Source organism: Melanostigma gelatinosum (genome assembly GCF_949748355.1).
Source record: "Melanostigma gelatinosum genome assembly, chromosome: 17".
In the NCBI taxonomy this organism is placed as follows: Eukaryota; Metazoa; Chordata; class Actinopteri; order Perciformes; family Zoarcidae; genus Melanostigma; species Melanostigma gelatinosum.
In genome coordinates this window covers 20,555,925-20,625,926 of record NC_136650.1, presented here as the reverse complement: position 1 = coordinate 20,625,926, position 70,002 = coordinate 20,555,925, and the positions used below count along the sequence as shown (strand labels likewise).

The following is a 70,002-nucleotide window of genomic DNA, read 5'->3' as shown; positions in this document are numbered from 1 at the left end:
GAGCATCCTGGACCGGCTCCATAACAGAGGTGGTGCTAGTCCTGAATGGAGCGTTTTCTAAAGTAACCTGTAGCCCCACAAATGAGCTCAGTCAACTGATGGTGCTCTCCTTGGTTTGGGTGTAAACTAGGTTACTACTGGCAGCAGGCCATGTTAACATTTGCAGCTTCCATCAGAGACAATAAACACACCGTTTCAGGGTTTTCTTACAACTTTGATATTTTGTTTGTTTAGATTCTGAACACTGGTGCACAAGTGCCTGTGCATTTTATACAGAGATTTAAAATATACACAAAAGAAAACATAATTTAAACATTTCAAGGAAGTAAGAAATCACGGAGTAACATATTTATGTTCATTAGTGGATGGAGAGCAAAGGGAGATGTTGATAAAGGTTCTAAGGTCATGATGTGATATTCACAGATTTCACTTTATCTGTTTCTCTACAGCTGCATGCTAAACTGGAGAAACATGGGTTATCAGACTTTAAACTCCGCTGGACCGTGACGGATGGGCAGGCTTTTCACAAAGAGCAAAAGAAGAAGAAAGATGAAGGTACTTTTTGTATTTCTCTAAATAGAGGAGATCATTATTTTGTGGGTTGGTTGCTTTAATTGCATATCTGAAGCATTCGTTGGACATTTTGGAAAATTGGTAAATTTGCTTCAATGATGAAAGTCAGATGAGAAGATCGATAACACTGTCATATCTGTTCAGTTAATATTAGCAGCAGGTGCTTAGCTTAGCACAGAGACCTAATACAGGGGGACACAGCTAGCATAAACCTGGCAAGTTGCACAAACAAGATATGATTGTGAGTTTTAGAGGTGCTGCAAGACAGATTTGTGGAAAGAACCAGCCCAGCTGTTACCTCTGGTTCCAGTCTTTGTGCTAAGCTAAGCTAAGTGTATGATAGCTGTACAAATACAAGAGTGAAATTGATCTTCCTATCTGACTTTTCACATGAAAGACAATAATTGTTTTGCCCACAATTTCCAACGAATCCTTTAAATCACATGTATGATTTATATTTCTGCTTTTTTTCAGGGCCGTGTGGCTGAGTGCTCGTTGTGCAGCGGACATCGTGGTTTTAACTGCAACACGATCTCTCAGTTCATATTTCAGTTTCACTAAATATTTTCTACACCATCAGTGATGAAATGGCTTTTGTGGATTTATATGTTTGTTTGCATGCTGTGTATCTACAGAACCTCATATATCATTCATCGGTTTGTTGCATCACTTGCAGTCCGTTGCAAATATAACTTTATTTAAATGTTTGCCGTTAAAGAAAGAAGATGTCTGCTTGTGACTTTAGAACATGTAGGGAGGTTTGAAATGAGTTTGAAAATTATAAACATGTTTTGTTTTTGTCGTATTTAATTTGTATTCCTAATACTCCTAATAAACTATTCCCATATCTGTCTCATGAGCGCTTGTTGTGTCTTTTGAAATGTCTACATTATGAACTTGATGTTTATCTTTTTCTGGCTCTGAAATGTGTGATTCTGTAAATGAGCGGCATCACAGTTACTAATCAGTTCAAATTCTTGTAAAAAAAGTCATTATGTGTTTTGTATTTATACCTTTTGTAAAGCCTTAAATAAATCGGGAACATTACAAAACACTGACCTGGAATCTTTTGAGGTACTTACATTAATTATAGCCGAGCTGTTCATATCTTTATGACACATACTGACAGTGGTAACAAAGTTATTGCCAAAGCCAAATGTTTTCAGGGACTGTAAAATAAATGTTTGTTATATTGTGTCAAAGGCCTTTTAAATAAACTAAAGAAGAGTCTTAGACTTAAACTGCATCTGTATAATCCAACAAATCTAAAATGATCCTTGTGTTACAACTAATATGTAGATTATTCATGAATCCTGTTATGAATAATAATGAGATCCAGCCCTTTCTCTAATCACTTTGCATATATTCAGGCCAAACTCATATAATCTATTGTTAAAAGAGTTTTGCCATTGATGTATTAATAAAGGGTCTTTATTGGGTTTGGGGATAACACATGTTATGATTTGTTTGATCATAGTTCCCATCTCTCCCCGACTGATGCAATCTTTGTACATTCAGATGAATGGATTCTGAATAAATTCCCACGGTGCATTTACAATTCTAAAGAAAGACCATTGTTAGCCGGGATCAGTCTTTCTGCATTGAAAATAATGCCTCTTTGATTTGATTAGCTGTCAAGTGAGAGTCACTCATATATTTAAGTTCTTCATCAATTGAGGGGATATAGGTAGACGTTTTTTCCAGATAACTTCAATTGTTTGCATTTGGATTCATACAACTTTCATAAAATGCTGTGACAAAATTGGAGATTGACTTTGTATCTGTGGAGGATTAAGGACAGTTGATCATTTCCTTTCAATATTACAGCATGCAAGTGTGTTCTAGTAGATCAACAAAATGTAAATAATGAACCTGAACATTTGTATGATATGTCCCTTTTAAAGATGTGAATGACTCTGGAGCAGTAGGCCGGAGGCTTCATTTGACCACCTGATAGTGCATGGAAATTAGAGTTCAAGCTCTGCTAATGAATGACAAGTGGGATGAAGAGTTTGGGTTTTACATAATTACTTTAGTATTTCCAAAACCACTGATAGCAACCAAATATATTTCCCAGTCAACGTTGCCAGATGGTAAATGTTAAACTATGGTACCAAAGGCTCAAACAGATGCTAGTTTGAGGAACATTTGCTCCTTTAAAAACACATGAATAATAATGTTCATAATGAAGGTTTCTATCAATTCTCAAAGTGAATGTATGAACTCCTCAATCAACAAAAAGCTCTGTAATGAATTGTTCGGGTATCTGTCTGTGTTCCTCCACCAGTGCATGCTGGGAAAGGCTCCAGCCTCTCCAGTTCATCAAGATATGCAGGTGCTGGTTTGATAGACATTCTCCAAACTGACGTTATCATATAACTACTCTTTATACTCATACAAGTTGCTTTCATGCCTGTTGGCTCGTGACCGAGTTTAAGGTCACAAGCTCAATTTCTCCACCTTGATTTGTATGTTTCTTAATCCTTTCATGCAAAGTCAGGATCAAATCAATAACATTACTTTGCATAATTACCTTGGAGACGGAGGAGAGAAAGTGAATAAAAGTAAGTGAATACTACCTGAAGGTTTGAGATGTGCTGAAACAAAGTGGAGGAACAAGAGCTGGAACTTTCTGAGGTAGGCTTGATGATCTTCTTCCTTTCTTTGATGTTTTCTATCTTCTTCTTTGAGTTTGATAGGCTGACCTCACTAAACAGCTTTTAGACCTGTTATATGTACTCTGAGTGATCTAGTTGTGAAGTTTGAGGTCATTTATGTTTCACCTTATATGACAATAATTCAGCTCATTCCTCGATTTAAAACTTGCATTTCCAAAATGTTTCTCATCACTAATCCCATTTGAATGGATTTGATTTTTTATTAAGAATTTAAAAGCACAACAAATAAAAAGAGTACCATGATGCCATAAGGTAGGAATTAACACAGTGTGACAGCCCCCGGGGTGGACAGGGGGTTTCACGACAACACTGACCAATAAACACAACCAGTCGGCAGATAAACGGTTCAAGTGAGGTTTTTACTGAAGGTAGAGAGTGGAAAGAGGTAGGATAGACACTCAAGAACACAATGTCCGCTTTCCAGAGGGAGGGTCGGGGGCCAATTCCACGGGTCGGTGCACAACGGGTATTCCTCAGACGGTCCAGGGCGCGGGCAGGAGCAGGGTAGTCGTACAGGCAGGGGTCGTGAGCCGGGCGGGTAGTCAGACGTTCCAGGGTGATCCAGGGGTAAGGCAGTCTTCTCCAAGGGTTTCTCTGATTAGCTACTTCTTCTGCTTCCTCTTCTACTCCTACTCTCCTCCGGTTTCCTGTTGCCTGGGCCCTTTTGTAGTCCCCTCCTCCTCCTCTGATAGGGTGTGGTCGCTCCCTCGTCTCTCCTCCTCAGGTGTTGCTTGTTGGGCTGATGGTGGTTTGGCGCTCTTTTCCCTTCCCTGACATGGGGGCTCCGCCTCCATGTCAGGCAATATCGTCCCTCCATCACTACCCCTCTGGGGTTGCCCCTCCGGCTGCCACATACCCCCCCCCTTAAATCCGACCTGGGGGGAGGACTGCTCCAGGAACCTAGGGCGTCCCGTCTTGACAGGGCGTCCGCGTTTCCATGAGCGGCCCCGGATCTGTGGACAACAGAGAAAGCATACGGCTGAAGGGATAAAAACCAGCGGGTGACCCTGGCGTTATTGTCTTTCGTTCGGGACATCCATACCAGGGGGCGTGGTCCGTGACCAGGGTAAAGTGCCGTCCCAGCAGATAGTACTTCAATTCCCCCAGAGCCCATTTGATGGCCAAACATTCCTTCTCGACCGTGGCGTATCTTGTTTCTCTAGGTAATAGTTTTCTGCTTACGTATGTGATTGGGTGCTCCTCTCCATCCCTCAGCTGGGACAGGACGGCACCCACCCCGGTCTCGGAGGCATCCGTCTGTACCACCAACGGTTGGGTAAAGTCCGGGGTCACCAGCACTGGTTCGGAACACAGTGCTTCCTTCAGCTTCTCGAAGGCGTCCTCGGTCTCTGCCGTCCAGACGATCCGATCTGGCAGCCGGTTTTTGGTTAGGTCCGTCAGGGGCGCTGCAAGGGCAGAGAACTGGGGAACAAAACGTCGGTAGTAGCTAGCTAGCCCAATAAATGCTCGTACCTGTTTCTTTGTGCGGGGGCGGGGCCACTCCCGGATCGCCTCGACTTTCCCTACCTGGGGCTTGACGCAGCCGCGGCCGATGGTGTACCCCAGGTAGTCAGCTTCCCGGAGGCCGAGGCGACATTTCTTGGGGTTGGCTGTCAGCCCCGCCCCTCGCAGAGCTTTCAGGACTGCTTCCAGTCTTTGGAGGTGAGCCCCCCATTCCTCCCCGTGTACGACGATGTCGTCCAGATAGGCTGCCGCGTATTCTCGATGGGGACGAAGTACCTGGTCCATCAGTCTCTGGTACGTGGGGGGGGCTCCGTGGAGACCGAACGGCAGCCTCTTATAGTGGTACAGGCCCATGGGAGTAGTGAAGGCCGTTTTTTCCCGGTCTTCGGGGGCCACTGCCACTTGCCAGTAGCCTTTAGTCAAGTCGAGGGTGGTTATGTATCTGGCCCTCCCGATGCGCTCTATCATTTCGTCCACCCTGGGCATCGGGTAGGCATCAAATTTTGAGATGGCGTTGAGCTGTCTAAAATCATTGCAGAATCTGACTGAGCCATCGGGTTTCGGAACCAACACTATAGGGCTGCACCACTCGCTAGTCGAGGGTTCGATGATGTCTGCCTCCAGCATACTCTGTACCTCTCTCTCTATCGCCCCCCGGCGGGCTTCGGGGATGCGGTACGGCCTTAGTTTTACCTTCTTCCCGGGCTCGGTGATTATCCGGTGTTGCACCAGTGTGGTGTATCCGGGGTCCGGGGAGAACACGTCTCGGAACCGATCCACCATTTCCCGGACGTCCTGCTTCTGCCGGGGGGTCAACTCTTCTCCCACGGGTACCTCGACTGGCTCCGTTTTTCCTGGGGGTGTAGAGAGAGAGAAACAGAGCATGGCATCCCTACTCACCCATTTCTTGAGAAGGTTAACATGATAGATCTTCGTCGGGTGCCTTCGACCTGGTTGCCTGACTCGGTAGTTTACCGGCCCCAATCTTTCCATAATTTCATAAGGTCCCCTCCATCGGGCTAAAAACTTACATTCCGCCGTGGGCACCAGGACCAACACCCGATCCCCTGGGTTAAACACTCGGGGTTGTGTTCCCCGGTTGTACACGCGGGCTTGGGCCGCCTGTGCCTCGGCCATGTGTTCTCGGACTATGGGCCAGAGTGATGCCATCCTCACCCTCATCTCCTCTACGTGGTCCACCATGGTGCGGTAGGGGGAGGGTTGGTGTTCCCAGGCTTCCTTGGCCAGGTCGAGTAGTCCCCGGGGTCGTCGACCGTACAGGAGCTCGAAGGGCGAGAATCCTGTAGACGCCTGGGGCACCTCTCTAATGGAGAACATAAGGAATGGCAGCAGTTGGTCCCAATTCTTACCGTCCTGGTCCATGGTCTTTTTCAGCATTTTTTTCAGTGTCTGGTTGAATCTCTCTACTAGGCCGTCCGTTTGGGGGTGATACACCGACGTCCTCAGTTGTGTCACCTTCAGCATGCCACACAGGTCCTTCATGATCCTAGACATGAACGGGGTCCCTTGGTCGGTGAGAATCTCCTCCGGTATTCCGACCCTGGAAAACAACATCACAAGCTCCCTTGCTATGCCCTTGGTGGCCATGGAGCGTAGGGGGATGGCTTCGGGATACCGGGTGGCGTAATCAACAATAACCAGGATGTACCTGTGTCCCCTGTTGGTCTTGGGTAGGGGCCCCACTAGGTCCATCCCGATCCTGCTGAAGGGGACGGTGATGATCGGCAGGGGCACCAGCGGGTTTCTGTGATGGGGTTGTGGGGCCACTTGTTGACATTCGGGGCAGCTCCGGCAGTAATCTTCTACGGCCTTTTTTATTCCGGGCCAGTGGAACCTGGCCCTCACCCTTTCCAGGGTTTTCTCCACTCCTAGATGGGCACCTAGGAGATGGGAGTGGGCTAACTGTAGGACAGAGGGTATAAAAGGACGTGGCACCAGTAACAACCTGAGGGGGGCCCCGTCCCTCATTACTACCTGGTATAGGAGCCCGTTATATATGGCGAAATGTGTGGGAGGGAGGTCTCTTACCCCGTCCAGTGGTCGTCCGTCTACGGCGGCCACCTGCCGAAGGGCGTTGGCTAGGTTGGGGTCCTCCAACTGGGCCGTCCCAAACCTCCCTGTGAGGGGCCCGGGTAAGATGGGCTCCTCCGGGTCCTGGGGAAACAGCCCGGCCAGCTCCTCTTCGTCGAGGGAGGGGGTATCTGCTTCCTCGGGGATGGGCGGCGCCTCTCCTTCGGGCTCACTGGGGCTGGAGGGTCCGTCGTTCTCGATGGCTGTGGCATAGACGTCCTCGGGGTTGGGATGGGTGGCCTCCACCAACGCCCGGGCCACGGCACTGGCGACTCCTTCCGATAGGGGAGAGGTGGAGATCTCCTCCCCCAGCCCACAGATGGCTTTCTTTTTGTACTTTCGGGGAGGGGTCGTACCTTGTTTCACCACCAGGCTGCGCCAAAGCTCCTGGAACACGGGCAGGTCTCGGCCGACGAGCACCTCTACGGGGAGTCCTTCCACGACTCCTGCAGTGCCGATGTATCTACCCCTCGTCGTGTAGATCTCTAGGGCGGTGGTGGGGTATTCGCGGGTCTCCCCATGGATGCACGTGACCGCTCGGGTGCCTGTTAGGAGCGGGTACTGAGCATACGTGGGTCTCACCAATGTAATGGCGCTCCCGGAGTCCACCATCGCGGAGGCGTCGCGGCCGTTGACTTTGACAGGGGTGAGGGGCATGTGGTCCTCGTGAGTGGCCCAGCATCCTGTAATCAAGCCGCATGGGCGACTCCCCTCACTGGCCGTGGGCATGGGTGCGTCCTGGCGGTGAGGGCATTCCCAGGCGATGTGCCCGATCTCGCCGCAGTGGTAGCACCTCCTCTCTTCCTGTCCAAACGCCGGCCGACGTCGGGGAAAGCCTGGGGGGAAGGAGGGAGACACATATTTATTTTCCTCCGTTTTAATTTTTTCTTTGCGGGTGGGCCCCTCTAATGTCTGGTTTCTTCCCCCACGCACTAAAGCTTGTGCGGCTTGGTAACCCTCCATTATTTCCACCAGGTCCTCGATGTTTCGGGGGTTTCTCTGGCCTGCCAATTTTTTTGCCTCATACGGGAGTGATCTGATGTATTTGTCCATGACCACGCGATCGGTGGGCGACACCTCGGTTGGCTCTGCGTGTAGCCAGGCCGTCGTAATCCTTTTGATCTCATGCATCTGGGCTCGCGGAGAAAGTGAGGCGTCATATGACCAGTCATGAAATCGTTGGGCCTTTAAGAACAGCGTGACCCCGCATCGCTGTAACGCTTCCGCTTTCAAAACCCGGAAGTCAACTTTTCCAGCGCGCTCTAAGTCCTGATACGTTACTTGCGTTTCATTGATCAAAACGGGGGCTATTAACTCTGCCCAGTGATCTTCTGGCCATTTCTCGCGGAGTGCCGTTGTCTGGAATATTTGGAAAAAAACTTCAACATCGTCCGCTGCCGTTTGTTTGAGCAGGAAGCGCGCTGGATTGGCTTTCTCCACGGTATGTTGCTCCTGTTGGTTTTGTAACATGCCCTTGATTTCGCTTTGCATGGCCTCCGCGCGTTCTGTTTGCAATTCCATATATTTCTCCATTTGGCTTTGCTGTTGGTATTGTTGTTGCTGCTGGGATTGGAGGATTTGCATTTGTATTTGCATGGCTTGTTCGTGGCGCTTTTGGGTTTCTTGGTTGCTAGCGATTAGCCCCGCTAGCAGCTCTTGAAATGGCACCGGGGTGGCCATGCTTACTGGGTCGGTTGGTCTATCGGTCAGCGTTGCCAGAACCGGGTTGTGCCCACGTTCTCCACCAAGTTGTGACAGCCCCCGGGGTGGACAGGGGGTTTCACGACAACACTGACCAATAAACACAACCAGTCGGCAGATAAACGGTTCAAGTGAGGTTTTTACTGAAGGTAGAGAGTGGAAAGAGGTAGGATAGACACTCAAGAACACAATGTCCGCTTTCCAGAGGGAGGGTCGGGGGCCAATTCCACGGGTCGGTGCACAACGGGTATTCCTCAGACGGTCCAGGGCGCGGGCAGGAGCAGGGTAGTCGTACAGGCAGGGGTCGTGAGCCGGGCGGGTAGTCAGACGTTCCAGGGTGATCCAGGGGTAAGGCAGTCTTCTCCAAGGGTTTCTCTGATTAGCTACTTCTTCTGCTTCCTCTTCTACTCCTACTCTCCTCCGGTTTCCTGTTGCCTGGGCCCTTTTGTAGTCCCCTCCTCCTCCTCTGATAGGGTGTGGTCGCTCCCTCGTCTCTCCTCCTCAGGTGTTGCTTGTTGGGCTGATGGTGGTTTGGCGCTCTTTTCCCTTCCCTGACATGGGGGCTCCGCCTCCATGTCAGGCAATATCGTCCCTCCATCACTACCCCTCTGGGGTTGCCCCTCCGGCTGCCACAACAGTTTAAAAATTGCCTCATTTTGACTTTGTTTATGTCCATTTGAAGGAATCTCCGGCATTTTTTACTTTCAGTAAAAACTATTTTCTGTATCATATCCTGTGAAAAAAACAACTGCACAAAGTTCACATGTTTCTATTTGCAGGATGAAGACGACGCTGCTGTTTGTGCTCACTCTCTCAGGTCAGAGAAATGTCTGTGAATGTTGTGTGTGAAGGAGTCAGTCACACATGTTTAGAGTAGGTTGATGAAGTAACATGAACACGTCACAGTATAATGCATGCCAATGTAACATCAGCTCAAACGGTTGTATCAACAGTTTTACAGAATTGAATCACATTCTTTTTCTGACGGTCTCCATGTAAAAGTGATCGTTTTATACATTAACAATGGCGTTTTTTGTTGCATGGTTAAAGAATAAATGAGTGTAAAGTAAAAACAGTCCTTTATCCATCAGTGCTGTCTGCTCGGTCTACAAGCGTCATCAGAGAGTACCACTATGTAGAGATGTTGAAGACCTGGACCGACGCTCAGAGTTACTGCAGAGAGAAGTTCACTGACCTCGCCACCGTAGAAAATCAAAGCGACAACGACAGGATGCTCAGTGTAGTGCAGGGCGTTGGAAACTACGCGTGGATAGGGCTTCATGATGACAAGGAAGGGTGGAAGTGGGCACTGGGGAATGCAGACTTCAGTAATGAGTTCAGTAACTGGAGACCAAATGACCCTAACAATAAGAACTACAACCAGACCTGCACTTGGATGATATCAGATGGGCTCTGGGCTGACGCCAGGTGTTTGCATACACGTCCAGCTGTCTGCTATTATGGTAAGAAAGATGTTTAATGAGTTCAGTTGCAAGTTGCTTTCTAACAGTCGTAACACGAAGAAGAGACAATATTCTTCAGGGACCCAAGCAAAGAGAAAAAGTTAGATTAATAGCTTGCATTCAGTTGGACATATTGTTTTTAAACTCTGACCAGTTTCCAGCTCATGTGATCTTAGTCAGTAAAATACTAAGATTAATAACATCAAAGTGCTGACAACATTGCAACACTAAAAACAGATGCTTCAATAATATCAATCACTAACAACTGACAATATCTACAATGTAGCATTTGCATATTTATATCACTTTTGAAAACATTACTGTAAATGCTCTTCATTGTTGGTACAATGAACTCGGTACCTTTGCCTGACTTATGGTCTTATGTCAAGTTTTGGAAATACTTACATCCAAAAACTGAGTTCACTATGGGTATTCAGGGGCGTGCCCCTCCCCAGCAAAACAAAAGGTGCATTGTAAGGTGTTTGGAGTGCCGAAATTGGCGAACAAGAAAATTGAATGATCAACGCTACAATCTGAAAATACAGAAGAGGCTAAATTGATCATAAAACATCTGAAAATGTATTTTAACAATGTTTAATGAAAATGTAAAAGTATAATCACACTGTTCTCTCTCTCACCCTCTGTGTTCACCGCCTGTCCCTTTCTCTGTCACTCCTCACTTCTCTCTCATGCCAGCTTGTATTGAACATGATTCACTAAAATTATAAACATCGTATTTATTTCATCTTTGTGTTGAGTTTTGGACAGTAGAAAAACATCAGCAAAATGTGTTTTACAATACTATATATATTAATAATTAATATTTTGAATACTGCAGAGACTTCAAAGGTGACTGAACTGTAAATGTAACTTTCTTTACCTTCATGGAAAAATGCCAACCCACAGTCCAACCTATTGTCCTTCATTTCGTCTGTTTTCTTTCAGAAAAAGGTCCTTCCCATTACATTTTAGTGAACACCGGGAGGACTTGGCACGACGCTAGGACGTACTGTAGGACCATGTACACAGACCTCGCCAGTGTGAGGAACCAGTCTGAGAATAGTGACATCTCCTCACTGGTGACAACTGTCACCTGGATCGGCCTCCACAGAAAGACCTGGGCTTACTGGTCCGACCAGACCCCCACCACCTTCACCAACTGGAACGAGAACCAGCCAAACATAAATGGGCAGCTGGTGAAATCCTGTGCTGCTGTCAACACAACCACAGGAACGTGGTGGGATGTTGGCTGTCACATGACTAACTATTTCATCTGTCAGAAGGTTTATTCACATCAGCAACAAACGTTCAAGTTGAAGTTCCAGTCTGAGGCCGACCTGACTGATCCCGCCCTCCAGCAGCAGATGTTAGAGCAGGTACAGTCATCTGGAAGCTGCTTAACCTAACACTATCTCTGGTAACAATCTTTTTTGCAGTGTCAACTTCCCCAGGAACGTTTGCTAAACTCCCATGAAGGAGCATCCTGGACCGGCTCCATAACAGAGGTGGTGCTAGTCCTGAATGGAGCGTTTTCTAAAGTAACCTGTAGCCCCACAAATGAGCTCAGTCAACTGATGGTGCTCTCCTTGGTTTGGGTGTAAACTAGGTTACTACTGGCAGCAGGCCATGTTAACATTTGCAGCTTCCATCAGAGACAATAAACACACCGTTTCAGGGTTTGCTTACAACTTTGATATTTAGTTTGTTTAGATTCTGAACACTGGTGCACAAGTGCCTGTGCATTTTATACAGAGATTTAAAATATACACAAAATAAAACACAATTTAAACATTTCAAGGAAGTAAGAAATCACTGAGTAACATATTTATGTTCATTAGTAGATGGAGAGCAAAGGGAGATGTTGATAAAGGTTCTAAGGTCATGATGTGATATTCACAGATTTCACTTTATCTGTTTCTCTACAGCTGCATGCTAAACTGGAGAAACATGGGTTATCAGACTTTAAACTCCGCTGGACCGTGACGGATGGGCAGGCTTTTCACAAAGAGCAAAAGAAGAAGAAAGATGAAGGTACTTTTTGTATTTTTCTAAATAGAGGAGATCATTATTTTGTGGGTTGGTTGCTTTAATTGCATATCTGAAGCATTCGTTGGACATTTTGGAAAATTGGCAAATTTGCTTCAATGATGAAAGTCAGATGAGAAGATCGATAACACTGTCATATCTGTTCAGTTAATATTAGCAGCAGGTGCTTAGCTTAGCACAGAGACCTACTACAGGGGGACACAGCTAGCATAAACCTGGCAAGTTGCACAAACAAGATATGATTGTGAGTTTTAGAGGTCCTGCAAGACAGATTTGTGGAAAGAACCAGCCCAGCTGTTACCTCTGGTTCCAGTCTTTGTGCTAAGCTAAGCTAAGTGTATGATAGCTGTACAAATACAAGAGTGAAATTGATCTTCCTATCTGACTTTTCACATGAAAGACAATAATTGTTTTGCCCACAATTTCCAACGAATCCTTTAAATCACATGTATGATTTATATTTCTGCTTTTTTTCAGGGCCGTGTGGCTGAGTGCTCGTTGTGCAGCGGACATCGTGGTTTTAACTGCAACACGATCTCTCAGTTCATATTTCAGTTTCACTAAATATTTTCTACACCATCAGTGATGAAATGGCTTTTGTGGATTTATATGTTTGTTTGCATGCTGTGTATCTACAGAACCTCATATATCATTCATCGGTTTGTTGCATCACTTGTAGTCCGTTGCAAATATAACTTTATTTAAATGTTTGCTGTTAAAGAAAGAAGATGTCTGCTTGTGACTTTAGAACATGTAGGGAGGTTTTAAATGAGTTTGAAAATTATAAACATGTTTTGTTTTTGTCGTATTTAATTTGTATTCCTAATACTCCTAATAAACTATTCCCATATCTGTCTCATGAGCGCTTGTTGCGTCTTTTGAAATGTCTACATTTTGAACTTGATGTTTATCTTTTTCTGGCTCTGAAATGTGTGATTCTGTAAATGAGCGGCATCACAGTTAATAATCAGTTCAAATTCTTGTAAAAAAGTCATGATGTGTTTTGTATTTATACCTTTTGTAAAGTCTTAAATAAATCGGGAACATTACAAAACACTGACCCGGAATCTTTTGAGGTACTTACATGAATTATAGCCGAGCTGTTCATATCTTTATGACACATACTGACAGTGGTAACAAAGTTATTGCCAAAGCCAAATGTTTTCAGGGACTGTAAAATAAATGTTTGTTATATTGTGTCAAAGGCCTTTTAAATAAACTAAATAAGAGTCTTAGACTTAAACTGCATCTGTATAATCCAACAAATCTAAAACGATCCTTGTGTTACAACTAATATGTAGATTATTCATGAATCCTGTTATGAATAATAATGGGTTCCAGCCCTTTCTCTAATCACTTTGCATGTATTCAGGCCAAACTCATATAATCTATTGTTAAAAGAGTTTTGCCATTGATGTATTAATAAAGGGTCTTTATTGGGTTTGGGGATAACACATGTTATGATTTGTTTGATCATAGTTCCCATCTCTCCCCGACTGATGCAATCTTTGTACATTCAGATGAATGGATTCTGAATAAATTCCCACGGTGCATTTACAATTCTAAAGAAAGACCATTGTTAGCCGGGATCAGTCTTTCTGCATTGAAAATAATGCCTCTTTGATTTGATTAGCTGTCAAGTGAGAGTCACTCATAGATTTAAGTTCTTCATCAATTGAGGGGATATAGGTAGACGTTTTTTCCAGATAAATTGTTTGCATTACATTTGGATTCATATAACTTTCATAAAATGCTGTGACAAAATTGGAGATTGACTTTGTATCTGTGGAGGATTAAGGACAGTTGATCATTTCCTTTAAAGAAGATGTGTGTTCTTTTCCCCTTCCTCTAGCCACTTAGCTCTTGAGCTTATGAACACTTCTTATGTCAAGTCGAAAGACATTTGATCTAGTTGTAGCTGAATGTCCTTCAATTCGAGTTCTTCTTCCAAAGTAATATTTTCTTTTGTTAATAAAAGGTCAAGTTTGTGCACACAGTCAGATTCTTAAGTTCCTTACTTCTTTTAACAGCAACATGTGTGACGTTAAATTAAAAAAAATCCTATTTTGGCTTTTAATCATTGTTGAAGCCACAACTGACGAGTTCTTTTGCTGTTTTTTAATAGTGTCATTGAATAAATCATCATTTAGAAGAGTCTTGTTGAATTTCCAATATCCGTATCCTACAACTATCCTGGGTAGTATTTCATTTCAAATTATTTGTTGATGGTCCGAAAAAGTTAAACGAATATCAAATTGAAGGGTATAAAAATGATTTGAAATTATACAATTCTTGATTTTAAAGTTAATCTCCTATTACACCAAGTACATTATTTTGCACCAGGGTTGAAGAAAAGGTTGGAGAAGAGCAACGAAACAAGGTTATTGTTCTGTGAATAAATAATGACCACATGTTATGTTCATGGCTTGTAAGAAAGTTCAATCAATATGAGCTACTTTCTGTCAAAGACAGAAACCAGAGAGCTGAGTCTGAAACTTGTGCTGTCATCAAGATTTAAGTCTGGAGCTGTTCAATAGACAATGCATGGGAGAACGACTGTTATTTTCCTGAATGTACCAAATGTTTTGTTTTTTGCAGTTGTGAGAGTTCTCACAAATCTTTTGGAATTTTCCCTTTAAAACACGAGGGTGCAGTTTGTTTTTACCAGCAGCAGGGGGCAGACCTGCACTATCCAACCACACACACACACACACACACACACACACAGTACAGTTAAGAGGACTGCCGTTTGGGGCTGCAGTTGGCAGACGATGATGTTGTAACGTGTCTAATTCTGTCTAATAAGCCCGTTCTCTTCCTGCCCCTACAGTCTAAGTGAGTGTGGGTCAATAAAGATGTCATGAGGAGGTAAAACCAACCTTGTGTCAGACTGATCTTTAAACCACCAGTGAGAGGACACGATGGCAGGGGTCCTCAGTCTGTCTGGCTGCCACACACACACACACACACACACACACACACACACACACACGTTCCCTGCCATGTTCTGTATTCAAGCCATGTGTGTGTGAACAGGACTCTAGAGGGTCTGAAAGTCATGCAGCCCCCCCCCCCTCTCTCTAACAGGATCTGACTCAGTAAAGCAGGACTTTTTTTTTTTTACAATTCGTCCCGACAAGCTTACTTAACCACCTGCATTATTTAACAGTCTTTCCGCAAACGGGAGCTCCAACTAATGAAAGAATGCCCAGTGAGATACAACCAGAAGCCTCAGTAAAGGGGACAGATACGCACTTAAACGGCAACAAGGGCTTAAGATTCATGGCGAGGTTTTCAGGAATCAAGGTCAAGTGATGGATGAGAGCAGTAAAATATGAGGTTTATTCGCAGCAGTTTGACAGCCCCGTATTAAACTAACTGGTTTTTATTTAATTGTTTGCTGGTATATTTTTATTGACGCAATAAATTGTATACGATTTCTTCCAACACCACACTAGTGAAAACCTGTTAAAAGGAAGCACGTATCTAAAATGCAGACTCTTTAAGTGTGCGGATATCTGTTCTACCAGAAAAATATTCCTAATTTAAATGTTCATTTCCTGAATGTATTTCCTATTTAATGTACAGAGATGAATAAAGAGGGAAATGTGAAGATGAAAAATGTGTAGGATTAAAACATAGGAATGAATAGTTTGACAATTTAGAAAATAAGCCGAATGATTTTCTCACTGAGAGTTTGATGAGAATATTGAGATCGCTCTCATATCTGTCCGTATTTTTGTATTCAAACCCGTCAGTTGGAATCACGCTGGTGCCCTCAACAAAAAGCCACAAACCTAAAAAGAAAAGGGGTCCGAAAACAGTCCGGGAAACAGACTTTGCAGCGGTCAAAGAGGGTATGCGGCGGTTATGTCCTGCACACAAACAACTTCAGTGCTGTTTGCTCGGTGGTGGTGTTCAGCTGAGACGAGCACTGCGGTAAAAACTGGCTCAGCATCGAGCAAACATTCAAGCAAACGAATCCATATCTCTGGTTTTCCAAGACGATTAATCTACGCTGGCTGCAAATCGATGCCATTCTTAATTCACATATCTACTGAATTGCATACTGTGGCCTGCCAGCGGCCGCGGTTAATGCATTGGAGCGGTTGGATGGAGAAGTGGTGACATTCATTTTGCATTGTTCCTCCCTCTAGAATAGATGTTCAGATAACAGCAGTGAGGCTGCGAGAGAAGCAGCTCGATCAAGGGGACTTTAAAGACTTGGATAGGGAATACAGCTGAGCTTAGAAGTGTGTGTGTGTCTCTGTATGTCCTTGTCTTCATGTTCTTGTCTTTGACGTCCACGTCACATCACACAGACACCAGCACCTCTTGCCGTCCAAGGCTAGAACAGAGAACAGAAGTGTTTGCATCATTAGGCTCCGTCAGCCTCCTCTGACAATCTACTGAGTCATTATCTGCCGCTACCCCATTCATTATAAAGCAATATGTAAAAATATGACTGTTTTATTTGACTCAGATTAGCTCATGTGTGCGTGTGCGCACAGCACCCAAGTTTGTGAACACCTGCGGATGTGTGAACATAGTCTAATTTATGCTTTCGGTTCCACAGGATGCCCGTGTGTGTGTGTGTGTGTGTGTGTGTGTGTGTGTGTGTGTGTGTGTTAGGGGATGTAATATTGACGCACGGCAGCTGCTGATCCAGCCTCTTAGACCAGTCTTGAGTTTGAAAGTTTGGTGCCACATCAATCCCAATCTCACCTTGTCACGGCCCATATGCTGCAGGGCATCTTTGGCCACCCACACCCTTCATTAGCATTCACAGAGAAAAGCATCCACCAAACACTAAAGTGAGCCGATGTATTGCGCCGATTCAGGTCTTCCATAATGATCAGATGCGGGCCAGCATGATGGGACTATTTGATGGATGTGATTCAGTTTGATTGCATATTTAACTCAAAAGGTTCACAGCTGTTCCTGGAGCTGGTACGATGGGAAGGTATTAAACTGGACCAAAGTGGGAAATATTCATTTTGCAGTTTGATTGGATTCAATACAAGTATGCACATGTTCATGATCCCATCACAGTTGTCCTGGATTACATCTGGAGCGAAGTGGGCCCAACTTTGCATGCCTAGATTTGGGGATTTTCAGTGCTTTTCAGGTCTCTCTTGAGATGTTCGAATGAGTTAAAGTCCTGGTTCTGGCTGGGACTCAAAGACATCCACACAGTTGTTCTTAAACCACTCCTGTGTTGTCTTGTCTGTGTGCTCAGGGTCACTGGCCTGGTTTTCATTCAGGGTATCTCTGTACTTGGCTCCGTTTATCTTTCTCAACTTTGACCAGTCAACGTAACCCCCCCACTACAGAATGACTCTTCCACCACCATGCTTCACTGATGGGATGGTGTTGTACAGGTGATGAGCGGTGCCCGTTTTCCTGCTTGATATCATTGAGGCCAAACAGTGTTATTTTCATCAGACCAGTCTGAGAGTCCTTTAAAGCTCTCATGTGTCTTTCATTGAGAGGCAAGGCATTGGATAGGCTTTGTCAGCTGTGGGACCTTATATAGACGGCAGTGTGCCTTTCCTATCTACGGCCAATCAATTCAATCTACCACAGGTGGGCTCCAATCAAGGTGTAGAAACATCTCAAAGATCATCAAGAGAAACGGGAAGCACCTTAACGAAACTTCAAGAGTCACAGCAAACGTTCTGAGTATTTATGTCAATGAAGCATGATGACAAAATGTGAAACAAAAGTGAATCAGTCTGATTACTTTCTCAATGCATTGTATTCAAGTGCTGATTCAAGTCTGATCACGTCAGAAATTGGAAGAGTTGTTGTGAAACGCTACACTTGAGCCCTCGGAAGACATTGTAATTGTTGCACTTGGCCATTTATGTGAAAAGTGACAGGAATAGTTGTGGCAAGAATAGAATAAAGGGAGCTGGTGAGAGGAGGTTTGTTCTTTAATTCTGCCGCGTTCCACTCTCCAGCCACGATGCCCCACTTCAAGTATCATATGCTTCAAAAAGGTCTCTCTCTCTCCCTGTTTGTGTGCGGGTTCTTTCTTTCTTTACTTCAGATGGATTTCTCTCGTAAAGCAGCCTTTGAGTTGACAGACCACCACTGGAGTCACTTGTTCATTCTACACAGTCCTGTTTTTCATCTCTTTTCCCTCTAGATGCATTTGTTTTACAAGAACCACACCAGAAGGTGGTGTCTGTTCTTCTACGACATGTATGCAGTTTACAGTAAAAATGGTGGCAGATTGCCACTCAAAATCTGCAGTAGCTTTGAACGTTAGATCCATGAGTTGATTGAAACGCGCTCTCTGGCTTACTTTTATATGTTTCTAGCTGACTCGTCTTAAAACAAGTGCGGAACATCCAATGCCGGCTCCATGCTTCAACATGTTCAGGGGTGGACTTAACAAGTCACAGTTTTGTGTCAAATCTTGTTCCAATGCCTTTAAAAATCATTTATAAAGCTCCACCTTGTGCTTATTATTAGTAAATAAAGTGCTTCCTCTTCCTTACTTATCTTATCTTTTATCTTTCCTATCACTGATTCTTTGTTTCTCCTCCTCCTTTTACTCCATTCCACCTCTGTTGTTTACCAGGTGAAGCGTCCATCCAGGCCGGCCTGAAGCAAAACAGGTGATGAATGAGCGGAGGAGCGAGGGATCGGCAGCGAGCCGGTCCAGAATGAGAGAGAGAAGAGCTGATGCGTGGAGGGAGAAAGCGGCTAACGGGAGTCTGAGCGTGGAAATAATGAGAAACGGGGGAGAGGGAAGCTGGGAGGTGAGAGAAGTGAGGACAGGACCGGTGAAGGGGAGAAACCCGGGAAGGGATGGAGCGATGGACGAGAAAGAGAGCACTGCGACAGAGGGATAGAGAGCGAGGGGAAAGTCATAAATGGGAGAATGACGGCGGATGATGTGGGCGGTTGGAGATAGAGGAGGAAAGAGAGAGGCTGATAACGGAGGGAGAGGGTGAAAGATACGGTGTGCTGGCACAACCGATTATTGAGATGAGAAAGTAATGTCTAACTCTCAGCACGGGGACGTATTTAAGTAGGCAAGGCTCTGTGTGAAATCCAGCATGTGTGTACGGGGTGCTGATTAGCAGTCATCTCGACCCAGCGAGGCATTCAGACATTCACTCATTATCTCTAATGCGGCTCAGCAAGTGTGCTGAGTTCAGCTCCGCGGCGATGTTCTGTCTGACTTTTCTCTGCACTGAGCTGGTGAGCGTCAGCGTTCAGGGGTCCGGGTCCGACACATTTGCAATTAAGTGGATAACACATCATAATTAACCGGGAAGCAGGAAGAAGACAATGGCGCTTTATCTTTAGCTGGATATTTCTGATGAAGTCCAGTGTGCTGCAAGTAATAATGATTTTCCCTCATTGAACATTCTATCCATTAGGTTACTATTGTTCTATTTCTTTCTTTTGTCAACAAGTATCATGAAAAGACCAAAACCGACAACTTGTTAGTCCGTCTCTCAGTACTTTCCCACTTCCCTAGCCTGTGGTCCTGTAAGCCCATTTGTTGCTAAAGATGAAGACGAGTGAATCTTTAAAAACGGCTCACAAAGACCTAGTTTAAATTGGAATTAAAGCTCAGTACTTACACCACGGCACTGTAGTTTTTAGCAAATGTTACGTAAACAAGAGTAAATATTTCAGCTGTGTATTAACACACATTCGGTGCACCAGTGAGTTTTTACAGGATTGGGATGCTGCGGGATTGACTTAAAATAATCTGCATGTTCATAGCAATGAAGAAGTGTGACACTAGCCGTGTTTACATTCAATTGTCCAGCGAATTTTCAGCAAACCTTTGAAATGTTGAACGCAAATGAGTTGTTTTTCCATCAACTGGTTTGGTCATTGCTCATTGGTGTCTTTAAAATGGTTTAAAATCAATGGAGCTCTATGACACCGAGCAATAACCTACTTATTAGGTTTGGCAAAACAGACAACACTTGTTACAACAGAAGGATCAATTCACTTTTGATTTTGGTCTTTTCGTTAGATTTTTGACAAGAATGGAAATATGGAATATTATTAGTTATTACACCCCTAAGTCCACGGACACAATGACTGAAAAGATAAGAATCTCATCTCTCGGCATGTAGATGACAAAATGATGCAAGTTGTAACTGTTCTCCCAAGCTGCTGGCAGTTTCGGCTGCTGGCAGTTTCCCAAGCTCCGCAGTGGGTCTTTAATGAATTTACACCTGGATTTTATGCATGTTTTCCCTCCATCCCATTATAGCCTTGCATTGTAATGATACTTTTAGAGGCGATCTGAGAGATTATCTGTGTGCTTCGACAGCCTGGCATCCCTGCTGTTCTCCAGCCAAAGCAAGAGTGGAAACCCAGCCAAACGTCGCCTGGTGTATTCATTTCATTAGGAATGATGCCCAGAATGTCTCCATCCTTATTCCCTGCGCATCCCGTTGTAGCCCGCAGATAGCATATGGTGCTGAATATGCAGTGATGAACAATAAACCTCCATGTGAACCTAAATCTGTCATTTTTCCAGCCATGCTAATCTTTTCAAAGTTTGACACTGAAGCTAACTTCTAACCATCAAACCTGGAAGTTGTAAAATGTTGATGTGGAGTTAAGTGGCAATAAGAGAGCGCCTGGTCAATCCTTGAACTTTGTCTGAATCACGGCTGTATTCAGACGATGTCATCCAGGAAAATATGGTGTGCAGTAAAAAAAGTGTCACATTTTTATCCCCCGAACTGACAAGGGCGTTAAGGTACCAGTTCAAGAAAGGACAGAACAACAGATGCATCATTCAACTGATGGCAGGAGACAAGACTCAGCGTGCAATATTTCTGACCCAAGAATAAAAATGACACCGCAATCAAGACCGGGATTGTGAGGGCTCAAACAATCACAATAGGAGGAGCACCAAACGTCAATGTGCTTATTCGAGAGACACCGACACGGAAAGACAGGGAGACGGATGAGCTGCTACACAAAGGGCTGTAATAAAGACAGAAAGGAGGGAATGCGGATGGAGGGATAGAAAAAGAGAACGTCCTTAAAACAGAGCTCAGTTTGTTTAGTTGTGTGCTGACCGATACCTGGACCTGAAGGACCAGCTATTCTTGCGAGGCAACTTACAGTTCTACCATCTCTTACCAGTGATAGAAACCAGAAGTGGACAAAAAAAAATAAAAAATACTCAAGACATTCACGATTGATGATCCGCTCCTGGGATTCGATGCCACTGATGGAGAGTATCCAGAACGTATGAATCAAGCAGTTGTGAAGAGGAAACGATGTCGCCTCCTATGCTTTGAGTGACAGCTGTGTTATGTCTCTATATTGACTGTCCACTCAAAGTAGGCTAACAGTCCAGTTTCTGGTCACAACAAAGGTAAAAGTAGGTTCGTCCTCCTCTGTTTCCCTCCTTTGATTCTGGAAGTTCAGACTCGTGTCCGTTGTTTTTGCAGAGTTCTTCCTCGTGTAGAGAAGAGCCTCTGTCATGGTCCATCGCTCCTTCGGTATGATGGGGTCTGAGAATGGCTTTCTGTTGGTCTCAGGGTCTGGAGGAAACACATTTACTGAACTTAATGAGAAATGCAAGGACAGGAAGAGTTCAGATATCATGAGGAAACAAAAGCACCTACCAGGCCAAACGTCGACAGAATTAAAAGTGTTTGATTTGTCTACTGTTGCTACACCTGCTAAGCTTTCCATTTTAGCACTGCAGAAACTGCAGTATAACAGTGGCAGATTTACTACTTAAAAGCAGGCTTCTGAATTCCAAACGAGGATCCCTGGCCGAAACGACAACTGTTGTTATCCGCTAGAGCGAGCTCGCTAATTGACTCTTCAGTCCCTGAGTTGGCTGAAAAGTCTTACACTCGCTCACTTATTGTTTCCAGCGGACTCATTTCAAAACTGGAAGCCCATGAAAGAGAGTTATACGTGTTCTTCGTGTTTGCCCTTTAGGTTGTTGCAGAAGCAATATAACAACATGGAGCACAGACAACAGAAAAGGCTAGAATATGAGGCATTACATAGGATGACAGTCAATGTCCTGCTCCTCACCTGTGCTGAGGTTCGAGGAGTTGGTTGTTGCACAAGGCTATGCAGGGCTGGCCTTAGACATTGCTGCGCAGTAGCCCCCCCCGTGGGTGCTCTGGAGTACTGTACTCTGAGGAGTTCTTGGCTTTGTCCTTGTTGTTGTTGGGCTCGTTGTCTTTAATGATGTCGTACTGACGACAAAACAGAACGATCACCCCTGGGACAGATACAAACATGTGATTTTAGCTGATCAAGCTGAAGGAATAGTTTGACACAGATGGTACCGAGCTTCTCATCTAACCATTCGCAAGAGAGTGAATAACCGTGTCTCCGAAAATGTCACAGTATTCCTTTACAGATCAGAAATATAAGAGCCATTCATCAAAGCTTCTTCGCTCTAAATTACCTTCATTAATCACATATTTTCAAATTCAATCGCAGCTTTTCACATGGACAATCTATCTTAAAATGTAGTGAGAATAATGTTTCTCATCTGCAGGTCCATGACATTGATATTGGATGTAAATAGATTTGCCAATTTCAACACAGTTTTTGCTTTACACACTGTAAATGTGCTGTCAAGCTAGTAAGAGAAGCATTTAAAGCCACTATACTGCTGTTTGTTTTACAGCCCTCCCTTTATAACGGTTCTTTGTTTTTCACTTCAAATAATTTCTTGAACTTGGTTTCTAGCCCTATACACCTAGAAACACTGATAACCAACACATTTTTCCAATAACAGGTGGAGGAAGTGATGATATGTAGCAATTTATCTCTATTCACTCAACAGTCTTTGATGAGTCAATAAAGCAGACCAAACTGAAGTGAGAGAAACAGAATACGGTGAAACGTACAGACGAAGATATGAACCTGATGACAAGACAGCCAATTTGAGGCCCGCCTTCAGTCATGAAGGTTAGAAACGGAGCAGAGGAGTTGTAGATGCTGGGAGCGATAGAGAACAAGCATAAAACAAAAGAAGAAAGAGAATAATTCATGAGGAGCGCGGGGAGGCAGGGAGGACTCTGGCCTGAACGGGCTTCACTCTCGGCTCATCTGCTTGTGTCAGACTCATCTGATCACTGCAATACCAAAGGGGCAAGGTGGAGTATGTCACTGTGATACCCCCCACCAGGCCCACCATTTTGTCCGTGACTCTACTAAATTCCAAGCCTCGAGGAGGTACGTCTTTGAAGATAATGAACTGAGAATTCCCAGCAGCTAAACAATATGCAGTTCAGAAAGTTCAGTGAAAATATCTTAGAGATTGTTTTTGGTGACAATTAGCATTTGAATAAACAAACCTTCATTTGATTTGACCCTTCTACGTATCTGGACAACATTTAAAAACCTTGATTTGATGCTTTCGGGTCACATAGAAAATGGTTTAATCACCTGAAAAGCACTGCAGGGCACAAAACAGTCATCGGCGAGACCGATGACTCCACCGCCGGTGTGTTTGTCTCTTCAGACCCTCAGTCAGAGATCTTATGTGCCCCAAAGACAGTGTATCCCTACAAGGTCTGCAGTGATAAATGTGCGTTTCTGAAGAGGAAGATTACCTGCCCACATGATGAGCACCACTACAATGATGATGAGCTCTCCAGCCCTCAGCTGAGCAGCCTGACCAACCTCCTCCATCGTCACCTCGTCTGGAGAGAGAACACACACACACACACACACACACACACACACACACACACACACACACACACACAGAGAGTCAACACAGTTTCACACTGCGATTCATTGTCCCAAAGAGAGAATGTGAAATTGGCATCACTCTGAAAAGTCTGCAGGGAAAGATAAAAGAATAAAGCGGGGCGACGGGAGAGCAGAGAAGCCGCCTGGTGTGAATTTTCCACTCTGGTCCGTTGTGATTAAAGTAAAGTGAGATCAGAGGTCTACGGAGGCAGAGAGAGGGCAGGATCCCAAACCCCATCACCCACTGTGGTTCTCTTGCTGACAGGCAGCTGCAGCATTACACCAGTCACACATTATTTTTACTAGAACAGCTTACTGCTGCAGTTTATGGAATCGCCACAGTCAATAAAATCTCAATGCAATAAAATACCCATTTGGGAGCAAAACCCTGTATGTATGAAACGGTATTTCATTAGATTTAGAAGTAAAAAAACATTATTAAACTCTAAGTTAGTCAACTGGAAAATAATGTTTTTTAATCATCGGCGCATTAATCATGATTTGGCACAGCCTTCTTGTTCTGACCGTGCAGATAATTCTCCCGTATTTCACCAGGAGAGCAGATTTAAACATTAAGTCAACATCCAGGCTGCAGCCGAAGAACAACACCAACAAACCTCTGAAGCATTTCAAAGAGTCTAAATGTTTAATCACGCTCCGGGTTATTTTCCAGAAGTAAGACAACCTCATTCAAAGTCACGTTTGCCGATTTTGTTTCAGAATATTGACGGTAAACCACAAGAACACGCTTTTATTTTAGAAAGACAGACGAAAGGTATATGGGTTGAGTTTTCCCCGTCTCGCCTATATCTTGTCTGGACGAGTCAAGAAAAGACGAAGCTCCCGTCGTCAGGCTGGCTCCCCGAATCTCTTGTTGCCATGGTGATCATTCTGCGCTGAAGCTGAGGTCACAGGCTCGACAGAAGGGAAGCATGAAGTTAGTAATACAGAGGGGAGCGTGAAGTTAGTAATACAGAGGGGAGCGTGAAGTTAGTAATACAGAGGGGAGGGTGAAGTTAGTAATACAGAGGAGAGCGTGAAGTTAGTAATACAGAGGGGAGCGTGAAGTTAGTAATACAGAGGGGAGCGTGAAGTTAGTAATACAGAGGGGAGCGTGAAGTTAGTAATACAGAGGGGAGGGTGAAGTTAGTAATACAGAGGGGAGGGTGAAGTTAGTAATACAGAGGGGAGCGTGAAGTTAGTAATACAGAGGGGAGTGTGAAGTTAGTAATACAGAGGGGAGCGTGAAGTTAGTAATACAGAGGGGAGCGTGAAGTTAGTAATACAGAGGGGAGCGTGAAGTTAGTAATACAGAGGGGAGCGTGAAGTTAGTAATACAGAGGGGAGGGTGAAGTTAGTAATACAGAGGGGAGGGTGAAGTTAGTAATACAGAGGGGAGCGTGAAGTTAGTAATACAGAGGGGAGTGTGAAGTTAGTAATACAGAGGGGAGCGTGAAGTTAGTAATACAGAGGGGAGTGTGAAGTTAGTAATACAGAGGGGAGCGTGAAGTTAGTAATACAGAGGGGAGCGTGAAGTTAGTAATACAGAGGGGAGCGTGAAGTTAGTAATACAGAGGGGAGCGTGAAGTTAGTAATACAGAGGGGAGCGTGAAGTTAGTAATACAGAGGAGAGCGTGAAGTTAGTAATACAGAGGGGAGCGTGAAGTTAGTAATACAGAGGGGAGCGTGAAGTTAGTAATACAGAGGGGAGCGTGAAGTTAGTAATACAGAGGAGAGCGTGAAGTTAGTAATACAGAGGAGAGCGTGAAGTTAGTAATACAGAGGGGAGCGTGAAGTTAGTAATACAGAGGAGAGCGTGAAGTTAGTAATACAGAGGGGAGCGTGAAGTTAGTAATACAGAGGGGAGCGTGAAGTTAGTAATACAGAGGGGAGCGTGAAGTTAGTAATACAGAGGAGAGCGTGAAGTTAGTAATACAGAGGAGAGCGTGAAGTTAGTAATACAGAGGAGAGCGTGAAGTTAGTAATACAGAGGGGAGCGTGAAGTTAGTAATACAGAGGAGAGCGTGAAGTTAGTAATACAGAGGAGAGCGTGAAGTTAGTAATACAGAGGAGAGCGTGAAGTTAGTAATACAGAGGGGAGCGTGAAGTTAGTAATACAGAGGGGAGCGTGAAGTTAGTAATACAGAGGAGAGTGTGAAGTTAGTAATACAGAGGGGAGCGTGAAGTTAGTAATACAGAGGGGAGCGTGAAGTTAGTAATACAGAGGGGAGCGTGAAGTTAGTAATACAGAGGAGAGTGTGAAGTTAGTAATACAGAGGGGAGCGTGAAGTTAGTAATACAGAGGGGAGCGTGAAGTTAGTAATACAGAGGGGAGCGTGAAGTTAGTAATACAGAGGGGCGTGTGAAGTTAGTAATACAGAGGGGAGCGTGAAGTTAGTAATACAGAGGAGAGTGTGAAGTTAGTAATACAGAGGAGAGTGTGAAGTTAGTAATACAGAGGAGAGTGTGAAGTTAGTAATACAGAGGGGAGCGTGAAGTTAGTAATACAGAGGGGAGCGTGAAGTTAGTAATACAGAGGGGAGCGTGAAGTTAGTAATACAGAGGGGAGCGTGAAGTTAGTAATACAGAGGGGCGTGTGAAGTTAGTAATACAGAGGGGAGCGTGAAGTTAGTAATACAGAGGAGAGCGTGAAGTTAGTAATACAGAGGGGAGCGTGAAGTTAGTAATACAGAGGAGAGTGTGAAGTTAGTAATACAGAGGGGAGCGTGAAGTTAGTAATACAGAGGGGAGCGTGAAGTTAGTAATACAGAGGGGAGCGTGAAGTTAGTAATACAGAGGGGCGTGTGAAGTTAGTAATACAGAGGGGAGCGTGAAGTTAGTAATACAGAGGAGAGCGTGAAGTTAGTAATACAGAGGGGAGCGTGAAGTTAGTAATACAGAGGGGAGCGTGAAGTTAGTAATACAGAGGGGAGCGTGAAGTTAGTAATACAGAGGGGAGCGTGAAGTTAGTAATACAGAGGGGAGCGTGAAGTTAGTAATACAGAGGAGAGTGTGAAGTTAGTAATACAGAGGGGAGCGTGAAGTTAGTAATACAGAGGGGAGCGTGAAGTTAGTAATACAGAGGGGAGCGTGAAGTTAGTAATACAGAGGGGAGCGTGAAGTTAGTAATACAGAGGAGAGTGTGAAGTTAGTAATACAGAGGGGAGCGTGAAGTTAGTAATACAGAGGAGAGTGTGAAGTTAGTAATACAGAGGGGAGCGTGAAGTTAGTAATACAGAGGGGAGCGTGAAGTTAGTAATACAGAGGGGAGCGTGAAGTTAGTAATACAGAGGGGAGCGTGAAGTTAGTAATACAGAGGAGAGCGTGAAGTTAGTAATACAGAGGAGAGCGTGAAGTTAGTAATACAGAGGGGAGTGTGAAGTTAGTAATACAGAGGGGAGCGTGATGTTACTAATACAGAGGGGAGCGTGAAGTTAGTAATACAGAGGGGAGTGTTACCTAAGGTAAGGAGGAGTATTGGAAAAAACTCTTAATCCATGGCCCTCTGACCCCCACACTTCTCAGGCAAACTAACTACCAGCTCAACTCACTACATCCTCTCCTATAATACTGCAGAAGTTACCTGTGACATTTCCAGCTCTGCATCAGAAATAAGACGCTAACTTAGTCCAGTCGATGCAACGAGCAAACAGCGTGGAGGGAGTGAGAGTTATCACCAAAATGAAATGCAGATCCTCCACCCTTCCTACCACACAAGACTAACGGAAATGTAATCAGCCAACACACGTACACACACCACACCTTGCACATTGCCAACATTAGCGACATGCGCATGACTGTTTTCCCAAATAAGCCGTAAGATACACAACAGAAGGCGGCAGCGGCCAGAATAATATCAGTTGGCACGGCAGCCTTTGAAATAAAGTGCAATTATTTTTTACAGGTGAATTGTCCAGTTGGTTCCCTGTGCACCGGGGAGCCAAACTGCACTCTGGGTATTGACAGCCGCTCTGAATCTGAAACGTTTGGAGGAGCGGGTGTCTTTCCTGTTAGGACTGTGAAGAATATGAGCACTCCTCTGCATGCCAGTTATGAAGGATGGTAAGTTAAGGTTGCATGCCAAAATAAAAAAAGCGTAAGTCCTTCCCCACTGCCGAGAAATTACTTGACGTGCCGCCCGGTCTTGCACCACCCGAACGGTCCCTAATGTCTCCTGTTTCCTCATCACCTTGCTTCTGATGAGCATTTAGCATTTTTCCGTGTCCCTCTGAAGCAGCTGCTCTCGGCAGCGTAACTGGGTCGGACATGATAAAATTGGAAGTGCAGCCAGCCGCTCCAGACAACAGCAGCCTCTGCGTTTGAGAATTAGAACGGTGCGTTGTATGGGAGGTGTGGTGGTGGTGGGGGTTCTCACGAAGACAACCTGCCTTTCATTTGGATCAGATTGTCAAATAACCGTTTTCTTTGTCGTGATAAAGCATTGAAATGCAATTGAAACGGTACTCTGCTGGGTTATTGCCTCGGGTTAAAAGCTGCTTTTAAAATATGTGTGTGTGTTCAGGTACATGTGTGTAGATACATGTCTGAATCTGCACGTGTAGGTTTGTGTGTGTCACAGAGAAGCAGAATGGTTGTTTGTTCTCTCTGAGTGCTCCTGTGTGATGTAATGCGTGATCGCTTCTGTATCTGTGTGCTTTTTCTGTTGATGTCAGGCTCATCCTTGTGTTTAGCTTTTGCAGATTTTTAACAGAAAACAATGCATGGATTTGTTTGCAAACCAGTTCATCACTTTAAGGGTTTTATGTCTCCAAGGAGCCGAGTTCCTCGTACAGCATTGACAGCTCAGAGCTTCCAGTAACAGTAAGTGAAGATGGAATTCAGGACAAATGAGCTGCTTATTAAGCGCCAGTGTGTCTCTCGGTAAGTAAAATAGTGTTTGTGCTTTGAATTGTATTTTTGAAATGTATTGTACACCCAGATTTGTACAGATTTTGTGGAACATTCACGAATAACCAAGTAAAAATAGAACAATAAGGAGTTGTTGTCCCTCACCTGGACTCTTGGACGACATCTTCTCCGACTCCTTGGCCGTTCTGAAGAGGACCGGCTCGCTGGGGGGGCTGCTGCCTCCCATGCTGATGCTCTGAACGTGAACGATGTACTCCGTGTCCTCGTCCAGATCCCACAGAGCACAGGAGCGCGTGGTGGTGTTCACCTCCTGGATGAAGCGCAGCATGCGGACATCCTTTTTCTGCAGAGGAAGCGAGGAACAGAAGGGCAGAGGTAGAGAAATCAGGGGCCAGGACACTCGATGTAATGTGATACTTTATTGATCCCTGCATTGACCGTGTTGGTGAGCGCGGCCCATGTCGGCATGCCAAACTACAGCGAACCTCCTGTTGTTTTAAGATGTTCCGGCATGCACCTGTCCCCTTCACCTCACGCCGTTTCTTTGCTTCGTGTCTCTCTTTTGAAAAAAAACCTTTTTCACACACACTCAATTTAAAGACACGACACGCATAGAAATACCTGTTGGGTGATGGCGAATCCAATGACGGGGTCCCCCTCCAAGATCTCCCACGTGACCATGGCAGAGTTTACCTCAATCTCTCTGATGGTCACATTGAGCGGAGCTGACAGCAGGGGGTCTGACACACACACACACACACACACACACACACACACACACACACACATAAACACATGTAGCATGGCCACAGGAAACAAATTCATTGAGAGCGACAGGTCATGAATAGTCTGTTGTTACACCTTGTAATACATAAAAAAAAGATATGACACTGTAGAGCTGAACACAAGTAATTGTTTGACCTTTAACACTTACATAGTTTTTTTGTGTTATTAAGAGTTTTAACATATTTTTTTAAATATATAAATTAAGGGAATATTAGCTTTATCTCTTAAAAAAATTTTAAGACATAAAGAGTTTCCGAAACCAACAAGGGCAAATATAAACAGGGGCAAACATTTCAAAATGACTTATTTCTAGAAATATCTTCCAAACTAAGGAAGGTCAACATAAAGCCATTAACGCTTTCTGCTCAACTCATCCGTAACGATGTGTGTGTGTGTGTCAGGAACCTGCACTAGAATATGACTACATGCGTCCCATCAGACAAACATCATAAATAAACACAGCGGCCGCGCAGCTGTTCGATGGGCCGGCACGTCATCCCCCGTCTACCTGTGGTAAAACTCACCGGCGTTAACGGAGGACACCGCGAGGAAGCACAGCAGGAGCAGCGGCACCACCGCCGCCGCAGACGATCCCGGTTCAGCCATCCTCCTGCTTCTTCTGGCGAGGCTTCACATCCCGCGCGGCCCATTTATAACCATTCCCTTTTAACGGGAAGGAGCCAGCATCCCCCGGTACCGGAGAGAGGACTTGTTGTACCCGCAACGATCGAGGCTCACCTGAACTCGGACGCTGCAGCAGAAGCGCGCACAACAGCGGCCAGCGGAGGAGTGGGGTACGAGGGGGTGGGCGCGGTTCGGTGACGGCCCTCGGACCACCGGCGGACTCGGTCCAGCTGCTGGTGACGGGGCGGCGACGCAGGGAGGCTTTTACTACGCGGTGAGGGGAGCGGAGCGTTAAAGTCGTGCTGCAGAGAGCAGTGTGCCTCCACAGCTAGTCTCTCTCTCTCTCTCTCTCTCTCTCTCTCTCTCTCTCTCTCTCTCTCTCTCTCTCTCTCTCTCTCTCTCTCTCTCTCTCTCTCTCTCTCTCTCTCTCTGTCTCTGTCTCTCTCTCTCTCTCTGTCTCTCTCTCTCTCTCTCTCTCTCTCTCTCTCTCTCTGTGAGTGAGTCGCTGAGTGAGAGGGTTATGTATCCCCCTTAGTTATGTATGATTAATTTAATGTGGTTGAGTGGTTGGTGTTCACTTTAGTTTAGTTTTGTTCTTTGTGCTAGAGTCCTGTTCACACACACATGGCTTGAATACAGAACATGGCAGGGAACGTGTGTGTGTGTGTGTGTGTGTGTGTGTGTGTGTGTGTGTGTGTGTGTGTGTGTGTGTTTGTGTGTGTGTGTGTGTGTGTGTGTGGCAGCCAGACAGACTGAGGACCCCTGCCATCGTGTCCTCTCACTGGTGGTTTAAAGATCAGTCTGACACAAGGTTGGTTTTACCTCCTCATGACATCTTTATTGACCCACACTCACTTAGACTGTAGGGGCAGGAAGAGAACGGGCTTATTAGACAGAATTAGACACGTTACAACATCATCGTCTGCCAACTGCAGCCCCAAACGGCAGTCCTCTTAACTGTACTGTGTGTGTGTGTGTGTGTGTGTGTGTGTGTGGTTGGATAGTGCAGGTCTGCCCCCTGCTGCTGGTAAAAACAAACTGCACCCTCGTGTTTTAAAGGGAAAATTCCAAAAGATTTGTGAGAACTCTCACAACTGCAAAAACAAAACATTTGGTACATTCTGGAAAATAACAGTCGTTCTCCCATGCATTGTCTATTGAACAGCTCCAGACTTAAATCTTGATGACAGCACAAGTTTCAGACTAAGCTCTCTGGTTTCTGTCTTTGACAGAAAGTAGCTCATATTGATTGAACTTTCTTACAGGCCATGAACATAACATGTGGTCATTATTTATTCACAGAACAATAACCTTGTTTCGTTGCTCTTCTCCAACCTTTTCTTCAACCCTGGTGCAAAATAATGTACTTGGTGTAATAGGAGATTAACTTTAAAATCAAGAATTGTATAATTTCAAATCATTTTTATACCCTTCAATTTGATATTCGTTTAACTTTTTCGGACCATCAACAAATAATTTGAAATTAAATACTACCCAGGATAGTTGTAGGATACGGATATTGGAAATTCAACAAGACTCTTCTAAATTATGATTTATTCAATGACACTATTAAAAAACAGCAAAAGAACTCGTCAGTTGTGGCTTCAACAATGATTAAAAGACAAAATAGGATTTTTTTAATTTAACGTCACACATGTTGCTGTTAAAAGAAGTAAGGAACTTAAGAATCTGACTTGGTGCACAAACTTGACCTTTTATTAACAAAAGAAAATATTACTTTGGAAGAAGAACTCGAATTGAAGGACATTCAGCTACAACTAGATCAAATGTCTTTCGACTTGACATAAGAAGTGTTCATAAGCTCAAGAGCTAAGTGGCTAGAGGAAGGGGAAAAGAACACACATCTTCTTTAAAGGAAATGATCAACTGTCCTTAATCCTCCACAGATACAAAGTCAATCTCCAATTTTGTCACAGCATTTTATGAAAGTTATATCAATCCAAATGTAATGCAAACAATTTATCTGTAAAAAACGTCTACCTATATCCCCTCAATTGATGAAGAACTTAAATCTATGAGTGACTCTCACTTGACAGCTAATCAAATCAAAGAGACATTATTTTCAATGCAGAAAGACTGATCCCGGCTAACAATGGTCTTTCTTTAGAATTGTAAATGCACCGTGGGAATTTATTCAGAATCCATTCATCTGAATGTACAAAGATTGCATCAGTCGGGGAGAGATGGGAACTATGATCAAACAAATCATAACATGTGTTATCCCCAAACCCAATAAAGACCCTTTATTAATACATCAATGGCAAAACTCTTTTAACAATAGATTATATGAGTTTGGCCTGAATACATGCAAAGTGATTAGAGAAAGGGCTGGATCCCATTATTATTCATAACAGGATTCATGAATAATCTACATATTAGTTGTAACACAAGGATCGTTTTAGATTTGTTGGATTATACAGATGCAGTTTAAGTCTAAGACTCTTATTTAGTTTATTTAAAAGGCCTTTGACACAATATAACAAACATTTATTTTACAGTCCCTGAAAACATTTGGCTTTGGCAATAACTTTGTTACCACTGTCAGTATGTGTCATAAAGATATGAACAGCTCGGCTATAATTCATGTAAGTACCTCAAAAGATTCCAGGTCAGTGTTTGTAATGTTCCCTATTTATTTAAGACTTTACAAAAGGTATAAATACAAAACACATCATGACTTTTTTACAAGAATTTGAACTGATTATTAACTGTGATGCCGCTCATTTACAGAATCACACATTTCAGAGCCAGAAAAAGATAAACATCAAGTTCAAAATGTAGACATTTCAAAAGACACAACAAGCGCTCATGAGACAGATATGGGAATAGTTTATTAGGAGTATTAGGAATACAAATTAAATACGACAAAAAGAAAACATGTTTATAATTTTCAAACTCATTTAAAACCTCCCTACATGTTCTAAAGTCACAAGCAGACATCTTCTTTCTTTAACGGCAAACATTTAAATAAAGTTATATTTGCAACGGACTGCAAGTGATGCAACAAACCGATGAATGATATATGAGGTTCTGTAGATACACAGCATGCAAACAAACATATAAATCCACAAAAGCCATTTCATCACTGATGGTGTAGAAAATATTTAGTGAAACTGAAATATGAACTGAGAGATCGTGTTGCAGTTAAAACCACGATGTCCGCTGCACAACGAGCACTCAGCCACACGGCCCTGAAAAAAAGCAGAAATATAAATCATACATGTGGTTTAAAGGATTCGTTGGAAATTGTGGGCAAAACAATTATTGTCTTTCATGTGAAAAGTCAGATAGGAAGATCAATTTCACTCTTGTATTTGTACAGCTATCATACACTTAGCTTAGCTTAGCACAAAGACTGGAACCAGAGGTAACAGCTGGGCTGGTTCTTTCCACAAATCTGTCTTGCAGCACCTCTAAAACTCACAATCATATCTTGTTTGTGCAACTTGCCAGGTTTATGCTAGCTGTGTCCCCCTGTAGTAGGTCTCTGTGCTAAGCTAAGCACCTGCTGCTAATATTAACTGAACAGATATGACAGTGTTATCGATCTTCTCATCTGACTTTCATCATTGAAGCAAATTTGCCAATTTTCCAAAATGTCCAACGAATGCTTCAGATATGCAATTAAAGCAACCAACCCACAAAATAATGATCTCCTCTATTTAGAAAAATACAAAAAGTACCTTCATCTTTCTTCTTCTTTTGCTCTTTGTGAAAAGCCTGCCCATCCGTCACGGTCCAGCGGAGTTTAAAGTCTGATAACCCATGTTTCTCCAGTTTAGCATGCAGCTGTAGAGAAACAGATAAAGTGAAATCTGTGAATATCACATCATGACCTTAGAACCTTTATCAACATCTCCCTTTGCTCTCCATCCACTGAAGAACATAAATATGTTACTCAGTGATTTCTTACTTCCTTGAAATGTTTAAATTATGTTTTCTTTTGTGTATATTTTAAATCTCTGTATAAAATGCACAGGCACTTGTGCACCAGTGTTCAGAATCTAAACAAACAAAATATCAAAGTTGTAAGAAAACCCTGAAACGGTGTGTTTATTGTCTCTGATGGAAGCTGCAAATGTTAACATGGCCTGCTGCCAGTAGTAACCTAGTTTACACCCAAACCAAGGAGAGCACCATCAGTTTACTGAGCTCATTTGTGGGGCTACAGGTTACTTTAGAAAACGCTCCATTCAGGACTAGCACCACCTCTGTTATGGAGCCGGTCCAGGATGCTCCTTCATGAGAGTTTAGCAAACGTTCCTGGGGAAGTTGACACTGCAAAAAAGATTGTTACCAGAGGTAGTGTTAGGTTAAGCAGCTTCCAGATGACTGTACCTGCTCTAACATCTGCTGCTGGAGGGCGGGATCAGTCAGGTCGGCCTCAGACTGGAACTTCAACTTGAACGTTTGTTGCTTACGTGTATAAACCTTTTGACAGATGAAATAGTTAGTCATGTGACAGCCAACATCCCACCACGTTCCTGTGGTTGTGTTGACAGCAGCACAGGATTTCACCAGCTGCCCATTTGTGTTTGGCTGGTTCTCGTTCCAGTTAGTGAAGGTGGTGGGGGTCTGGTCGGACCAGTAAGCCCAGGTCTTTCTGTGGAGGCCGATCCAGGTGTACGCTGTCACCAGTGAGGAGATGTCACTATTCTCAGACTGGTTCCTCACACTGGCGAGGTCTGTGTACATGTCCCTACAGTACGTCCTAGCGTCGTGCCAAGTCCTCCCGGTGTTCACTAAAATGTAATGGGAAGGACCTTTTTCTGAAAGAAAACAGAAGAAATGAAGGACAATAGGTTGGACTGTGGGTTGGCATTTTTCCATGAAGGTAAAGAAAGTTACATTTACAGTTCAGTCACCTTTGAAGTCTCTGCAGTATTCAAAATATTTATTATTAATATATATAGTATTGTAAAACACATTTTGCTGATGTTTTTCTACTGGCCAAAACTCAACACAAAGATGAAATAAATACGGTGTTTATAATTTTAGTGAATCATGTTCAATACAAGCTGGCAGGAGAGAGAAGTGAGGAGTGACAGAGAAAGGGACAGGCGGTGAACACAGAGGGTGAGAGAGAGAACAGTGTGATTATACTTTTACATTTGAATTAAACATTGTTAAAATACATTTTCAGATGTTTTATGATCAATTTAGCCTCTTCTGTATTTTAAGATTGTAGCGTTGTTCATTCAATTTTCTTGTTCGCCAATTTCGGCACTCCAAACACCTTACAATGCACCTTTTGTTTTGCTGGGGAGGGGCACGCCCCTGAATACCCATAGTGAACTCAGTTTTTGGATGTAAGTATTTCCAAAAATTGACATAAGACCATAAGTCAGGCGAAGGTACCGAGTTCATTGTACCAACAATGAAGAGCATTTACAGTAATGTTTTCAAAAGTGATATAAATATGCAAATGCTACATTGTAGATATTGTCAGTTGTTAGTGATTGATATTATTGAAGCATCTGTTTTTAGTGTTGCAATGTTGTCAGCACTTTGATGTTATTAATCTTAGTATTTTACTGACTAAGATCACATGAGCTGGAAACTGGTCAGAGTTTAAAAACAATATGTCCAACTGAATGCAAGCTATTAATCTAACTTTTTCTCTTTGCTTGGGTCCCTGAAGAATATTGTCTCTTCTTCGTGTTACGACTGTTAGAAAGCAACTTGCAACTGAACTCATTAAACATCTTTCTTACCATAATAGCAGACAGCTGGACGTGTACGCAAACACCTGGCGTCAGCCCAGAGCCCATTTCGTATCATCAAAGTGCAGGTCTGGTTGTAGTTCTTATTGTTAGGGTCATTTGGTCTCCAGTTGCTGAACTCATGACTGAAGTCTGCATTCCCCAGTGCCCACTTCCACCCTTCCTTGTCATCATGAAGCCCTATCCACGCGTAGTTTCCAACGCCCTGCACTACACTGAGCATCCTGTCGTTGTCGCTTTGATTTTCTACGGTGGCGAGGTCAGTGAACTTCTCTCTGCAGTAACTCTGAGCGTCGGTCCAGGTCTTCAACATCTCTACATAGTGGTACTCTCTGATGACGCTTGTAGACCGAGCAGACAGCACTGATGGATAAAGGACTGTTTTTACTTTACACTCATTTATTCTTTAACCATGCAACAAAAAACGCCATTGTTAATGTATAAAACGATCACTTTTACATGGAGACCGTCAGAAAAAGAATGTGATTCAGTTCTGTAAAACTGTTGATACAACCGTTTGAGCTGATGTTACATTGGCATGCATTATACTGTGACGTGTTCATGTTACTTCATCAACCTACTCTAAACATGTGTGACTGACTCCTTCACACACAACATTCACAGACATTTCTCTGACCTGAGAGAGTGAGCACAAACAGCAGCGCCGTCTTCATCCTGCAAATAGAAACATGTGAACTTTGTGCAGTTGTGTTTTTCACAGGATATGATACAGAAAATAGTTTTTACTGTAAGTAAACAATGCCGGAGATTCCTTCAAATGTACATAAACAAATTCAAAATGAGGCAATTTTTAAACTGTGTTAATTCCTACCTTATGGCATCATGGTACTCTTTTTATTTGTTGTGCTTTTAAATTCTTAATAAAAATCAAATCCATTCAAATGGGATTAGTGATGAGAAACATTTTGGAAATGCAAGTTTTAAATCGAGGAATGAGCTGAATTATTGTCATATAAGGTGAAACATAAATGACCTCAAACTTCACAACTAGATCACTCAGAGTACATATAACAGGTCTAAAAGCTGTTTAGTGAGGTCAGCCTATCAAACTCAAAGAAGAAGATAGAAAACATCAAAGAAAGGAAGAAGATCATCAAGCCTACCTCAGAAAGTTCCAGCTCTTGTTCCTCCACTTTGTTTCAGCACATCTCAAACCTTCAGGTAGTATTCACTTACTTTTATTCACTTTCTCTCCTCCGTCTCCAAGGTAAATATGCAAAGTATTGTCATTGATCCTGACTTTGGACTACAGGATGTAGAAACATACAAATCAAGGTGGGGAAATTGAGCGTATGACCTTAAACTCGGTCATGAAGAACTTTACGAGCCAACAGGCATGAAAGCAACTTGTATTCGTATAAAGAGTAGTTATATGATAACGTCAGTGTGGAGAATGTCTATCAAACCAGCACCTGCATATCTTGATGAACTGGAGAGGCTGGAGCCTTTCCCAGCATGCACTGGTGGAGGAACACAGACAGATACCCGAACAATTCATTACAGAGCTTTTTGTTGATTGAGGAGTTCATACACTCACTTTGAGAATTGATAGAAACCTTCATTATGAACATTATTATTCATGTGTTTTTAAAGGAGCAAATGTTCCTCAAACTAGCATCTGTTTGAGCCTTTGGTACCATAGTTTAACATTTACCATCTGGCAACGTTGACTGGGAAATATATTTGGTTGCTATCAGTGGTTTAGGAAACACTAAAGTAATTATGTAAAACCCAAACTCTTCATCCCACTTGTCATTCATTAGCAGAGCTTGAACTCTAATTTCCATGCACTATCAGGTGGTCAAATGAAGCCTCCGGCCTACTGCTCCAGAGTCATTCACATCTTTAAAAGGGACATATCATACAAATGTTCAGGTTCACTATTTACATTTTGTTGATCTACTAGAACACACTTGCGTGCTGTAATATTTAAACAACACTTGATTCTTCTGCGTAATTACTCATCTTATATAAACGTGAGTTGGTCTTACTTGTCAGACAGTCATAACTATATTGATGTTGTGAAAGTTTTGTCAAAACTGCAGATGATGTTTGAAACCCTTTTAAAATACTGTTGAGAATACTGTATCACTCATTGTTGAACCGCAAATAAATTACATTAATACACCAGAAAAGTAGATTTTTTATTCATGAATATATTTTAATTCTTTATAATGGCGGCAGATTACAATGTACATTAAATGGCCACAATGGAATCTGATCACCGTGAACACATCTGGGCTTCATTCGATTGAGTGCCGTTAACACTGCAGTGGATAAAAAGCACCGCCTGTAACAACACGTCCCGGAGGAGCCACTGCTACAAAAAGGGTTCTTTATAAATACAACTCGCTTGATTTTCACATGTTTAGACATGAAACAATGTTTACATCCAAGGGGGTGGAAGGCCAAATCCTCACATGAACTACATCCACTGAAACATGCAGACATGGTGTGGCGGATTGTCCTGCTGTTATTAAGGCCCGTTGATAGTCTGTACATCAGTCGGAATCAAATCCTACTCTCCATCCATAAAAAAACAATTACAATTCTATAAATTATAACTACACACATACACAAAGCACGGAGTATGATGCCAAAACTACTGAAAGATATAAGCAAAAGGTGACATAAGTTTGTGAGGATGTTTGCGGTGTAATAACAGGACAGATGCAGAAACCCAAGTAAGGATGATGTTATTGCCTTGGTGTGTGGGGGGGGGGGGGGGGGGGCCAGCAGTCTGAGCTGTTTCCACAAAGACGGGAAGAATTGTCCATATGAAGAGTGCAGCAACAAGGTGAGGAGGCCAAACGTTATCTCACAACTCTACACTTATTCCCTTGTGGACTTACTGCAGCCTCTTAAATACAGTGATGTCTTGTCAATTCATAGGAAGCCATCGAGACACCGCCCCTCCCCCCACCCTCGGTTGTTTTCTCTCTCTGCTGTGTTGTTGGTGGTCAGATATCGTCCCCGAACGGACTGAGGCCGTTGGGAGTGTTTCCGTTGGCGGTGTCACAGTCGGGTTCGGTGAGCCAGTCTTGCGGCGTCACCCCAATGTCCAAGACCTGGGGGTTAGTACGCAACACTGCCAGTCTGAGGAGAGAAAGGGGGAAAAGATGAATGGATGAATACACCAGTAAAACTACAACTCAAGAGAAAGATGCCGTTAGCAACCTGGTGTCAGAAGCTAGCAGTGTTATTTGCACCCGACCCTAAACCTTACCAAACTGTGACTGAAAACAACAACAACAATTGAAATTCATTGTAGTTTTTAAGTCTTGTTCTGGGATTTGTTGTGAATGAGAAAAATACAGAATAACGCCAGCCTCATCCTTTAAGACGGCAGAATAAAATGACGGTTATGACATCATAAAGATTTTAAAACTAGCCTAAAGATGAAGATGTGTTACACGGAGCAAAAGCTAAATCTGCCAAAGAAAATCAAAACCTCCTCTGGAAGAGAAGTATTCAAAGTCCTCTGCACAGACAACAAAGAGAGAAAAAAGAAAGAAAACTACTTGTTTGCCACATAATGAACAGGCCTGGGAACAGCATTCAGTGAGCTGAACAGTTGCTCTTTAGTTTCTCCCTTTAAAGTTTGGGTGATGCAATAATTTGAATGCAGCTCAGCCACACTTCTGAGCAACTAAGGCCTAAATCTCTTCGAAATAAGGTCCCTCGGCCCGTCTCTCTCTGGGATAATAGTATTTTCAAAGTCAACCGGATTACTTTCGACCGACGGGATGAAATTGTTTTATCGGCCACTAGGCTCAAGTGACCCAGTGCTCCACTTTCACACCAGCGACCGCGGAGAGAATAATTGCCCGACAAAGCCTTCAGTGTGTAGTGGAGTCACATTACTCCCACTGAGTCAGTCCATTCATTGAAAGACAAACAGACTATGAAGAGGGTTATCAGGGAGGGAAAAAGGCAATTTGTGTGAAATGAGATGGGAGGTGACGATACTACTTTGAATCAGCTTTCTTTTCAGTCGACGATTATTCCATCTGGGAGGAGGTAAAGGACACAGGAAGCTGCTGATAACATCACTGACCCGTTATTGTGGTATTGGGTTTGGTGGCGATAGAATGGAGTGGGTTAGGTTTAGGTTAGTAATTAGGACTACTACACTAAGTAAGGCTTGTAACAGCTGATAGTGGTACTCTACTTTACCTGGACATGAACCATAGCTATCCAAAGCACAGCTGGAGACACAAACACACAGCAGATTGACGACAGTTTTAAAGTTTAGCTTTCAAATAAAAATTTTAAAAAAAATCAGGAGGATTTGTATTCTGCAGTACACAGAAATCAGCAGTAGGTGGCGCTGAAAGGCAAAGCAGCACAAGAGTGGCTGACAGTGCACAGACGAGATGTGAGGAGGCAGAGATTGGGAGAGTTTATTTTAACAAGCAGCAGAGAGAATAAAGTAGGATTATTTTTATGATATATTAAAATATGAAGACATATCTCACCTGGAGAAGGCTTCATCCAAACCATCTTCTGTCTCCTGGAAGAAGAATCTTGTGAATAGCACACAAACATGTGTGGTAATGGTGTTTTATTTAACTACAGGTTAGACTTTATGGAACTTATTTCAGACTCAACCAAGAACTCGCTTTGTTATTGTTAACTGTATTTAAACCTTAAGATTTGACATTATGCTTAAAGTGCTTAAATTTATCAATCTTGTAGAAAAGGCAGACATCTCTACAGCAGATATCTCCGAAAATCACACCAAAACAGTGTCGATTGACAAATAGCAGTACAGGTAAGAGGAAAAATGTGTGTTTTTGGGGTGAACTGTCCCAAATCAATTTGAAACACAGAAGCCTTGAGATCAAACTCTCAAACACAAGTTTAAAGACAACTTAGTTGAGCTGCATGAGCCTCAGTTGTCTCCAGGTGTAACATAGAGCCAGAGGAGGAGAGGCTCTTACACAGGCGGGGTTGTTGTTGTTGTTCTCAGCAGGCCTGTAGTTATCCAGCTGATCCTCCTCTTCATTCCCATCGGCCTCCACGACCACATTCACACCGTCGTCAAAGTCCAACAGGTCGTCTGTGGCAACATCTACATGAGGTGAGTGAAGGACGACCCATTAGCTGCTGTTGTGTGCACAGGTACTCTGTTTACTAAATGTATGTCAAAGAGACTAAAGTCCACTCCCAGTATTCTTTGTTTATGTCCTGCAGTCACAGGGCTGTAGGTAGAGGTGGTAGGTTGTAATTTGCTGCCATTTAAGGTTTTGTATTTCCATACTGTAAAGAGAGGTCTCAATTTTTGATAGTTGTGTGTGACTGATTTGATTGTTTGTAGGTATTATTATTTTAAATATGTCCTTTTTGTCCCCGCAAAACAGAAAATTTGACAAGAGAAGTGGAAAACTTCATCAAAAAGTGTAGATTTCTGGACACAGACTCAACTTGGGACTCTATAATATTGTGTCTATGAATCTTATTCATCCTATTTTAACCCTTATAAATCGCATGGTTCTTTAGTGTAAATTAACACTGTACTATGATTGTTTTACCTTTTATGTGAAGCTCTTTGAGCTTTATCTGCATTATAAAGTGTGCTACATAAATTAAAGTTATTATTGTTATCAACTTGTTCGGCTCAGTTTCAACTTGTAAGAACTCAACTTTGTCTCTCAGCGGCACGAGGATTTAAGAAATGAAAAGCGAAACGCTATCGACGTGACTCGAAGTCTTTCGGGGGCCTCACACACGGACGGCGTTCTCACCCGTCCCCTTCAGGCTCCCCAAGCTGTTCGATCTCTCCGAATGGGAACTGCTGCTGGCCTCTCCGGCTGAACCGGACTTCACTCTTCTCCCTTTCTCTAGAAGAGAGAAGAGATGCGACACAATGAGGCAAAAACGTGTTTGTTGCAATCTTACAGCAGATAGCAGCGTCCTTGGGAGCTTCAAAGCTGATTCAATACAAACAAACTCCCACGTAGACAGCACTTATGTTTTGTAGATGGCATTGCGTGTGTCATTTCCAGAACTTGAAGGCTTTGGGAGTTTGGTGCCTACCTTCTTTGGCCACTTGCCAGAGTTCAAAAGCTACTGTGAAGGCCTGGGCCACCGTCAACGCCACGGCCTGAGCCTGGAGAACAGAAGATACACTTTCTTACAGATTGGCCTGCAAAAAAAAAAAATCCATCACTGTTTACCAAACTCAAAAAACCTAAAGCTGCAGATGGTAACTTTTATAAAAATACCTTTTTGTCATATTTGCTCAAACAGTCACTATATCCTCACAGTAGTGCTCCTCTGCTCGGATTGGGTTTTGAGCACGGTGGAAACTTGCAAGTTACATTGAGAGAAAGAAAAAAAACAACTAAAAGGCGGCAAAGCAACCCGAACGTTTCACAGATTATCCGTCTCGTTCACTGCTTTTAGGATATAGTGACAGTTTGAGCAAATATGAGAAAAAGGTATTTATATTACCAAAGTTACCAAATGCAGCTTGAAGCACAGACAGAATAAGAGGAATAATAATAATAATAATAATAGGCATGATCTTCAATAATGTCTCCCATTTCTAATCAAAATACATTCATGCATGTCTCAAGTGAGAAATTTGATTGTGTGAATTATTATAGAAGAAGTACTATTGACCATTAGTCTGTGGTCATATCTGGTCTGCAGATATAGACTAGTTACTTTCTGTGCTTTTACTTAAAGTAACAAACACATTTTGGTAAACTCTAAGTAAAGATGACTCGCCCTGGAACGATGCTTTTCATTCATTAAGACCAGACCTCGGGCTACTTAGACGGATGGAGAATGTATTTTAATCACAAAGACATCAAAGGGCAATCGTCATGTCAAAGTAGTCAACGCTGGGACTGAAGAGCGGTTCTTGACGAGGACAAAGAGTTCATCACCACTGTCTCCATCAGCAGGACGAGTACTGAGGAAGTACTATCATCATATTATCATCATCAACTGGGAGAGAGAAGGGGACGAGTGTGGAAGCATGTAAGACGAGAGGAAACGTGCCCTTCTGTTTCTCGACACACAGGAAGATGACAGACGGTTCGGGCAGCGAGACTTCTAGGGTTTCCTCTTAAGAATGGAAGATGAGAAAGAGGAGCCGTCATGTCAGAGAGGCACCGGAGGAAAAAGCACAGTTGGAGCTGAAACGCTGTCTCAAAAGGAATGAAAAGCACTGGGGATGCTGGGCGTCTCAGGAAGTGAAACTAAAGCTAGATGAGATAACCCACCCAACCACGAGGAGAGGTTTACCCCACCTCAAACTCAAAGCAAACGGAAAATTTAAATAAATCACTGCACTGGAACTTCATTTATATTCATCACACATTAAACATTCTGTACTCAAACAACTTACCACTTTCCTCTTGGAGCAGAGGTAGGCGTGGCACTCCAGGGTCCCATTGAGGGTGTTTTGAGCGATATAAGCAAACACTTTAGCGTGCAGCTTGTCCACTGTGCAGTAGGATATTCTGCAGGCCAGAGGTGACAGGTTAGAGGAGCAGCACCGAGGCGAGGAGAGGTCACAGGGTAAGCTCAGCTACACGCCAATGCTCTCGTCGGGTTGTAAACTTGCACTTAGCGGCTTCGGAAGAGCAACAACGCCGTTAATGATTGATCTGAAACATACCTGTATATGGAGACATTTTCCAGGAGTTTGTTGGTCGAGCTGTCGTTCAGGACGATTCCCTGAGGGGAGACCTTAAGAGCAACCTTCAGAGGCTTCTTCCCACCGGCTTTAGCCTGTTACAGACACCATTGTTAAAGAGAGACGTTGGTTTCACAGCATGCTAATGTCTTCTGTACATACAAAATACTTTAAAAACACATTTTGATCCCCAATGTACAAAATACTCAAAGTGGAGTGGAAATTTAAATCCATCCGACTGATTTTTTAAGAATTAAGTTCCCCATGGACAAAACATACCACACTGTGTCTTAGTGATGGAAGCGGTTCAGTGCATTTCCAGCCACCGGCTTTTATGCACATTTTCAATTTGCACTTAAAAAAGCCTGCGTGGAAATATTCAGAAAAGTTGAAAAATAACGAATACACAAATTTATATTTCTGCACTTGGCTGACGTGGAAAAGTCTGCGTACGGAGAAAAGCAAAATGCGACAGAGTGCAGTGGAAAGGAATCGCAAATGAATCACGGCGTACACAAAGACTGACTTTTGAGTTTTTACTCAAATTGCGGCAGACAAGGACATTAGATGCGTCTGAAAACGGGACTCTTCAGCTCCTTTAATGATGAGTCATCTCGCTGTGTCCTTTTTTTCATTTTCCCAATTTCCTGGAACTTCGGCGCAAATTTGAGCTAAATTTGGATGGAAGCGTGACAATAATGTCAGGGGAAAACTATATCAACCCAATTTTACTTTATCTGAAGAAATGGCACGATCATTGTTGAGTTGAGAAATTCAACATCAGAAAAACCTGCAAATTTTTAAATACTAAATTGCAGGTATTTACATTACAAGCCATCAGTTTCATCACTTGTTAGTCATTGTGCCAGAGTTATACCTGTTAACTACGTGTTTAAACAAAAGGAGTGAAAAAAATAAATGTAAAACAACAATGAGAATATCAGTAAATAAAATGAGTTCATGGAAGATGGGCAGAGTGAGGGGGAGACCCTTTCAAACAAACGATTGACGGGATAATAAATAAAAGTTGTTTCAAAAAGCACTGATTTTGTAGAGACAGTGTTCCAACAAGGGCAAGGTGCTGTGCAGGACGTCCCAGCATGTATAGTCCTTGTAGATGTAAAGAGACTGTATGACATCCTGAATGACATTATTACCACAGCTCTCACCGTGGCCACGATCCTCTTTACTGCTGCAGCCGACAGGTCCTCTCCTTTGGGCTGGTCCACGAGTGTCATGCCCAGGTGACGGAGGTTAAAGGTCATGCCCTCGATGATGGTCTCCCGTGTGTCGGTCCAGTTCTCTGGAAGCTCTGCAGATAAAATAAAAAAAAACACATTTAAAAAAGGAGAAGAGTGCGTCAGTAAATAGATCAACAGGAAACTGTTGGTGTTGAGCCCACGCATCGTTAAAAACATCCAATATTAGTTACACTTTCACAGGCGCTATGACTCGCCTGCCTTCCCCCTTTTCCACTTCATGTTCCAAAATAAATGATTTCAAAGAGCTCGAGAAAAACACAAATCAGAGGAAATGTAAATCGCCAATGTTGAACTTAAAGTCGAGACATTTCATCTGCTCGCTCCCTGAAGTGGAGCGGCACAGCAGGGTATCTAGGTCAGAGGTACGCTTTATGTAAAGTAAATACTTCAACTCCAAAACAACTCATAGGGCTCGACAATGAAAAGGCAAAGCGTCAGGAGCAAGTATACATGGACTCTGACATGCTGTGATGAGAGGAAAGTGGGGTTTAATGCATCCCAAACGAGGCCACATACGTCCCTCTAGTCTCACTGTTTGTGTTCAAAGAATGGAGAAGATAGCACATCGATATGTTTGCTATGTAATAACTGGAACCAGCGGAGGAACAGTTGCAATCTGCATGTGGTGTCTTATCAGTTTGTGTATGGTGCCGGCCGGCCCTGACCCTCTGGCTGTGTTTACGGCGATGACAGAGAAAGAACAGAGGGGGGTAGAAAAACATCCCCATTACCTAGAAATCCATCCTCCGAGCAGTGAGCTGCCTCTGGGTTTTAGTGGCGCATACCGCACACACACGCACACGTTCCCACACACTGTACATGAAGGACTGCAGCTAGAAGATGATTCTGTTAAAAAGGGCCGGGACTCCTTTTCTGAAATATGAGAATCGATTTCAAGCATTTACAAGACGAAGTGAAACCCTTCCATTAAAAGCAGCTCAAGTTTAAAACTGGTGTTGTGAATAATGACACTGATTCATCCCAAAGATTCCAGCTTCACACGTCGTCTGTCCTTCTGCAGGCTCCTGTTAAAGCCTCGAGGGACATCAAGACTAAGAGTCGACAGCACCGCAGCACCTCGCATGACAATCCAATGCTTTCAGCTGTTGAGGCCAGCACACGTGGAATGATAGCTTTTCAGACACACGGCGCTAAAAACGTTACCGAAACTGATTTACAGTTATAAGGAATTTAATTCCACTGATGTAAGCACGATTACAGTTATACATTGGAGTACATACTCCTAATGACATATTAAAACAATAAAACCCCATTTGCAAAAACCTCGCTCGGCTCCTCCGGTTAACACGTCTGTCGTTCGGGGGCCCATGGCACAGAGAGAGAGCGAGGGAAAAAGTCTTTTAAATTAAACCTCCCACATCTGTTCGAAACACCTCCTCCTCCGTTTATCCCGATTCCTATTGGCTACCTTCCAGGAGTGTATTCACTTGTCTGGCTCTGAGTTTATTTATCACATTCAATGACTTTCAGTTACGTTTTAAACCCTTCTATAATAATCCTTCAAAATGAAAGTTATACTTCTGCAACTTGGCAGAAGTTTCATGCTTCTGCATGTTTATGTTTATCTTAATTATGCATTCTCAAAACCCTTATGATTATGACTAACTATGAATTATTAATTATGAATTATTAAACACTTTTATTATATCTACCAACTACAGTTTTTTACTCAAATTTCTTACACAGCTCACTCTCTAATATCTGCCGACTGGCTTGCATTGTGGCCGTAAGTGACGATTTGGCGAAGCACTCGTTAATGTGAAAAGGTTTACTTGTGCCAATTGTTGAGTTGACATCTCCTGCCACAACCACAAACGGGATTACATTTCATACAGTTTTATGGAAAAGGTCACCAACATGGTGTCACTTTTAAAGCTGATACTTTGTTTCGTCCGCCTTCCAAAACAATAGCAACAGCAAAAACAAGATACAAACTTTCCATTTAAACCCAAAATAACTTCATTATGTTATCTAAGGCTGTCGCTAAATCAAAGAAAGTCTGTTTATTTAATCAACAGAGCTGTAAAAAGGAGTTGATCCACAAAGCAGCACTACTTTAAATATTGTGTTTACCACAGATGTACTGTTTCTTGAAATAAGTCACTCAGCATGGAAGAAAAAAAAGAAAAAGTATAAAAAAACAACTTATTACCCAACGAAAGCTTTGTCGACTAAGACCAAAAAATGACTGAAAAGGGGACAGCCACACTTTCAACAACTCTTTACTGAAGCAGCTTTGATTGCAGGTTTAGAGCCTTCAGTAAACTCCCCTCACTATTGTGGACCAGCTGTGGTAGCGGTCCAAACTGTCACAATGGCGAAGGACCGCCCCCGGCATGGCCAACCCGCCTGAGAACACGGCAGCAGCGCGGGTACAGTACCAGGCACCGCCGAGCCAGAGAATGTGGACGGCTCCGGGATCAAAAGGTCAGCGGGAGCGACACCTGCGAGGAAACAGCTGTGTGCACGTGTGAGCCGAGGCCGAGTGCAAACCAAACAAAACAACACACACACACACACACACACGCCATCTATCAAATCCAACACTAATGGAGGAGTATCCATTTCATGTATCAAAGCGCAGAGCCTTTGTTGAACACTGTGGCAACAAAACATGCTGATGCAAAAAAAAGGTCCAACTGACAAGCGATTCACATCCTGGCTGATTTGTGCCTCTAAACCAAACAGTGAATCACTGTGGAAACCACCAACTGTGGCCCTAAAACTTAGGACCACTACAGAGCCAAACAACCTTTCAACAAAAACTACAACTTCTGCCCCCATTTAGCTGGTCTTTCTGGCTCCACTTACATCCACACAGGTTCCACACAAATCCAAATCCTTCTGAGTGCATGTGCTGGTTTCTACTGATGCAGAGCAATGTAAAGCGGGAGAACGTGTTGGTTCTGAAGTCTCTGCAGCTGCAAAGTTAAACAAACAGTTCAGAGGCATTTCGCCTCAAGTTGACTCACCAGGATGAAGTGTTGATGGGCCAAATAAACACAAACTTCCATAACTGTTAACAGACTTACCGAGTCACTTGGTTTAGGAGAACCAGGAGAGCTGCAGAGCCCGTGTGTTGGTATGATTTAAATTTGAGAGGACCTTTAAGCAGACATAAATCTCAACAACAGAAGTATTCACTCGACATATCTGTCTACGTCATAAAGGAGCGCAGACACATCCTGCGTAGAACTGCAGCCCTCTGGCACTGGACAATATTACTGGTGCTATGAAGGCATGGTCCCTGTGCAGTAGGTGTCGGGCTGTTTCGAGTTATTACCTCAGTAAACATTTTAGAGTTTATGGTCTCAATCTCTAGTTTCAAGTCTTCTTCAATGCAGTATGTTTATTTCGTAAATTATAGTTAATTTAGAGTAAAATAGACCATAAAGCAGGGTATGCTTTAGGGCGGGGCTACACAGTGATTGACAGGTCGCTATCAAGGAGTCATCTGTGTTTTCATCTTACAACTTTAACCCTTTTCACAGTGCGTTTTCACTTCATGATAGTTAAATGTAACATTTTAAGTTGCCTAAAAAGTGTAATTTAGAATCACAATATAGCATATATATGAAATAAGCACACGTAAAACCTATTTTTGTGTGAAATAAATACCTGACAAATGAAAAGTACCGAGTATTTTGACTTTCAATTTAGAACTCAACTGCTATACGACAGTTTCAGGTAAAATCATAGATCATAAATATTTCCAGCTATACACTGACCATGTCTACGTGCATGCACACAGATACAGAGAAATCTGATTAAGAAAAGTTTGAGTTAACGGAGTTTAAATCAGATTTTTTGCAAAATCTAAGTCAGTATGTGCTTGTTATTGTCAATTTAGACAATGCAATATCTCTATATATGATTTCATCCTGATAGGACTCCATTGAGAGACAATCATATTGACTCATTGCACAGCCCTAAGTGATAGTGGGAGAGTACCAGCAGAAATAGAAGAGGGGAAGCCTCATCCATGAGCAAACTCCTCTCCAGAATAGAAGAGCTAACGACAGAGCAAGTGCCATGCGTCGCTGAAATAACTACTTCATAATCAGATAGAAACGTTGCCATCCTGGCAGTTTTTCCAAACCGACGACGATCCATTTGAGAAGGTCCCTATGTAGAGAGAAGGCCTCTCTCCTGCAGACAGGCCCCCTCTGGCTGGTTCTGGACTCTGGCAGCGTGCCGGCGTGGGTCGTCTAGGGCGACCAAAGCAGGCCAGTAAAAGCAAAGAAGCGGGTAAGGAGCAGGGAGGCCTTTGCCATTTAAAAATGGTGCAGTCTCCATCGATTCAATAGGTTTCTCCTCAACGCAGACATGTTAAGTTGAGCGGCTAAGCCTATAGAGACACATCAATGGCAATATTTGTGCAAAATTCTGGTTCTTAGGTGCTCCAGCTCTATTGGTGTTCACCTGACTGTGTCCCGTAGGCGAGAGTCTGACTTTGGGCGATATGGGTCAGCGCTGGTGAGGAATGTGTGCCCTGCAGTCTAAAGAAGACCTGGTAATCTATACTACAATACACCACTTCTGTAAACAAGTGGGTCACGAGCTGCATCCAGGAAGCTTTTCATTTCACTAATTATAAGATTAAGAGCCCAATTAAAACAAAAACAAAAAAGGCCTCATGCAAACACTTGAGACGGAATAAACCAGCTCATAGTCAGAGAAATGTTACTGCACTTAAAAAACAGGCTGGTTTAAAACTTGTACAACATAAAACGGGTTCACATTGAACATTTGAATGCTTGGGTCTTCTTAGATTCTGTGTTGCGTCATTAAAACAAGCGATGGTGCAGAGCACTCCACACAGCCTGTGCATGTTGGGACTGTACTCGTCTTGATTGTTTGCCGAGGGGCATTTAAATCCGTACACATCGTAAAACGTTATCAATTGAATTCATCGCTCATGTTCTGTAAATATTATTCAGGAAACAGGTTGTCCCACGTGACCGCAGGCTTCCGATAGTAAATACATGAACATCTGGCCCTCACCCATTCACACAGAAATGTGCTGGCGAGACATCTGTCCGCCTGGACGAGTGCATCTCGGATTCCAGAGGGCGTTGCTACCTCCTTCCCCTCAGGTGAGCTCCTGCGGTTACACAGCAATGTCTGTCTACTCCACCCAATGTGTTGTAATGGTCGCATACTTCACAAAGTCCTCTCCGATGGAATTTAAAATAGACCGGCTTGAACACGAGCCAACCAGGAGCCTTGCACCGACTGACTCGCGGCATTCCTGGCTTGTCGTCTTGGTTACAAAGCCACCCAGTACCCGAAACTTCACAGCCAGGATCAAGTGAGATTTAGCTTACAAAGCGGCCCTTGAGTGCTACAATGGGCAACCAGAGTGCCTTATTAGACTTTGATGTTAATGTTGCAGTCTGAGCGAGCTCCTGACCTGCTGAAGGGCCCTTGAGCATAACACACACAAAAAATCACTGTAAATTCTATCGCTGACCCCTGACCTCGACACTTCTTCTGGTAAAGGAGATTGGGATTATCTACAAATCCAAAAACCTGCTGTAGTGAGAACATGTGTAAAGACAACACAAGGGACTTCTCTTCAAACATGTGATTTAACTCTCTCATGAGATAACGTCATACACATAAATAAACATGATGTTCAGAGTTAAGTGTCCTGTTTGTTCTTGAGGCTGGGATGTCATGTTTTTTCTGTCTGGTTTCAAAATAACATTTATTTCCGGACAAATTCCTCAAACAAGATTTAATCGCATTGCAAACAAACCACGGTACGAAAAACCAGGAAAACTTCTTTCTTTCCAAATTAAACGGAGCCAAACAACAAGAAAATCGCTTCTTTCAGTAAATATATGTTTGTAGTTGTTGTCCTTTTATCCAACAAAGCGAAACGTTTGTATTGTTAACATTCACAAGTTAAAATATGTTAAACTTTGCTGCAACAGCTGTTTTCCCTTTTATTAAACAAAACGTTACACTTTGACAGAGTTTACACGTGTGACGTCATATTGTTACCATAATTGAGATAACACACACAGCTGTAAGCTCTAAACAAACCTTCAACTTCTCCAAACTAAATGTAGCTTTTTTTCTCTCAAACTAACGACTACTTCTTACTTCTGTGTCTGCCGGCAGTCCAGGACTGTTTCGCCATACTCGGGCTCCGGATAATAGCTCTGCCAGCCGACTTCAGTGCATCCATGTCGGCGTTTGAAGCTGCAGAGGAGTCGGTGAAGTTTCGCGGAGAGAAGTGTTGTTGACCACCGGACTGTTGCTGGAGGAAGATGGACTTGTGGTGCCTTCGCGTGCTGTCAGAAATACCGCGATTTACGAGCTCAGCGCACGTGAAACCAGCCCGCACGAGAGAAGGCATGCCGCATTTGCGAAAATGGGACATTTGAAAACCGTTTAAATTCAGACGGTACGAGAATAATACACTCAAGGCAATACTGGGACAAATTAGTTTTTAGTATATATTTGTGCACTTAAAAATAAATAGTGTGTCGGTGTATTAAAGTCAGTTACTAATTATCTGTAAAACTTCAATTCTACTTACTTTTTAGCTCAAAAATATGTACTTTACATTTATTTCTGCTTATTACGACAGACACAAAACCTGCAGAACAAAGCAGCGCTGTGCCCTCAACATTTCTATTTAAAAAAAAGTATATTTGGTTGTGATGTCTGCATTAAAGCAACTGAATGTAACGTGTCGATGAATTTCCTATTAAGAAATAGGTATTTACAAGGAGCACCTGAAGGCATCATAAAACCACAGGGCAACCACTTATTTTCTGATTTTAAACACTGGCGCAACATATTTACAGACAGAGGATGTCAACAATATTTATCTAGCTATGCTGAATGTTTCATGTCGGATTTGTTGGCTTCATGTGAATGCATTACATTTGTGAACGTAGAAAATTTGGCAGTTAGGTATTTGTATTTGTGGTGATTTTGGGTTAAAATTTCAGCTTCTTGCCAAGAGTCGTAAGAAGGAAAACTCGACACACAGATGATGACGCGCACACTCACACACTGAACAGCTTGCATTGCCACCAGCAACACTTTCTTTAATAGTGATGGCCAAAGTGAAAAGAGTGACACAGCCACCATCACTTTGAGTAAAGAAAACAAACATGGCGGAACAATAAAAGATAAAACAAAAGCACTTCTCCTTTTTTCCCCCCAACTTCCTTCAACACAAACCTATAAAAGCAACTTCAGAACTGAATTCACAACACCAGAGCAATCCACCACAAATAATACTTTTTTTTTTTTTCTTTTCCCCCAGGTAGGCAACATGACAGCACAACATGGTCAAAATGGTTCATTTCCCCCCAACACATCACATTCACAGAATCCTTCCTGGTAGAAAATATAGGAAATCAACTGAATATGATGGGAAATATCAAGGAGGAGCCACTCAATACAGGTTTCTAACAAATAAATAAAACGGGAGTTTACTGACCACCTGCTGCTTGGCCACGATCAGCCCCGAACCTTGTAAACACAACACCATCTGAACATGGTCTAATGACGACAGCACTCGTTATGCTAGCTACGTCGATCGAAGTATGGATGGGCAACCGAACATCAACACTTGGCACTTCAGAACGGAAACAAACAAAGAAAACATTGCTCAGTAAGTTAATGTACATCGTTGTAAACAGCTAAATGCCGACTCTTAGGGCACGATGAGAGATAATCAGTTTGGTTGGCGTTTTGGCGCACCAAGACTCTGTCACTGTGAAATGAACGTACCATGTCCAGTGTTCTGTTTTCCCTTTAAGTCCGTGACATCGTGATCAACTGGTTTTAGCCTTTGAATACTGAATTGAAAGGATCAGACTGAGAGAAGTCTTGAATGAATGAATCAGAGCGAGAGAGAGAAACACGGCTTTGAAGCTTTGATGCTTTTTTTGATCCCAGGATTGCAAAGTATGTGGTTTCTGCAGCTTAAAAAGAGGAACGGCAAGGCACTGTAAAATCTGCAAATCACGGTAACGACCGGTTACCTCGACATCATTAAATCCGGTGAACAATGTGGCCTAACGGGTTCTAATTTGGTCCAGAGGGAGAGGAAAGGTGTCTGCAGCAGAACAACAGGAGAACGTTAACATTTTGGCAGTGCCTGGTCAAATCTAGCAATAAGAGTTTTTCTGGTTTTGCTTCATCGACTAACCGATAATCCCGGAGGCTTCAGCGTGAAGAGGATGAATCATATTGGAACATCTGAAGGACGCAGCAAACGTTTATCCGTTCAATAGCTATTAGAAGAAATGTACAACGTCGTAAAAACTGAGACGTTACAAAACAAACGATCACGGATGTCAGTGAACGGGGGAAACAAAAGCATGAATAGTTTTGACATTCATGTACCTCTAACTGGGCTTCACTTCACAGGAAACTGTCTTCTGTCTAAATACAAAGCATCATGTAGAAACGTCTGTGTGTCGGTTCACCTTAGAAGAACATATGGCGGGGGGGGGGGGGGGGGATGGGCATGAAGTGATGCATGGCGGCTCTTCGGGAGACTTTTGACTAATGAATCGTGTGTTCCTTTCTCCCCCTTCAAACAGATCACGCTGGCTAATGGCTAAATCCCAAAACTCCAAAAGAAAGTCAAGATTGTGCACAACCCTCTCAAAAGAATAGTTCTCATAATAGAACCAAAAACACACATATGTATGGAGGGGGCTGGTGTCTGTATGTGGTACATTAGAGTGCAAAGACCTGTCAGGGGCTGGTAAACAAAAAGCAGAGCGCTTCGCCAACGTAAAGAAAGAGACAAAGTTCTGTCTGAGGACACGCGCGGCTGTCAGAGTCACTTCTTGAGGGGCTGGTAGACCGAGGCGTTGGGGTCCAGGGAGGAGGGACTATTGTCCATGAACTTGGAGGAGTAGTGCGGGGCCACGGGGCTCAGGTTGCTGCCGTCTGAGGAGTAGGACAGGCTGGGCATCACCGCCATCACCTCGGCTATCTTCTGCTTCAGCTCGGCGATCTCCTGCTCCCTCTGGTGGATCTGACCTGCACGGGACGAGGCACACAAAGACGTTCAGATCACCGCGTCGAGGACCAGCTCGAGGATCACTCATACATACAAAGAGAGTCCTTCTTACATGTTGGTATAAGGGGTGGGTATTATGGATATAGTCCTCTATCATGGTATATATGATTATATATCACAATATGGATATTTATCATGATTATAGCACATTTTCTTGACAATTAACGACAGAAATGCTTGTTTTTTGGTTATTTCAGCAAATTAAAATCAAAATCAAACTTCTTCATCACAACAATATAAAACTCCATTCAGTATTCCTGATTACTGATTTGAAACAAGAATTTCAATGTCTTGACTCAATATTTAGATGATTTCAACAATGTGGATGTGACTCAAGATTTCCCAATGAGACAGATCTTATCAAGTGAAAGGTACAGAAAAAGGGTTTCTATCTCTGTGGGGTCCTTTCCATAATCTGAGGGTCAGGACATCATCTAAAATGATAACGACTACTAAACAGTGGCGCTCGCTACCTTGTGCTATCTCCAGCTGCCTCTTGGCGTCGCCCAGTGCAGAGAAGAGGTCCAGCTTGATCCGGGTCTCAGCACTCAGGCTGTTCTCCAGGTGCTGGGTCTTCTCCTGCATGGCCGACAGCGCCGACATCAACACCTCTGTGTCCTTCTCGTTCTCTTTGTACTTCCGCAGCTCCTGCACGTGGCGGGAGAGGAAAATGAGAAAGAGCATCGGAAATGAGATGAAGACGAGATGAAAAAGCACTTTGCCTATCGGCGGCGTTGTAATAGAAGCGGCTCCTGAAACGTTACTAAAAAGGGCCATAAAAGTAAGACAGACATTTTCGTGATGTAAAAGTAATTTTGTCAAGTCAGCTGTCAGAGGGGGAAAGGCTGGAGCCCTGTTTTACACTTTACACTGTTTTATATGAGCCACTAAAGTGCCGTACTCTCTAAACAAAGCTGCGCTGAATGCCTGATGCATCAGAAGGCACAGGGGGTCTATTTATTCAATTACATCAATTACCAAAGCTAGAAACGGCATATCATTTTAGTAAAGTGATCACCAGCTGTTGTTGTTAGAGACTCAAGTCGAGCAGCAGCCTGTTAATGAGAGCTTATTCACGATTACAATCACAGAATTTGAATCACGTATTGTACAATCTCTTCACTGACAAAGGAAGCAGAACTTCACTAAGCTGAAGCTTTATGTTCTCAGAGAAAGATAAGAGAGTCTCCTCCTCCTCACCTGACACTTGCCCTCCAGATCCCGGATCTGCTCCTCCTTGAGCTTCACGTCCATGCTGAGCTTCTTGCACTCGTTCTCCAGCTCTCTGATACGACCACGCAGAGAGTCCGTCGACTCCACTCTGTTGGCCACGAGGGAAAAACGACACATTCAATAATGGAAACAGGCAAATATGTGCAAGAGTCAACCGAGCTTTCATTTCCCGTCTCGATATTTGCCGATTCAATCCGTCCAATTAGCAGAAGCTCATGTTGATGGCAGAGAGCTGGGCTGGAGTACCTGGTGGCAGCAGCCAAAGCCACGGCTCGGGCAGCAGTGGCCTCCTCCATCTTCTTCCTCTTCCTCTCCTCAGCCAGCTGTTTCTCAGCGACGGCGCGGGCCTCCTGCTCGGCCTTCAGCCTCTTCTCCAGCTGGGAGATGGTCTGCTTGTCCTTCTGCTTGGCCTGGACGGCGCTGTGGAGCCTACAGGGTGGAGGGAGAACGTGGTCAACCAGGCTGGAGCATGAGATGAAACACACGCACTGAGATGAAATGAGGAGTCGTGGTCCGTAATGAAGCTTTTCAGGAGGCAGTGACGCACTGTGAATCCCAGCTGAGCCGACATCCCTGAAAGCTGCTGTGTGGTGGGATGCACTACCAACAGGGTAGAGAACCCAGAGCTCAAGTTTTTACAATACTGCATACTCTGCGAGTACACTGCACATGTACGCACTTGTTTTGGAGCAGCTCGTTGTCCTGACGGAGCTGGCCCAGTTCGGAGCGCAGGCTGCGGTCCTGGCTGCTCAGAGAGGAGACCTGACTCCGCAGCTCCGACTCCAACTGCCGGTTGGCCTGAAGATCGGCCTTCAGACGCTTCACGTCCTGCTCCAGCCTTTCAGAAGCAGAAAAGAAAGGAGGCGCGAGATCACTGTAAGTAGTCCAGTACAGAGACAATCACTCCATTATTGTATTAGTGTGTCTTACCGTACGAGAGCGTCCGGCTTGCCCAGCTGGTTGTTGGGGATGCAGTTCTCCACCGGGTCCTTCTGCCCTTTCCCCGCCCCCTTCTGCTTCTTCTCATTCTTACTGGTGGAGGAACCCTGCGGGACGCTGCCATTTGAAGAACTGTGGTTCCGCGGGGACGAGTTGGAAATGTTACCCCCCCCTCCGCCGGCATTTTTGTAGTTCTTCCCCGCCCCCGCCGTTTCCTCTTTAGAGGCCGAGTGCGTGTTGGCGTCGGCGTGCGTGTTCTCTCCTGCCAGGTCGTTATTCAGTCTCTTCGCCCCGACGTAGTTCTCTATATACTCCGCCTCCTGCAGTTTGGAGTCCAGTGCGTGTATAATACTGTTGTTATTGATTCCAACCGCATTCTGTTTTTTGCCCTCGCGCTCTTTCGCGGTACTGTCCTTCCCTTTTTCCCGGTACTCCAGCTCTGGCAGCGGGACTGGAGTGCTTTTCTTTCCAGGAGGTGCTCCGTTCTGGGATATAACGGCGGGTTCCACCTCGGAGATCCCTTTAGCTAAAGCAGCTGGAGGAGAGCACACGTAGGCAGCGTTAAGACACATACAAGCAGAGTTATCCAAATTCTAAAGCAATCTGGGAACATGACCACAGACATAGATTGAAAGAAGGTCTTTGTGAGTGCGAGTCAAAACAGAGAACATCTCCGAACAGCAGGCTTTTCCAGGAATACTTTCTGCTTTCTATTAACTGCAACATAGACTCTGAACTCTGGGGCATTTGAGCATTCGGTTTGAGTCGTTTCTGCTGTCGGTAAAATTCTAGCGCGGACAAAACATCTGGGCCGAGACCTCCTGAAAAGTCTCGGTCTGATTCTGTGTTTGTTTGCAAAGCAGACCAACCCCGGCATCATGAGATAGTAGACAGCAAACACCTGTCCTCTTTGTTTCCCCTACACCTGAGTGAGCTGCTGACATTGTAATAGGGTTGTGTGTGTGTCTCACCCTCCTCTGCCTCCCTCTCCTGTCTCTGCAGCATCTGTTGCTCTGGCGGTAGAGCCTGCAGTAGAAGCTGCATGTAGAACTCATTCTCCTTCTGCACCTCCTTCTGTTTCCTCAGTCGCATCTTGTAGCTAACGTAGCTCTTAAAGCCGAAGCCCAGGGTGACCACCGGATAGCCGATACTGGGAGGTGGAGAGAAACACAGCGTCGCCTTTAAATATAAGAGCGTCCTTATATTTTTAGGCATGAAATATTGAAGCATGTGCTATTTTATCATGACTTTCTTTGCTGTTAGTGCACGGACAAAAGGCCTCTCCTATGGCGTTTACCAGTGAGCAGCAAAGGGTCGACACAGGTCCACGTGAAAGTTCTTCAGATCTTTGAACCGGATGGCAGCTTCGATGTACACAAACAGGATCCACAGCGAAACAGTCGGTAGACAGACTCCTCTTTCTGCGGGAAAGTAAGAGAAAAAAACTGGCACTGAAAGAAACATGGCAACTATGGATTTCTCGTGAGTCTTTGAGATGAAAGCGGCCGTTTGGCCCGGCAGAGACACGAAGGGTACGCAGGAAACGTGGACTGACCTGTGTGCCAGACGTACTGGACCCAGACGTAGGTGCTGGCAGCGAAAAACAGCCATTGGACGGGGATGAAGAGGAGGCAGATGATGTCCGACGTAAACGCCACGCACACGAAGAAAACAGAGAACGCCTAGGTGTAGGAGGAAGACACGGACAATTAAATATGGCGTAACAACTCTGCATGAATACAGTACACATGCATATGTAATAATATAGTGCCATGTGTACACAATGGACTGAAAGATTGTCTTGTTTCCCATCCACCACTACCATGTAAAGACAGTACATGTTTTTTCAGTTGCATATAGGCTACGTGCATTGGAGATGCATTTAATCTTTATTGTGCATCATCAGACCACCTCATAGCATTTAAGTTCATATCAAGTGGAAAAGGGGGTTCGTGTAAACAAAGCTCTTACTAGTCCCTGGTATCTGAAGGAGTCGTAGACACTTCGAATGAAAAGCCAGAAGGGCCACAGGTACTCGAACCTGAACTCCAGCACAAAGTCGGCCAGCAGAACTAACACCCACACGACCAGGAACTTCAGGTACAGGAACGTACTGCGGGAGAGGATGTTACAAAAATAAAGACACAAGAAAGAAACTGAGGATTTAGGCGGCATCATAACACGCATCAGGTTTTTACAAGGCCCTCTCCAGTGTTACCTCAAGTTCATACTGTATTTGGAGGCAGATACAAATATGATAGCTACAAAGAGAGGTTTCTTTCATCTGGCTTGCCGTCCACAGATCTAGAGGTAAATACACGCTGCTGTGACAGTGCATCTCCTACACGTGCTTTGTTCCAGTTTGACCCAAAACTAATTTTGGGATCATTGTTTCTCTGTCGTATTCAAATTTTAGACCGCTGACGGACAAAGCACAGGTGAGAGCCCTGCCATCGGCGTACACCCCGGACTTCAAAACGAGCGCCCCCCTGACATTGCTGCTGTCATCGCAACCCTCGAGCGTCATTATTCTCTCAAATTCACGCTTTTTTAAACAGAAAAAATAATAATGGAGAGATTTGCATTGAGCGGAATCTGTTACAATTCATATTTAAATCCCAATTTCATTTTACGCCAGAATTTGAATTTAACCATCAAGCCAGAGAGAAATAAAAGCACCAAATACAACACAAATAAGGTTAGGCCTATAATAATTCTGACAAAAAGCGAGCATGTTCATTTTTAGCTCGTTAGCAACAACCAACGCGTGTTTAAAACATAAACGCAGCCTCGTCTTGACATATGCAGAGAGGCGCCATTGTTACACAATAACGTCCCAGAAGCCCCCTTCTTTTTTTTTCGTACCTGCTATATATACCCTCAGTGATTCGGTTCCGTTTTAACGGCCGTCGGAGTTTGCTGCAGTCCGCATTGCGCCGCTTCATCCTCCCCCTGTTTGGTTCACTGGTGATATCGGTCTGGTGGTGGCTGTAACTGGAAATGTCATCCGCTCATCCTCAATGTTCCCACTTCTTCAATTATCCAACCATTGTTGTTGTTTTACGCACATGAAACAAAGAAATAAATAAAAACAGTCCCGCTGAAGGCCCCTCCCCCTTTCTCGACACGCAGCGTCCCCCCTTGCTGGCGACTAACGTCATTACGTCGTCGGTCGGAAAGCGTCGAAAAACATGGCTGCCCCCCTGCGAGTCGATACGTTTCTCTCAATTTTACGTGTTTAACGGTCGCTTCTGAACGGTAAATGCAATAATAATTGGTTACCGGGGTCTTGTCATGTCACCCGCTCATCCTCAATGTTCCCACCTCTTTAATTATCCACTATTGTTGTTGTTTTATGCACATGAAATAAATAAATAAATAAAAACAGTCCCGCTGAAGGCCTCGCCCCCTTTCACGACACGCTGCGTGTGACGTCCTGACGTCGGTCGGTCGGATTGCGTTGGAAAACATGGCTGCCACCCTGCGAGTCGATACGTTTCTCTAAATTGTAAGTCTTTAACTGTCGCTTCTGAACGGTAAGTGTAATAATATCGGGTTACGGGGATCTTGTTTTAGTTTACGGAGCCGCAGGTTGTTAAGTTAACGCCGCTGCCGTGTAAAATAAACCGATGCACGTACGACGTTACTTGGTAAAAGTTACCCACGCTGGTCTCAACCACGTTTGTTTGGCAGCCTTTTCTCCCTCAGCAGAGATGTTTCAAAGTCTCAAGTTTATTCAGCCTGCGACGTCACATGAGACAATTTAATATAATTTCTCGATAAAACAGTGTTTTAATGCGAGTGTGTTATGGGTAGTTTTAACGCGGCATTACCTATTTCACCATTTTATTAAATAACGTTTTGGTTGTTGCCGTTGACAAGTTATCATCTAAGATTCTTTATATTTTTTTTCTTGTTTATTGTAAAATAGTGTATGTACATTGAGAGCGGAGTGGAAACCGGAACCAAATTAAAGCTGAGTCTGATTCTGAAGATGGCTAATGTTTCAACAGATCTTATTCACCATGGACATGGTAGAGGAAATGATACCACCGGCTGAGGAAAAAGAGAGGCAGCAGGAAGAGATTGAGGAGGAAGAAGCAGAAGATTTAGGAGGAAAAGATGATGCTGCAGATGAGGAAGGAGAGAAGGAGGGAGATGATGAAGAACCGAAAGGTGGGGATGAACAGGAAGTCAAAGCTATCCCACAGGCTGCAAAAAAAAAAAAAAAAAGAATTCCATTGCACAAAAAAAAACCCAAAGAGAGAAAGAAGGACGAGGTTCTGAACCTCAACAACGAGGTGGTGAGGATGAGGAAGGAGGTGAAGAGGGTGAGGGCTTTGGCCAGCAGAAGGTTGATGCGGCAGATCGCTGCGCTGAAGAAGAAGAAGGGCAAAGAGATGGAGATTGAGAGGAATCAGAGAAGAGCTGCCAGACTGCTGGAGGAGATCCACGCCATGAAGACCCTCTCACCAGACCTGGTAGGCATCTTAATACCTTCTGTTCATCCATTACTGGTAGAAATGTTGACACGTGTCTAATTGGATTGTCTCCCCCCTGTTTCCAGGTGACAAAGACAGCCTTGCAGAAGGATCTACACTTCGACCAGGTGTGCAAAGACCCCAAGTCTACCATCTCCGACCGGGCCACAGCGCGCATCGCCACTCACCCTCAGTTCAACAAGAAGATCGAGGAGATCAAAGCTGCCGTGAAAGCCTTCAAAGAGGAGCGGCTGAAGGGTGGAAAGCATGGAGGGAAGGAAAAGGTGCAAAATAAAGGTGGGAATGTGACTACACAGTCAGCAGAGCGAAAGAGCGAGAAAAAAGAGGACATTATAGTGGAGCAAAAGGAAATCCTAGATAAAGAGGAAGGAGATGATATTCCTAAAGACACTCAAGCTGCAACTGTTGCCGAACCTGAAAAGGAAACCGTGAAAGCAAGTCCTTCAGCTGATATTGCGGATGGTCAAAGGAAAGAGCTACCAGAGGCTAAGAATGTAATATTAGCATCAGTAAAAGGCAGTGAAGGAAAGGACGTTTTGAAAAATACACCTCAATCGAAACATTCAGAAAAGAAACCCGATCCTCAGTTTGCACCTGAAGTGCTCCAGAAAAAGGAGGATGAGGAAGAGAGTGATCTAGAGGCATCAGATGATGAAGAGAAAGAGTACTTTGATGACAGCACAGAGGAACGTTTCCACAAGCAGTCCTCCCAGTCCGAGGAGAGCGACGACGGCTTCTTTGTGGGAAAAGTGAGCAAATTCAAGAAGAAGAAGAATAAGCAGGAAAGTGTAGAAGGGGACAAGGCCGATGAGCGGCGTGAAGGGAACGGTTCAGACCGGGTCCAGAGGGAACTGGATGAGCTCGAGTCCAGGCTGAGTTCTAAAGGGACCTCTCTTCAGTCTGTCTTTTGTTCTACCCTCTCTTCGTCTAAGCTGGGCGGGGGCAGAGGGAGAGGTGGGGATAGATTTAGGGGCCAAGGGAAACCACAGGGGGGGCGTGGTCTAGATCGAGATTTCAGTAAACAGCCCAAGTTCCAAAGGCAGGAGAGAGGAGCAGAGAGACATCCAGGGTCCAAGTACAGCAAGCCCGAGTCCTTTCCCTCTGTGGGCAGAGGGAGGGGGCGAGGGCGAGGCAGGGGTGGAGGCGGAGGTGTCTTTACCCATCAGGAACCACAGCAGGCACTGCATCCATCGTGGGAGGCCAGTAAGAAAAGGAAGGAGCATCATGGACAAATCCTGGCCTTCCAGGGGAAGAAGATCAAGTTTGACGATGATGACTGAAACCGTTTGTTTATTAACGCTGAAAACATTTAGTTTGAGTGTCGTACACACCACTTGTCTGGTCCTTGTTATCTGGCACACTAGTGAGGCGTAAACGTCGTCACTCGGTATGTTGCAGGCTCAATACTCGTGGAGATGATCTTTGAGAAGATTTGTTTGTATTCAATATCAAGAGAAATGTGTTAATTATTTTTATTCCCAAATAAGATTTAATTCTAAATTGTGAAATGCATCACCTGAAGCATGTCATTTGTCAAGAAATATATTTACTAGTTAACAGTTTGAAGAACAAGTCATTTGTAAGAGTGCCAATTCTGTTAGAAATGTATATTTGGGAAGTGATCTTTTTTTATGTTTTGAAGAAAGTATATATAAACCTGTACACAATTTCACTGCTTTGTCCTAAATTGTAAATAGGGTCCAGTTATTGTATATCAGTTATTTTATAGTGACAGACCTTTTGCAACTGGATCTTTGACTTTTGGTACTTGTCCCTCACCAAGATGTGTTTAAACAATATGAAGTTTATATATCTGCAGTTTTATTGTACTTTGCTGTCATTATTTCAAGAAGAAACTTAATTAAATGCAACATGACATCTCAATCATAAAAACATCAATGTAGCACATAAAGTAAGGCTATTACTTACGTGATTGTTTTAAAATAACAGTAATCCGCTTTGTCGCGGAGCTTTGCAGCCATTGGTCGACCACAGCTGCGTCAGACGTATACGTCACTGCGTACACAGGGTGACAGCCAATAGTGGTTCACATGCAAATTTGGTTTGAAAACGGTCGCGGGCACTCGGCAGTTTCGCGCGAAGAATATCTCGTGCTGGCTGTCACCGTGATTATAATATTTATTGGTGGAGGTACTTTTCTCAAGACAGAGATGGATACGGAGCGATATATATATTACATACATAATCCTCCCCGGGCCCGGGACAGACGTTACAGCACGGAGGAGTTCAGGTACCGGTACCGTAAAATCGGATTATCCAAATGTTACGTCGGCAGTAAAATCGGATTATCCAAATGTTACGTCGGCAGTAAAATCGACCCAAATGCTGGGTCGATTGGATGGAAAAGTTAACATAAATATGCAAAAATGCTAAGTTGCTTGCTGAGTAGAATCGACTTCTCATACCACATTGTCCATGTTAACGTTAACACATCACCCATTTTCATCTGGGTTCTAACGGTTTACGTTAAGGTAACGTAAAAAACGCGTAACGTTAGCCGTAGCCGCACGCGTGGACGTGTTTATTGTGTAACCTTTCCGAGCTTCTTTCTCTTGGTAGATTTAAATATTTCTAATGATGTTTTACGCTTTGCAACATATCTCTAGCTGCTCGTGTGGTTAGTCATATTAGACACCGGGTCACAGTGTATTTTCTCTGCGACATCAGCACCATTTGTAACTCGAAGTACAACTTTACTTAGCATTCGTGAAGTACACGGAGAGCACTGTCGTTGTTAACGGAAGTGCTGAATCTGTCTTCAGAATAAAGGCAAATTAAAAATTGTCACTCAGTAAATGTGGAGGGATACACTGCTTACTGACCTAAAACAGAGATCATATAACCTATATAGCTACTTAAATGTAAAATACAGTTCTAAATGACAGGGGGAAACGGTTTGGCTCCTCAAAATAAAAGAACCATGCGAACGTTCCTTGGAAGTTTATCAGGGAAAGCCTGTTGTAACGTTGCATGTATGCCGATGCCTTTGCTTTTCATACAATATATGTCCCGCATTCGTTTTATGGTTGTGTGAAAAAGTATAACTATGTCGCGTGGTAGTTGCGTGCTTTTATTTTGAAGGTTAATCTGTGAAGCTCTAGCTACATTAATGTATTTCCGGTAACTTTACGCTCGTTTTTTTTACCTTTGGAGCTGAGGCATCACACCGCGCCTTGTCGGAGCATACTTTTGCACACTTTTGTTCTTTGAGTGCCGCACACGCTGACAGCGCACTTTAACAACCGAGTATTCTGTGGGAGTACAGTGGTAAGCAGGTTTAACTGTAAAAACCGCTCTGTGTTCATTAATGCTGGACGCAAACTCACGTTACTGGTAGGCCGTGGGAGGGGGATGGGGAGATGTTGTTCCAACTAGCTAAAAACACTGGTGAGGGAGGCTAGCCCCCAGGTAATGACAATCCTTGTTAGCAAGGGAATAAACTCCTCCACATGAGCATAATATTTAATGCATTGCCGCAGTCATTGCTTCCAACTACATGCAGATTGAGTCACAAGTTAATGCAGTGGGTTCATGACAAGTTTATAATGCATTATCGCCCAAAATGGCAGCCCTGTGACAACTTGATGCAATGAGATAATTGGCAATTAAAAGTTTTATAATGCATGATATTTGTAACACACAATGTTTTATTTTGCTCAGGCAAAGAGAAGGCTGGAGCTGGAAGCCGGTGACCCCCAGGACCTCCATGATGGTGGCTGGACCTCCAAAAAGCAGATGGCCTCTCTGTCCCACACAGGAGGAGCGGGTGAGACTTTGGCAATTTAAAAAAAACCTTACAAATCACCGTAGCACAATGTTCCAGTGACTGGCAACCGAGGTGGTAGATACCAGCCTTCTACAGTTATACCTTCTGTGTCAAACCACGACCACCAGTTCATATGTTTTGTTCAGTCGTAGTCTAGTTAGTGGTGGAAACTTGCAGTGCCGTTGTGTTTGGCAACGTTTGCTGGTGTCTCACACATGCTCTCCAACATGGTGACCAAGCTAAATGGCTAACTTTTCCTAAAGTCTGTCCAACCAACTCCTGGCTGCTCAATGTCGCTTTCACCAAACACTGGATCTAAATAGAACAGCCTCCATACGCTCGCTCGGAGTATTCGGTTTAAAGTAAAATGATGGAATTCATGATGCCCAAACGGTGTCTAATGACATTGAATCTTTGAAATCGAGGCGCAACACACTTCTTGTTTCGCTTGGTGGCAACAGAAGAATGGCAAATGTTAGAGGAAGTATAATAAGAATAAGCACACTACAATATGACAGAACAGATAAATGATGAAGTAAAGAATCTTAAAAGGATTCATCACAAGTTCTCACCAGTCACCTGTGTTTTCTTTTCCAGCTTCCGCCCCCAATCCCAGAGTGCGCAAGTCCCTGTTCGAGAAGTCTCGCTGCGACACGTCGCTCGGGCTCTTGACGCAGAGGTTTGCGGCGATGCTGAGTCGCTCCGCTGACGGGGTGCTGGACCTGAACCTCGCCGCCCAGGAGCTCAACGCCCCCAAGAGACGTGTCTACGACGTCACCAACGTCCTGGAGGGGATCCAGCTCATCAAGAAGAAGTCCAAGAACTTTGTCGAGTGGTTGTAAGCACGCGTGGTAGTGTAATGCATACAAGCGTTGTGTGACCGACTGTCACAATGATTCAATATTTTGAAGACTGACAGATTATACTACGTACAGATAGTGTTATTGTCGTCTTCTTAAATGCCTCATGACCATTACAGTTGGATGTCTTTAGTGGTGTTTGTTGATGTTTTGATCCCGTGTGCGTGCACAGGGGCGGTGAAGTGAACGTGCACATGGATCAGGAGCTGAAGGCCCTCGTCGAGGAGGAGAGGAGGCTGGACGAGTTGATCCAAAGCTGCACCAAGCAAGTTCACCAGCTGTGCGAGAACCAGAACACTCTGAGATATCCTTTTTTGATTTGTAACTCCGGCTTCGTTTTGTACTGTTGTTGTGACCCAGATTTAGGTTGTGGCCCCGAAGCATTGTGTGAAAAGAGTCATTGGTGACGCGTCCAAGAGATAATCCAGAGCAACAGTGCTTTAGATTCAGGAGGCATCGGTGGCTTCTACCCACCGCCAGTGTGTTGCTTATGATGAGATTTTTGGGTTGATTCATTGAGTGTGTCCTGTACACAAACCCATCCAGGTTGATTTATATCCCTTAACCCCGAGGATCACGTTTGCCTATTTGACTTACGAGGATGTCCAACGGATTCCCAGCCTGAAAGAACAGACTGTGATTGTGATCAAAGCGCCTGCAGAGACAAAACTGGAGGTGCCGCACCCAGAAGAGGTATGTGTTTCAACATAATCACTCAATCACATCTGTTGTATTTTTGTTGCAATGAAACTGGAGCTCAATCCGCACTCGAAGACCAAATCAAGAAGCGAGCGTGGGCGTCTGGGTCAGTGTTTTCAAAGCGCTCTGTTTGTGCCTGTCCACACTTAAATCTCCTTTTTAAGGGGTTCTTAAAACGGCAGATTACTGTGGACGCTACGCGTTTCAGAAACTAAAACATAGCAGCGTGGACGTAGCCTCGATGTTTTGACTTGCATCCCCGGTCAAACATTACAGCGTGCTTAATTGCTTTGTGTTGTTTCTACTGATGCAGCGTCGGCTTGAATGAAAGTACGCTCTTGCCGCATCCTCCCAAGACGCCGTTCACTGCGAGCGTCTTCTCCCGGCTCGTGTTCGGAGAGCGTTTTAATGAAAGCACTCCGTCTCCTCCCGCTCTGCTCAGAGCCTCCAGGTCCACCTCAGCAGCACCCAGGGGCCCATCGAGGCGTTCCTCTGCTCCGACCACCCCGTGCCGATGGAAGCCACGGACGGCTCTGTAGCCAACGGAAGCCACTTAAACTCCTCGGCCAACGGGAACAACGCCGCCCCCCTCGTGCCTTACTCCTCCTTCGTCCAGGTGTCTTCCAAAGGTGAGTCTTCCACTTAAACACCCCACGGCCACAAGAGCGGGAGGCAGATACCCATGGGGGCCTTTCCCCACACAGGAAGCTTTTTATAAGACACTGTATTTACTTCCACCGCTCACCTTTTGTCTCCCTATCCAAACTCCCATTATCTTTCCAGACAACGCGATCCGTACCTCTGGAGTCGATATTATCTCCAGCCCGCCGTCCGAGCCGACACAACACCTCACATCGCCCGTCTCCCCCATGCACACCTCCCTCCAATCCCCCCCTGGAGATCAGCAGAGCTTTGTCAACCTCACTCCCCCTCTAGCGCTCTCTGTTGGTGGGGAGGAGTACCTCGTGAGCCTGACTGAGGACGAGGGCATCACTGACCTCTTCTCTTCTTTTGACCTGGACCGCTTTCCCCTAGATATGCCCCATCGCTCAACAGCTGCTTTTGGGGATTCCATAATTTCGTAGGCGGTTGCCACTTTCTCACAAGCAGGATATCAAGGGGACACGGTACAAGAACAAAGTGCTGGTGTTTTTACGTTTACTTTTGCCTGTCCTGGACAATGTGACTGGGATGTACTGATGCTCAGGTATGTGGAGGATTGAGATCTTTTCACGGCTTCCTCCTGGACTGACACGCATGCTGTTATAAAGAAAACACCATTTCAGAGCTTTAATCTGTTGCGTTGTTGGGTGTCCTCAAGTGTCCTTCTCCGGGTTTATGAGCGCGGCGGTCTCAATGCAGGACTTATCCTTGAGCGTGTCCCGGGAACGTTTTGTATTGTGATCACATAGGAGCCTTCACAACAAAGCCTGGTGATTCAGACGCCCGTTTAGTGTCAAGAAGTGTTTATTAAAAAGCATTGAAGATACACAAGAACCCACATGTCTGGTCTTGACGCCGCTACAAGGGATCCACCATCCAACCTTCATTCCCCTGATGCCAATAAAGCACCGTACGTCCGGGTGTCTGCTGATACGGAGGACTGATTCTATTCCATTTTGCAAATATACAGTCTCACTCCCTGGACTCGTATTTATGCAAAGTAACATGAAGTGAGGGTTTGCTGTAGCACTAAAAAGTGACTTTGTGCCATTACACCACATTGTATAAAGTCAACGCGACACTAACATTGTCATCCTAAGGTTTAATGTGGATGGGACACGGCTGATATCGATCCATTCATTAAAGTCCGTGTCGTCTCCAGTCGGGGCTGCACAGCTTCCTCAGGGCTCTCCGGTAGCTTTTACCACAGGTGCAACTTTGTCGATTCACAGAGAAGTTAGATTTTAAACAGTTTTTAAATTCCTCTGTCGTTAGGAGCGGTGTGTCTCGATTGTAACAATACTTGTTGGTCTGAAGAGGAACATCCTGCAGCTCTCAAGATCAGGCTGCATGAAGCGGTAGAAAGTGTCCCGTTGAACATGGAGGCCTCAGAACCTCTGAGCCTTTTCACATGAAAGCCTCGGCCTTGATTGCAGAGACATTTCAAGTGTGGCACTCGGGAACCAGGAGAGCACAGCTCCGAGTGTCAATTTGGGCAGAAGCGTGTTATTAAAGACGTGGAAATGTGAAAAGGTGATTGCCATCAAACTGGAAACTCGTGCAGAATGAGTGCAAAGATTGAGTGATTTCAAGAGTCCAGGTTTGCGCCGATAGAGCCGCCGTAACAGCCGCTCTGATTCCCCTCCGTGTTCACGCTTGCTTCTGTTAGCATCTTTAGCTTCTAGCCGCCGTGTTCCGAGTGGCGTAGAGACAATCCTTCAATCATAGATATGCTTTAAATTTAGATTTTATCTCTTAATAATGTAGCGTTTAAACACCGTGCTACCGTCACTGAAACACGAGGTCTTTTTCTTCATCTCTTTAAAACACAGATCCCTTTGTGTTCGTCACTCTACTCTTCAGACCAGCGTTGTATCGTAGTGATATGTGAACATAATCTGAATGTCTTTGGTAATATTTTATCTAGATTTGCTCAAATCTCCTGTTTAAATCATGAGGAAAGAAAAAAAAAAAACAGATTTCCCTAAATATAGCAAATGTTTCTTTTCTTGTGAAATAGTTTTTACTTCTACACTGAACAGTCAAATGTATCGATAAATAATAAAAATCAATGTATCCTACAATATCATTTCTTTTTTGTGACGGATCGACTTATTTCAGTCTCATTCATTGGCTGTCAAAAAAACGATGTTACAAGTCATTACGTTAACTCCAGACAGTATTCAGTGAGCTCCAGTTCAATGAAATGTTGGGTCGGCATTAATTTAGTTTTTGATTATATTGGTGGCACATTATACACGTTTTATTTATGGTCTCAAGTAAATATCAAATACCATATCAGATCTGTTTTCTTAGGAACAACCTTCCAAATGGATACAGATGTTACAGAACAGCTGCTACATCAGTGTATCCAACGCGTTTGACTTGACTCGATGTTCCAGCTGTCGGAGCACTTTTTCAACATGTTCCTCAGACGTTACGTCTCCACAGTGACGTCTAGCTGCTCTGTTGCAACACATAAGCAGCCACTAGGAGGCAGCCGTCACACAGTTGGGATGTTTTGAGACGAAAGTGTTGCCCATCTCCTTCTGGGAATTCACTGTTGTGCATCTGGCACCAAGTGGACATGACTTAAAACTCAGCGGTAGTCAGTTTGGCTCCCGTGTCTAAAGCATGATGACAGAAATGTAGAAATTCGTGCCCTCTTGAGCTCTTTAGGCGGCCGCAGGACCGACAGCTGTGACCGTTTGTGTCCTCTCTGTAGTCTGAACCTTTTCAGGTGTTACTGCTGCTGAGATACGTGTTGAAACAGAAGATCAGCTCCACACACTGAAGGCAACATCTTGGAGGTGCATTAAGAAATTGTGTCGTTTATTAAGCAGCAATACAGAAAATATTTAGAAAACTGGAGAACAGGTTTGAGTGACATCATTGGTTCTGACATGATTCTGTTCATTTAGGCCTTTGATGGACAGGTTAGTGTATCTAGGATAGTTTTGAAAATGTGCTGAACACAGTATTTGTCTCATCATTAGAGGAAGTTAGATTTAAATGTATGAGACTCTGTAGTAAAGATGAGAAGTGTGAGTGTAGTCATCAGCCCAGATGGCGTTTAGTGCCAGTTGATGATTGATCAAATCATTTGTTTAACTCGTGTAGATGTGGCATATTTGTCAGATGTGTAATTTAAAACTCTTCTTCCTGTATTCATCCACATATACGTCTGTTAATTATTCGCTGTAAATCTTTCCCGTGTAGCATAAAACTCTCTCCGTCCCGGCTTCTCTTTGTCTGAGCCACAGCGTCTTTCAGAAAAACACATCAGTGCCCTCAACATGATGATGTAATGTGTCGGTGGAGCCTGCAGCCGTCCATACCGGCCATAGGTGGCAGTGTTGCACCTCGGAGCCCGACGAAGAACCCATTCAACCCGGTTCCCCTCAAACGGCGGCACGCTCCCCCTCCGAGTTCACGGAGAGTCGCTGGATCACTGCTCCTATTGATGCATGTGTGTTTCTGTTGTTTTTCTGTGCCTCAAAGACTTGCACTTGGAAAAAAAAAGAAACACCC

General features: G+C 44.0%; 5 protein-coding genes across 10 annotated transcripts; 2 read left to right on the top strand and 3 right to left on the bottom strand.

Moving 5' to 3' along the window:
- Positions 1 to 22,119: 22,119 nt before the first annotated feature.
- fndc5b (fibronectin type III domain containing 5b) lies at positions 22,120 to 30,041 on the bottom strand (the record flags this gene model as incomplete). 2 transcript variants are annotated; one of them, XM_079287514.1, is made up of 5 exons in its annotated part: positions 22,120 to 22,259; positions 23,605 to 23,694; positions 28,760 to 28,958; positions 29,237 to 29,355; positions 29,926 to 30,041. In XM_079287514.1, 5 exons carry the CDS (start codon positions 30,005 to 30,007, stop codon positions 22,120 to 22,122), a joined length of 630 nt encoding a protein of 209 aa, XP_079143640.1. The 2 variants fall into 2 exon arrangements, with proteins under 2 accessions (XP_079143640.1, XP_079143639.1); XM_079287513.1 differs by having other exon boundaries at positions 29,237 to 29,369; positions 29,922 to 30,007.
- A 7,909-nt stretch (positions 30,042 to 37,950) lies between these two features.
- Positions 37,951 to 51,021, bottom strand: LOC306791556 (low density lipoprotein receptor adapter protein 1-B-like). Of its 2 annotated transcripts, XM_079288341.1 has the most exons (10): positions 50,836 to 51,021; positions 44,611 to 44,753; positions 43,424 to 43,536; positions 43,151 to 43,265; positions 41,830 to 41,902; positions 41,538 to 41,633; positions 40,734 to 40,864; positions 40,269 to 40,303; positions 39,967 to 39,998; positions 37,951 to 38,886 (listed from the first exon to the last, which is right to left on the bottom strand). In XM_079288341.1, the coding sequence occupies exons 1-10, from the start codon at positions 50,918 to 50,920 to the stop codon at positions 38,840 to 38,842; spliced, it is 870 nt and encodes a 289-aa protein (XP_079144467.1). In that variant the 5' UTR covers positions 50,921 to 51,021; the 3' UTR covers positions 37,951 to 38,839. The 2 variants fall into 2 exon arrangements, with proteins under 2 accessions (XP_079144467.1, XP_079144466.1); XM_079288340.1 differs by lacking the exon at positions 39,967 to 39,998.
- Positions 51,022 to 51,782: 761 nt separating this feature from the next.
- maco1a (macoilin 1a) lies at positions 51,783 to 58,993 on the bottom strand. The gene is made up of 11 exons (XM_079287990.1): positions 58,826 to 58,993; positions 57,932 to 58,073; positions 57,516 to 57,642; positions 57,258 to 57,381; positions 56,932 to 57,110; positions 55,952 to 56,495; positions 55,701 to 55,859; positions 55,268 to 55,450; positions 54,989 to 55,109; positions 54,262 to 54,436; positions 51,783 to 53,748 (listed from the first exon to the last, which is right to left on the bottom strand). The coding sequence occupies exons 1-11, from the start codon at positions 58,903 to 58,905 to the stop codon at positions 53,546 to 53,548; spliced, it is 2,037 nt and encodes a 678-aa protein (XP_079144116.1). The 5' UTR covers positions 58,906 to 58,993; the 3' UTR covers positions 51,783 to 53,545.
- A 210-nt stretch (positions 58,994 to 59,203) lies between these two features.
- Positions 59,204 to 62,131, top strand: srfbp1 (serum response factor binding protein 1). 3 transcript variants are annotated; one of them, XM_079287519.1, is made up of 3 exons: positions 59,204 to 59,218; positions 59,974 to 60,441; positions 60,528 to 62,131. In XM_079287519.1, the coding sequence occupies exons 2-3, from the start codon at positions 59,986 to 59,988 to the stop codon at positions 61,740 to 61,742; spliced, it is 1,671 nt and encodes a 556-aa protein (XP_079143645.1). In that variant the 5' UTR covers positions 59,204 to 59,218; positions 59,974 to 59,985; the 3' UTR covers positions 61,743 to 62,131. The 3 variants fall into 3 exon arrangements, with proteins under 3 accessions (XP_079143645.1, XP_079143644.1, XP_079143643.1); XM_079287518.1 differs by lacking the exon at positions 59,204 to 59,218 and adding an exon at positions 59,425 to 59,468; XM_079287517.1 differs by lacking the exon at positions 59,204 to 59,218 and adding an exon at positions 59,425 to 59,496.
- A 471-nt stretch (positions 62,132 to 62,602) lies between these two features.
- e2f3 (E2F transcription factor 3) lies at positions 62,603 to 68,517 on the top strand. 2 transcript variants are annotated; one of them, XM_079288696.1, is made up of 7 exons: positions 62,603 to 62,713; positions 64,144 to 64,249; positions 64,847 to 65,087; positions 65,282 to 65,413; positions 65,688 to 65,802; positions 66,251 to 66,437; positions 66,592 to 68,517. In XM_079288696.1, exons 2-7 carry the CDS (start codon positions 64,219 to 64,221, stop codon positions 66,891 to 66,893), a joined length of 1,008 nt encoding a protein of 335 aa, XP_079144822.1. In that variant the 5' UTR covers positions 62,603 to 62,713; positions 64,144 to 64,218; the 3' UTR covers positions 66,894 to 68,517. The 2 variants fall into 2 exon arrangements, with proteins under 2 accessions (XP_079144822.1, XP_079144821.1); XM_079288695.1 differs by lacking the exon at positions 62,603 to 62,713 and adding an exon at positions 63,629 to 63,750.
- The last annotated feature ends 1,485 nt before the right edge of the window (positions 68,518 to 70,002 follow it).

Coding starts and splice junctions, on each gene's coding strand:
- LOC306791556 (XM_079288340.1), bottom strand. CDS start 50,920: ATGGATGCACTGAAGTCGGCTGGCAGAGCTATTATCCGGAGCCCGAGT. Junction 41,634..41,829: donor CTGGCAAGTGGCCAAAGAAG/GTAGGCACCAAA, acceptor TCTCTCTTCTAG/AGAAAGGGAGAAGAGTGAAG. Junction 40,304..40,733: donor ACAACAACAACCCCGCCTGT/GTAAGAGCCTCT, acceptor TTCTTCTTCCAG/GAGACAGAAGATGGTTTGGA.
- maco1a (XM_079287990.1), bottom strand. CDS start 58,905: ATGAAGCGGCGCAATGCGGACTGCAGCAAACTCCGACGGCCGTTAAAA. Junction 58,074..58,825: donor ACTGAGGGTATATATAGCAG/GTACGAAAAAAA, acceptor CCTCTCCCGCAG/TACGTTCCTGTACCTGAAGT. Junction 57,382..57,515: donor CCAGTACGTCTGGCACACAG/GTCAGTCCACGT, acceptor ACTTTCCCGCAG/AAAGAGGAGTCTGTCTACCG.
- srfbp1 (XM_079287519.1), top strand. CDS start 59,986: ATGGACATGGTAGAGGAAATGATACCACCGGCTGAGGAAAAAGAGAGG. Junction 60,442..60,527: donor AGACCCTCTCACCAGACCTG/GTAGGCATCTTA, acceptor CCCTGTTTCCAG/GTGACAAAGACAGCCTTGCA.
- e2f3 (XM_079288696.1), top strand. CDS start 64,219: ATGGCCTCTCTGTCCCACACAGGAGGAGCGG. Junction 65,088..65,281: donor AAGAACTTTGTCGAGTGGTT/GTAAGCACGCGT, acceptor GTGCGTGCACAG/GGGCGGTGAAGTGAACGTGC. Junction 65,414..65,687: donor GAGAACCAGAACACTCTGAG/ATATCCTTTTTT, acceptor CCCGAGGATCAC/GTTTGCCTATTTGACTTACG.